Genomic DNA, 72089 nt, shown 5'->3' on the forward strand with positions numbered 1-72089 from the left:
GGCTAAAGACAAATAGGGAGGAGGAAGAATCATGTGGGGTATGTAATTTTTGTGAAATCATTATTGGAGCTGAAAAAGGGACTTCGACAATGCGACGACACTTAGAGAAGAAGCACCCCCAAATAATGCAATTGTCCGGTACATCTTTAACATGGCAATACAATGCATATATTGCACAAGAGGAAATAGTAAGATTCATAGTTACTATGGACTCTCCCATATATTTATCTAAAAATCCTTATTTTATGCATACACTTATATTAGTAGAAGTACAAGTAGAAGAGATATATTAAAACTTTATAACAAAATAAATAATAAACTTAAAAACGAATTTCAAAAGTTTTAGGAATATATCTATTGCACTTACGTCAGACATATGGGCTTGTAGATCAAAAACATATTTTTTAACTATCACAATACATTTCTTAGATCATAGTTGGGGTTTACAACAAAAATTGATGGGTTTTAAACCATTATATGAAAAGCATAGTGCTGATATTATTTATTTTACAATTCTTGAAATTTTGCAAGAATATGTATTAACTGATAGAGTTGTAGCACTAACGCTTGATAATGCAGCTGCTAATACTGCGACAATATCTTTATTTGAAAAGAGATTGGATCTGCATGGTGAAGACAAAATTTTTCACCAGAGATGTGCTTGCCACATCATCAATTTAATTGTTAAAGTAAGTTTAGATGTTATACATTCAAAGATGGAGAGGTGCGTGCGGCTATTGGATTTATCGTCAGCGATAGTAATAAAAGATGGCAGGAGTACGTCAAATATTGTAGGTAAGAGGATCCACTGGTTCGACCTTTGAAGTTTTGTACGGACATGCTTATCCGTTGGAACTCCACCTACTCGATGTTGGAAAAAGTTTTGCCAACCGCAAGACAAATTACAGATTTTGTCAACCGAAAGAACCATCCAGAGGAAGTTGTCAGCTATGATAATTGGGCGGTTTGTGAACTTTTTTATTCGTTTTTTAAATTTTTTTATGATTTCACTAATACATTAAGTGATATTTATTATCCGACTACTAATTTAGCATTAGATATTTTACTTCAAATTTCTAAAACTTTTACTAAATATAGATATAATGACATTTTAATGGGAATTGTTTTAAAGATTGAAGAAAAATACAAGAAATATTGGTTAAATATTTCATTCTTATATGGATTAGGCCTTGTTGTAGATCCTAGGTTTGAATTACATGTAGTTAACTGTATAATTACTGAGATATGCCAGCATTTAGAACATAATTATACGTCTTATTTGACTGACTTTAAGCAAAAATTGGAAAGTCTTTTTTTCTTTATATCAGAACAAATACAATGGAAGTGGAAATTGAATGTCCAGGAGAGACGATCAGGACCCTAATGAAGACCTCCATCAAGGATCGAGCATGTGGACGTATATGGAATATGACGGAAGTAGCAACTCTAGCTCGTACATACATGGACCAAATGAGTTGAATCGCTACCTACAAATATATCTGTTCTACATGACAATGAAGGAGAAATGTGAGATGAATTTGCTTCAATGGTGGAACCAACATCAAAGTCGATTCCCTATTGTAGCCCAAATGGCACGTGACATTTTATCTATGCCGGTTTCTACAATTGCATCTGAGTTAGCATTTTCAATTAGTAGTCGGATTATTGAAGACAGAAGATGCTCTTTAACCGATAAAATTATTGAAGTGATAACGTGTTTATGGGATTAGACTCATACAGAGAGAAGACTACAATAACACCTTGAAAATCCCGAACTACTCGAACTCTTTAAGAACACAGATTTTAATGATTTAAATATTGTTGATGATGAAGATGAATAATTTAATAAAAAAATTATTTATTTATTTATTTGTGAAGCATGAATATGTGATTGTGTGAATATTACATTTATGTTAAAATTAACTATTATTTTATTTATTATTTTATTATTTTTTAAAATTAATTAAACTTTTACAAGCTTACTAATCTATTCCTGAAAATTACTAATCCCTCCTATAAAATTTTATTTCGCCTGTAAAATATAAAAAAAAAAGATAGAGGAAAATAAAATTTTATAGGCCCATAAGACCAGTCTTTGGCCTACAGGATTGGTCCCAGGGATCAGTTTGGGTCTTGAAATTGCTTATGGGCCTGAAATTGATCTCAAGCCCATAAGCGACTAGTCCCAAATGAGACCAGACCCAAACGCCCAGGCCGGTCCTTGACCAGCTCTAGTTTTGATGATGCCCTTCTGATTAGACGCTGGAGTTGGGAAATCTTCCACACCTTTCAAGAAAATAATAAATGCCCTTCATCTTTTAGCAATTAAAAGGCAGTATGTATGCTCGGAAATTTCCTTAAACTATGGTAAAAATGAAACCCATATTTATAGTCTCATTTATGTGAACTTTGCAAAGCTCGTGTGAAAACAAGTGTGCGCCTTTGTATGGTTCTTGGGTCGAAAACAACAAGCCTTGCAGCCGCTTGCTGCCATCTACAAAACATTATGCTCTCCCTGCAATTCAATAACTTTATATACAATAATGCTAGCATATAAAGTTGTTTTCAAGTTTATTTCTCGACTGAGGTGGTTTCTTTCATATCAAGACACATTAATTAGAAGAGTTCTTTTTTTTTCTTTTTTTTTTTTTAAAGGTGTCTTGACCAATTTGTGTGTATCTTAATTAATCCTCCGAAATCCTGAAGTGAACGATTGGATAAATCTCAAGTGTAACCACCATTATTAGTACCTGTGAGGACTCGAACTCAGAAACTCATATTGGACCCTTATACTCTTTTACTATCAGATCACCGAGTGGTGGTTTAATTACAACACAGTTAATTACAAGAGAGTTATTCAGCTGTTATCATTAATATGGTATTTACACATAAACAAACATATAAATTGAAATCCAAAATCGAAATCTCAACTTTATATGTGTAGCATTATTGTATTAATTATAATATTAATTTTGTTTTTAACTTTGAGATAATGTTAATTATTGCCTCTATCAAAAGCACACCACGCTCTGTTTTTCTAACTAAACAGACTCTTTCTTTTTCATAAGGTACAAAACAAGCATATACCTAATACTTTTTTCTGTTACAAAGTATATATATATATATATATGTTTCTGCCTATCTAACAACAAGCCAACCGCGAAACTGCAGAAAAAGCCACCCCAAACACCGAAAAGCTCACTAAAATATGTACTTATTAAGCTACCACCAACCTAAATATCCCAAAATCTACCTCCCCAAAAGCCCTATAAATGTCATACAACTTACAACTACTCTTCTACACCTAATTAACTTTGAAATAGTAACTCCCTACCCAAAAACAAAGAACCTGGGTCGGTCCAACATGAAAAGGCCTTCTAAAGTGTTGAAACTCAACATCCAGGAGGTGACAAGATAAATCAAAACATGCAAGCCATCTCATGTCTATTGTCTAAACCTGCTAATTTCACAAGTTCCATGGAGATTGTAACCCATCCCAGTCCTTAAAATCCTCTCCACCCAACAAATCACTCATCGGAAACCCAATATGGTTCACCTCCAATGCATCGTTTGCCTCCAGCAACTGCGGCCAATACAGATTTTCTTCACCGTCAATCCAACCAGAAAACGAACTCCCCTCCACAAAACCATCCTCCGAACTCCCACTCGAACCTCCAGACTCCCCAACAAACAAACTTCTGCCCACAGACTCACAACCCTTTACAACATGATCCGAACCAGAAACTGAAGTAGTAGGACAATTATATGGCAAGTTAACCTTCGCTTCGGGGCCATAGAGCTTCCATGCAGCTTCATCATAAGCTACAGCAGCTTCAAGAGAAGTGTTGAACGTGCCCAGCCAGAGCCGGGCGCCGCGGTTCGGCTCCCGGATCTCGGCCACCCATTTGCCCCAAGTGCGTTGCCTGACGCCTTTGTATGTGCACATAGCATTTTCTGGACCTCCTTTGCCTTTCATGCAGCCTTTTCTTGATCTTCCTATGTTGGTTTTCTTGGCTGCTTCTGCTGCTGCCGATTTCTGTGAACTTGCTGCTTCAGATCTCTCCATGTTTTGAGGAGTAAAGTGGTTTAATCTTATGGAGAATGTTATTTTGTATTGAAAGGAACGCATGCAGACGTTTCTTTTATATGCATGCCAAATAAGCCATGATGGAGAACTTGGCGATGGACACGTGCTATTTTATGTAACAAACAGATAAGGCTACATAAACTTGATATAAAGGGTAAATGACAAGTGTCATACAGAAAAATAATACTTGTCATACATAAAAATAACAATGTTATTTATCCTTTCTTTTAACAATTATACTTTCATGGATGTTTAAAATTCAATTTGATAGCTCTAATCGATTCATATAATACAATTTACGTTTCTTTTCTTTTTCTTTTTTTTAAATCTATTTATGCATGGAATTGATTTACAAACTAAAAAAAAAAATAGGATCGACTAATAGATTCTGTACAGTATAAAAATCCATTAATAACCGATCTAATCCAAATGAAAAGAATAATAGTTAAAAGATACTTTTTGTTGATTTAAAAATTTTTTAACCTTAATCATTACAGTATCTTCTTATATTTTATTTTCTCTAACTTTATCTTTAATTAATGGGATTAGATCGATAGAAAATTTTCTAGAGTGTGTTTTTTAAAACTAGTTAAGTTTGAAGCTGATTATAAATAATCAGATTTATAAATGGATTTTACAAACTTTAAACCAATTAATTTATAGGTTGATTTTGTGAAGTAAAAAGACAACTTATATAATTTATTTAAATACAAAATAAACCTAAATAAATGTTTGATTTGATTAAACATAATATTTTTTAAATAAAAAAATAAGACGGTTGGTTGGTAGTTGATACCCGATTGTCGGAATCCAACAATAGTCGACAAGGCACGTCGGCGGTGGCTGTTGGATTCGGGAAGTTGGGCACCAATCGATACTTTTTTCTTTTGAATTTTTTTTTAAATATTTGATCAAATAAATTTTAATTAATGTAATTATTTTTAACCTTATTTATACATATTAAAATATATCTTATGACTATAAAATATTTTAAGGAGTAAAATATGTCTTTTTAAGTGATTATACACTTAATAATAAAAAAGCAAAATAAAATTTTAGAAATCAAAAGCAACTTTAAGATTCTGATTTACCAAACATACTTAAAATTATTTTTAAAACTGATTCTTATCAAAGTTTAGAAAAAGCCGATTAAACTTAAAGTGACAATAATACCAAATTAACCCTATATCGATCAAATATGAATAGGATTGATTACTATTAATTAAATATATTGAATCCAAACCCACCAACTCCCCTATTTATTATACACGTGACTAAGATGATGATGAGCATTGAGCTCGGCCCTTCATGCTAGAATAGGGGCCGATACAGACATACAGCTGTGTGAAAGGAGCTTGGATATCAGTGCAAACTGAAAATAGAGATGATGATGAATAGTTTGGGAGGGTTTGGTAATAAAGCCATATATATAAATAAGAAAAGAGGATGCTGAGCTCAGTTGGCGTGTTTTATTAGATAGTTCCAAAGGACTGCTCAAACTTCAAAAAATAGCTTCACTCCTTGCCGCTTACGTGCGTTTGTGATGCGATGGCTCCTTTTCCGTAGCTTCCTCATCCTGCAGCTGCATGGCAGATCTTTTAGTTTGGCAACTGTTTTTTGACACGTTCAATTGTTGTGCTCTTTACTCGATGGGAGGACAAGACACGTTTCAATGTCTTGTTGTATTATATATTTAAAAGCAAATATTTTATATCAAATAAGAATAACATTGTATAAGCTTTTATATAAGTTGATCGAGTATAAAAGGAACAGATAGACATATAAAAGTTTAATATAAAAGATATTCAATAAATTTAGATGAAAGATTTATTAAGAAAAGATTGTAACCATTATTAGATGACTTGATGGTAAAAAAACAAGTACGAAAATCTAACATGACCTTTTAAGTATGAGGATTTAATAGGATCTCCCAAGTTCGAATTCCCTTGATAGTAAAAAAGCTAAAGGAAGATCTAACATGGTCTCCGAGTTCGAGTCCTCACGACCCCTAATAAGGGTGATTACTGAAGTTCTTACTCGACCAGTAATTTCAATGTCTGGCGGAATTAATTGTGGTGTGCATAAGCTGGGAGACTCCCCGATCATTAAAAAAAATATATTTTAACTAATTAAGTACTTCTAAAATAGCTTAACATGTGTATATAATTATTGACTGAAAACAACAACAAAAATGGCTAGATTGTTTATTTTGTTTGTTGACATTTGGTCTCTTGAATATTTAGTCATCACTTACACCAAAAGAACAAAGAAGAACCCAATTCTTATAAAATATATGCACGTTTTCTTAGCATTAGAGTTTTGAAGCCCTCCAGATATACATCTGAAGCTTGGATTGGCCAAAAATTGCCGCAAACCATTAACGATTTACACTACACCATTAGCATCAAAATATAGATTGCCTAAAATGTTGATATGAAAACTCGTACCAATCAGAGTGATCCGGTTGACTTTGACGGAATCGGAATCAATGTGTACGTGATTTAAGGTAAATCAACTATGTGAAGTGAATATGCGGTAAAGTAAAGAATACAAACAATTTTTAAGTGGTTTGGCAAGTTAAAACTTAAGCCTACGTCTATTGTTTCTCTTATTTCTTTTTAGAGAGCTTACAAGAGAAATATAAATATGCCTAGAAAAAATTGCTAACCCCTCTCTCATAGTTTGAGGGGTTTTAGTAAAAGGAAAGAGAGATAAGTCCGGGATTGCGATCAGATTGGTATGCAATCCTATGATCTTCGTGATTAAGCATTGAGATTGCGTTATCAATGGTATTGATCTTATCCCTTCCTAAATATCCGAGATTGAAACTTATCTTTGATCTGTCAAACAGCTATTAGGATCGGACGCTGTGACGAACTTCAACTGGATTGAGCTTACTCTAGATCGTACTGATTCTGGGTTGAGCTTACTCTGGATCTTATTGATTCTGGGTCGAGCTTGCTCTGGATCGTACTGATTCTGGGTAGAGTTTGCTTTGGGTCAAACTACATCTCTACGAGCTTCTTAGATCTGCGAGCTTTCTGGCAAAATCACACACAACATTTATCTCTTAGTGTTCGGAGGTCATGTCGAGCTTTGAAGATTGAAGTTGCTTGATTTGCTGCTCAGATTGAATTCCTTCGTTGATTCAACTCGTACATAGGTCGTTGAGATTATCCCAACTTCATCGTTTGACCTAATTAGCTTCACCTGATGTGACTGAGACTTAGCCTCTCGTTGTAATGCTATCGAATTCGAATTTTGAAATGAAGGACGAAAGGGTAATTTTTGAGCTGGCATGTTGCATTAAATGCGGTTAATTTTTTACAATCACTTTTCATCGTGCATGGATTATTACAGTTGGCCACGAGCGGAACCAAAGCGACATGCGTTGCTACTCGCAGAGTAGAAGCGATGCGTGCCAACGATTATCATTGCTTGATCCGACGGTTGATCGCCCCTCACAGATCATCGTCACGTGTAACAATTGGGCAATCAAGATTGCTCGGTGAATGGAGGACTGAGATTCATCGTGAATCAATGACTTAGATCGACTCTCCCTATTTTGGCTTCTTGCTTGCCACTATAAAACGGGTTGTTTGCCCTTATTTTTCCATTCCTGCCAAAAATCTTGAGAAGCCTTCATTTTCGCTTTCTCCTCTTCTTTTCTGTTAGCATTTGCGTCTTGATTTCATGGAGACTTTTCAGAGAGCCTTGCAGTCACTTGCATATCAGTAAGCATCCTTTACACTCATTGTCTTTGGTTTCTTCAATTTTTTGCTATCGAGGTGGCCATTATCAAAGCCAGGTTAGTTCTTTTGGGTCTAAAACCCGCTAACCTTGGGTTTTAAGAGCATCTTGATGAGCAACCATCGGAATCCTTTGCCGAAATTCTCCATCAGTTGTTGGGAATCTTGATAGCTTGCTCGAGTCTTTGGGTTTAGTTTCTGCTAGCTTTCTCAACGCCTGAACTGGAGGCAAGTGTGGAAAGGTCGCCCATTATATGACATTTGACACTTGTTTTTTCATGTTTCAAGTATCCACAAGCGAGCTAGTCAAGCATGTATTCCCGCAATGTTAGCATTGACAGGATGTTTTCTGAGGGCTCCCCAACAGCTTATGTTGGTAGTGGAGAGAGAGCTCAGGATGAGCTCGTTGCCGAGGCTTTAGAGCGGACTACAAGCAGTGGGGCTAGAAACTCGCTAAACCTAAGTGAGGAAACCCCTAACGCGAGCCCCCCGCGACAATCTAGGTTTAGAAAAGATCCGACCTCATGTCAATCTAGGCAATTATTCTAGAAAAAGATTCATCATTTATAATTCTCATTCAATAAGACTCAAGATTCAAACTTGCTGAACCACTTTACAAATTGCCTCTTGTCATCACCCATTTTTGCTCTTTAATTATTTCATTGCTGATTTTCATTAAATCATGCACACATCCGAATCGGATCACTTTGGTTGGTGCGAATTTTTGTATCAACAAAAAGCATAACCGAAGGTGTTGTCCCATTTACCCAAAAAAAAAAAAAAATTGTGTTGGAATTCAACAATCTCCGACAATTGTTTTTTCTTTAAAATATATTAAATAAATTACTTAACTTTAAAGTTAAAATTGATAACATTAATCCTCATGAGATACAATATAATAACAAAATTTCTGATGAGGTTTTCAAAATAATAGAAATCCCTCTTGTCGTTAATATTATTATGAGTAAATGAATATTACCTAACTACTCTCCTACTTTTTATTTTAACACTTAAAACTTATCGACCTAAGGATTTTTGCTATCATAACATGTCTCAAGGGATTGATATTAATAACTCTTAAAGTTTAAAGTAAAATTAGTTTTTTTTTTTAATAGCTATTTAAATTTAAATCAACACTTCTTTCAAAGTTAATCAAAAAATCAATATAAGTTTATATAATATGATACTGCATCAATCACCATATAATATCTCGTAATAGATATAATATTATATGATACAATACGATGTTATATAATATCATATAATATAGTAGAATACGATATACCGAACCTAGCCCAAATATTAAGATAGCGCTGTGATTTTTAGTTTAATTGAAGATATGGTCATGGCATTGATAATTAATCAATTAATTAAATTTCCTAGTAGTAATTCTATGAAAGTATTAATCAAATAATTAATATATAATGACTTGATATTATCACACCACCAACATATAAACATTTCCCTGTATTAAAAAAAAAAAAAAAAAAATTAAGATTTTAAACTACAAGCTGTCTTTGATTTGAAATTCGTGTGTATCCTCGTTAACTTCACATAAAATTTGCATGCCTAATCATAATACATCCTCCTCGATTAGTAAAACAGGCGGAGATACATGTTGAATATCATTTGGGTCGGATCTAGTTGCGGTCTTTGAACAATTTCATTTAGTTCAGCTTGAACCGTGTCCGGGGTCGACCCATTTCTTCAGAACAAGTCAAGCCCACTTACTGTCTTTCTAGCTAGTGGCCTGATAGGTTAAAATCCTTGAGTGACTGCTACGTGGTTAAACTTTAAGATGTAACATTTTCATCCTTGAGGTTTGGTCTCAGTATCCTTTAGTCTAAAATTACTTAAGCCCAACGTTATGAATGAAATTGTTATATATTAACTGATGTGACACAAATGAAAAGATTATTGTACAAAAACCAACTCAATAAATAATTATAAAATGTGAATGAATGACATGTCAATAAAAGAAATATGTTATATAAGTTTGTATATAAGAATGATTTTTTCGTTTGTATATGTAGTGGCTTTCTAAACTTAAACTTATTCCTCTACAAGTTGGTAATTAATAATAAATAAATGGATTAATTTCAAAATCACTCCTAAGGTTTCAAAAACTATCAACCAAATAATGCTTTTCAGGTATATTTAACTCACCCTCAAAGTTTTGAAAATTAGTCAATAGCAACCCTAAGACGAAGCCATCACATAATGGTATAAAATGATTTACCCCTCAATTGTCCATGTTAGGTTTTAGACTAGAAAAATCAAATCAAGGAATAGGAAATTATATTTAACAAACCAACCCATAAGTGGCTAAGTAGTCGAATAGACAGTCTTGTGTGTATTATTCAAGAGATCATGAGTTCAATTCTCCTCGATTGCTAATAGAGATAGCCAATAAAGGATGATCCAACCATTAACTTTAGGGTTACAAGAGATTAGTTAGGTATGCGCAAGTTGACCCGAATACCCTCGGTAAAAAAAATATTAGATTTAATAAAAATATCAAATATAAAAAAAAAAAAAAATCAAATTAATGACCAAAAGGGCAATTGGATTTGCAAAATTTCAAAACACAAAACCCATCCTTCTCTATATATTGGAAGTTTTGCCACCCTTGACGTTTTTTGAAAATTTCAATTCTCCTGAGTTTTAAAAATCGCTATGGCGTTTCAGACTTAGCTATTTTCTCACGAGGCAAATGAATTTTACCCTTTGTTTTTTATGAAGCTAAATAAATTTGTTTGTATGGTAATATGTGTGTATCTATTATGAATATATTTAAAACTTTCCCTTATAATTTTATATAGATGAATTTATATTATATCTTCAAAACTTAAAGTAAGTATCGAAAAAATAAAAGTTCTCGAAACGAAAACCTAAAGTTCACATATTTATAATTCTCTATCCAAGAATATTGTTTTATACCCATTCTTTTTTATAAGAAAACAAATATTTCAAGAGATATTAAAAATTACACTTGTTAACAGAATCCGTTAGTTTGATGCTAAAAACGTATAATAGCTCACATTGAACATGTTAAGATCAATTCTTGGAAGAAAATTAGAAAAAGGATGAGATGTTGATTATTGGAAGAGATGGGATTGAGATTTCATTGTTGGAAGATAAGGGGTTGACATGTATAAGGACTTTCACAAATTCATTATGAAATTCTTATTCAACCCTTAAAGTAATGTGAATTTTTTTTAACCTTCTGTCTTTAATTTGTTTTAAACCGCGTCGCATTAAGATGGTTTTTGAGGAATTTTCAAACCTTAAGGCGTTGTTTGGTTGGGAATAGTCTCCTATTATGAGGTAATGTTATTTTATATTACTTGATTATCGCGTTTAGTTGTTAAGTAATATAAAATTCTAATAATCTCTAAAACCACTAATAATTACTGTGGGTAATATAAGAGGTAATCTAATATCTCAATTTTCTTAGGTGCGTTTGGTTTAGTATTTTGGATAGGATTTTAGGGATGTATTGGGTTATTGGATATGGAGTATTAGAGGAAAATTTTAAAAATTTGTAAAAAAGCCCTTAGGTTTACTAATAACTAAAGACCTAACATATAAAATGACAAAAACACCCCCACCACCTGCAGTGTCAGATTCCGGCCACCACCGCCGGAATCTGGCCGGAAAATTTCGTTACGGCACAGACTTGTCGGATCTGTGCCGTAACACGTCGTTATGGCCTTTTCCGGCCAGATCCATGGTGGATCTGGCCGGAAAAGGCCAAACGAGGGCCATCTTTGGCCGTCGTTTTCGGTCAACGACGGCCATTTCTTTGGCCGTCGCTGACGGCCAGATCTGGCCTTTTCCGGCCAGATCCGTGGTGGATCTGGCCGGAAAAGGCCACAGTGGTGTACTTCTGGCCATTTCTGGTCGGAAGTTAGGCCGTTGTACAGATTCCGGCTATCACCGACGGTGGTTGCCGGAATCTGACAAGTTGGGTTGATGGGGGTGTTTTTGTTAATTTTTAAACTTTTTTCAGGGGGTATTTTGTGAAATTAATAACCTTATGGGGTTAAAATGTAATTAAAAAAATAGGGTAATATTTTTAGAATATTGTACCAAACGCTATTTGGAGAATAGGATCCAGAATAGGGAGAAAAATATTAAACCAAACATGCACTTAGATATTTTAAGATTACTTTGTAATCTTAATTTTGTTATAATTTTACCCTTACCTATTAAATTTTTTGGACAAAAATACTATTGTTTTGAAAAAAATTACAAAAAAATAAAAAATAAAAAATTAAAGGACTATTTATCTTTATATACAAAATTTTTAGGACATAAATACTCTTTGACTTTTAAAAAATTACCCAAAGGTGGTGGCAAGATCTGGTCACCACCGTTAACTGTCGGCTTGCCGACCACCATTGTTGACGGCAGGTTGCCAGTGCCGGAATGGAGTACGATCGACCGGTTCTGGTAGGCCATTTCTAGCCAATCACCGTAGATCTAGCTAGAAACAACTAGATCTACTTTGGTCGTTTCTGGCCAGATCCACGGCTTTTGGCTAGATTTACGGCTTTTGGCTATTAACAACAACCAGTTGTGGTCGTCAACATCCAGAACTTTGGCCGTTAACGACAGCTCGTTCTGGCCAGATCCATCATGGATTTGGCTAGAAACGACCATATCGGCACACGACCAACCAGATTTGGCTGGTCGTGTATTGTTATGGCCACTGTCGCCACTATTGGCGATGGTGGCAAGCGACTGGCAGTGGCTTGCGGTAGGTGATGGTGTTTTTATTAAGTTTCAAACCTTTTTCTTTACTTGGGTGTTTTTGCTAAATCTGAAATATAGTGGGTTAAAAAAATTCAAAAAATAATGATAAAAATAATATTATATTAATATTTAAAAAGGAGGACAATTTATTAATTTATATACCACGAATTTATTCCTCTTAACCAAATATATTAATATAATATACCCACTAATTTATCATAACAAACCAAACATATTTATCTAAACATTCAAGTAATCTTCAAGGTAATTTATTTTTTTATTAATATAACATTCCAGTAATATAATATTCCCTGAACCAAATGCATCCTAAAAGAAGAGAGTTTTTGAAGAATATAGCCAAACCTAACGTCCGTTGGCAATTTTTGAGATTTAAACACAAAAAAAAAAAAAAAAAAAAAACCCAGAATATGAAAATAAAAATCAATAATGCTAGACGTATAAACAAGTCTTACAAAGAGTTTTATACAAACTAATGTGACAGAAAATAAATAGAAGAGGGAATATGATAAATTTGTATTCATTTTTTCATTCATTGTCTATTATATCAGTTTTAATAGATTTCTTTGTAAGACTTGTTTGTATATATAGATGGTGTTTGTTTAAGCTTATAAGTTAGTCAAACTATCTTATAAACTCTAAAATTACTTATCTGTTTGTTTATAACTTTTTTGAGCTTATAAGCAAAGTAAAAAAAAAAAAAAAAAAGGTTGGGGGGAGTCCTTATTTAATTTTAAAATTCCATAGTATACCCTTGTTTAATGTAGTACCATTTTTAGTCATTTTATAATAAAATGTACTTATAAGCTATATTTTATTAAACACGTCAGCTACTTATTAGTCACTTATAAGTACTTTAACTAAACACGTAATTGCTTAAAATTTCAAATGCTTAGAAGCTAAAATTAGCTTATAAGCACTTGTTGTTTATAAGCTAATTTTCATAAGTTCGGATAAGCATAAGCACAATATTACTCAATAATAGGATACTGGACCATACTACTGGCACAAAGTAACATTTAGGTTGGACAATAAATAGAAAAAGGAAAATAATTTTAAAAGTACAAATAAAAGTACATAATTCTAAACCCAAGAGATTGGTTTGATGGTTAAGAAAGTTTGTTTTTTTCTTGAGTTTTTGAATTCAAATCTTATAATCATCTATTATAATAATATTGTGGCTTACCAAGTTTATAATAATATTGTAGCTTACCAAATTGATAATAATATCGTGGCTTACTTTATTGGGTTTGTAAGGAATTGAATGGACAAACTAACCGGGACACCCGGATATGTATATTTTTTTTCACAAGTGCTAATTGCTAAATTTTGACTTGTGCACTCTCTGGTAGCACTGGCACTGGCTGCTGCTACTACTAAAACCCTAATAACTAATCCAACAGCTGTTTATTTGCAATTTTGGGTTAAGACAAGTAGAAAACACTTCAAGCATAAAGGAATTCTCCACCAACTTGAATTGATTCACCACCAAATCTCCTTGCCAAGACTTGGATAAAGAAATCACAACAAGAACACAAAGTTCTCTCAATGGTTAAACCAAATTTTTGATATTTCATAAACTAACTATTACAAGGAGAAAAGTTGCCTTTATAGGTAATTACAAGGTTAAAAGAGTAATCAACAAATACAATACAAGAAAATGAAAATAATAAATATTACACAAATAATTACAAGCCTTTTATTCAAAAACAAGGCCATACCTATTTAATGCAAAAGGGACATGATTCCCCAATTCTAGGATCCATGTCTTTAACCACCCCATTAGTTGAAAAAACTCACTTTATTAGCTCAAAACTTGATCAATGATCCTAATCAAGTCTATTAATAAGGGTGTAAGAGTTTGGGCCTTGAAGATCTTGCAAATAGATCCAATAAGGGTTCATGTGGGCTTTCCCTTTTGGAATGAGACTTGGGCCGAATGGGTTCACTTCAACACTTGGGCTTCTCTCTTTGTGGGCTTGAGCTTCCTTTGTTGGGCTTGGACTTGGAATGGTTTGGGCTGAAATGCTTGGGCTCTCTCCCCCCTTGGAACTTGCTTGGGCCGAATTTCCTCCATTGCTTTCCACATTCCACAATCCAACTGTTTTAGGACTTGTAATGAAACTCTTTGATTCAACCGAATTAGCAAGTATTTTAGGACTTGTAATTCCTTGTCCACTCATGTTTACAAGTGTTTTAGGACTTGTAAACATATCAGTCGGGGGGGTTGGGCCATGCCTGTGCCGGTTGAGTCATAGCTCGCTTGTGTTTGGTTGCACCTCATCCTGGCTGAATGTGGTTGTTGAATTGCAGTTGCTGCCTTTGGAGGAAAGGGTGAAAATGGATCGAACACTTCCATTTCTTTGGTGGATGGAACGTAAAACTCATTTGGGGATGATCATTCGAATGCATCATTTCGGGAATCCATTATGAATTTATGATAAAATAATAAATAATTAAAATGAAAAAAAAATTAAATAATAACATGAATAAGAGATGATATTGAAAAATAGAAAAAATTGAATAATATAAATAAATAATATGAATATATTATAAATATAAATATAAATTAAATGATAATTTGATTGGAGATTTGGATAGGGAGTAGAGAGATTGAGTGGTGTGGAAAAAATAAGCCAAAAGGGTTTGGGCTAGGGCCTAGGATCGGTCCAAGGCTCGGGCCTTGGAAGAGGGTCCAGTGGAGGGACCAAGCCCTCCTTCTTAGGCCTGGTTCGATTTTGGGACTAGGCCTTCTAAGACCGGTCCTCTCAAGGATCGGTCTTAAGACTAGGTTTTTGGGCCGGGTTTTTGGACCCAATCCCAAATGCCTAGCTCTAGTTAAGACTCTTTACTACCATATCATATGGTGAGTTCAATGTTGATTATCATAGGATAGGACCCTAATGGTTTCTCGGGCCGTCAAGAGGCCAAACACTTTTGCTAGTATATAATGAGGCCACAATATATTGTACTCTTTATTGGATCAAACATTTAGTTTTAATCATATTATATGTACCCTTCAAATGATGTCTTTATGTTATAATTCACAAATCCTCAACTATGTTATAATTCAAGTTGGTAAAGCTTCGTACTACTACTACAACAATAATACATATTGATGAGGAAGCTAGAAACAAAACGACAGTTGAAATGTCAATTTTTTCAAATGGATATTTTTCGATTTCCAGAGGTTCATGGACTCTTTTTGAGGCATTTTTTTTTTTTTAATCTTTCTCTATTAAGGAGAGGAAGACAATATGGATGACCGTTGACCAAATATATGGACAGATTTCTCGTTATCGAACTTTTTACACTTGTACCCCCCTTATTTAAATCTTTTTACTCATAACAAAGAGGTGTTTGTCTAAGCTTATAAACTGGTCAAACTTACTTATAAGCTCTAAAATTAAGCTGACCTGTTTGTTTATAATTTTTTTGAGCTTATAAGTTGAGTTTATAAGCTAAAAAAAATAAGTTGGGGGGAGGTACTTTTTTTTTTGGCTTATAAGCACTTTGCTTATAAGCTAGTTTGACCAAGTATATTACCATATTATCCTTATTTAATTTTAAAATTCCATAGTGTGCCCTTATTTAATGTAATACCTTTTTTAGTAATTTTATAATAAAATATACTTATAAGCCATATTTTATTAAACACGTCAATTACTTATCAGTCACTTATAAGTACTTTAACTAAACACGTAATTACTTAAAATTTCAAATGCTTATAAATTAATTTTAGCTTATAAGCAATTGTTGCTTATAAGCTAATTTTCATAAGCTCAGATAAACACCCTCAAAATTCTTGATTTCTGGAGATGTGTGGACTCTTTTTGTGTCATTTTTTTCGTGGTGTTTCCCCTATTGAGGAGAGGAAGACAATATGTCTGATTGTTGACCAAATTTGCGGATTACACTTTTACCCCATTCTTTCGATTTTCCTACCCGTAACTGAATTCTCGATTTTCGAAGATTCGTGGACTCCTTTTGTGGCGTTTTTTGTGGTGTTTCCTCTGTTAAGTAGATGAAGACAACATGGCTGACCGTTGACCAAATATGTGGGTAGATTTCCCGTTATCAAACTATTTACACTTTTACCACCATTTCTTGCCTACAATAGAGTATGCGTTTGGTTTAATATTTTTATCCCTATTCTGGATCCTATTTTTCAAATTGCGTTTGGTACAATATTCTCAAAATATTACCCTATTTTTTTAATTACATTTTAACCCCATAAGGTTATTAATTTCACTAAATACCCCCTGAAAAAAAAGTTTAAAAATTAACAAAAACACCCCCATCAACCCAACTTGTCAGATTCCGGCAACCACCGTCGGTGATAGCCGGAATCTGTACAACGGCCAAACTTCCGACCAGAAATGGCCGGAAGTTCACCGCTGTGGCCTTTTCCGGCCAGATCCACCACGGATCTGGCCGGAAAAGGCCAGATCTGGCCGTCAGCGACGGCCAAAGAAATGGCCGTCGTTGACGGTCAACGACGGCCAAATATTGGCCATCGTTGACCGAAAACGACGGCCACATCTTTGGCCGTCGCTGACGGCCAAAGATGGCCGTCGTTTGGCCTTTTCCGGCCGTCGACGGCCAAAACAAACCGTAGATCTGGCCTTTTCCGGCCAGATCCACCATGGATCTAGCCGGAAAAGGCCATAATGACGTGTTACGGCACAGATCCGACAAGTCTGTGCCGTAACGAAATTTTCCGGCCAGATTCCGGCGGTGGTGGCCGGAATCTGACACTGCAGATGGTGGGGGTGTTTTTGTCATTTTACATGTTAGGGTCTTTATTTAAATTAGTAAACCTAAGGGCTTTTTTATAAATTTTTAAAATTTACCTCGTAATACTCCCATATCCAATAACCTAATACTATCCCTAAAATCCTATCCAAAATACTAAACCAAACGCACCCAGAATTATCAAATTTTAGAAATTCGTGTTCTTTTTGTGTTGTTTTTTTAATTGTGTTTCCCCTGTTGAGGAGAGGAAGACAATATGGCTAACCATTGACCAAATTTGTGGATAGATTTCTCGTTAACAAACTTTTTACACTTTTACCCCCATTCTTTAGATTTTCTTACCTATCATAAAATTCTTGATTTCCAGAGATTCGTGGACTCTTTTTGTGGCATTTTTTTCATGATCTTTCCCCTATTGAGGAGAGGAAGACAATATATCTAAAAATTGATCAAATCTATGGATAGATTTCCCATTATCAAAACCTTTTACTCTTTTACCCCTATTCTTTAGATTTTCTTACCCGTAATGGAAATATTGGTTTATGGAGATTTGTGGACTCATTTTGTAGAGCTTTTTTCATGGTGTTTCCCTTGGTGAGGAGAGGAAGACAATATGCCTGACCATTGACCAAATTTGCAGATTGATTTCCCATTATCGAACTTTTAGATTTTTACCCCTATTCTTTAGGTTTTCTTACCTGTAACAAAATTATTGATTTCTGGCGATTCGTGGACTCGTTTTGTGGCATTTTTTTTCATGGTGTTTCCCTTGTTGAGGAGAGGAAAACAATATGCCTGACCATTGACCAAATCTGCGATTGATTTCCCATTATTGAACTTTTACATTTTTACCCCTATTCTTTAAATTTTCTTACCCATAACAAAATTCTTGACTTTTAGAGACTTGTGGACTCTTTTTGTGGTGTTATTTTCGTGGTGTTCCCCTTGTTGAGGAGAGGAAGATATTATGGCTGACCGTTGACCAAATATGTGGATAAATTTCTCGTTATCAAACTTTTTATACTTTTACCCCCATTCTTTTGATTTTTCTATGCGTAACGGAATTTTGATTTCCATAGACTAGTGAACTCTTTTTCTAGTGTTATTTCTTGTGGTGTTTCCCTTATTAAGGAGAGAAGACAATACATCTAACCGTTGAACAAATTTGTGGATAAATTCTCGTTATCGAACTTTTTACACTTTTACCGCCATTCTATAAATTTTCTTACCTATAAAAACATTCTTGATTTTCATAGATTCATGGACTTTTTTTGTGGAACTTTTTTCATGGTTTTTCCCTTATTGAAGAGAGGGAGACAATATGGCTAACCGTTGAACAAATTTGTGGATATATTTCACATTATTGAACTTTTTACACTTTTACCCTCATTCTTTAGATTTTCTTACCCATAACAAAATTTTTGATTTCAGGAGATTCGTGGACTCTTTTTGTGTTGATTTTTTTTGATGTTTCCCTTGCTGAGGAGAGGAAGACAATATGCCTGATCGTTGACCAAATCTGAGGATAGATTTCCAGTTATTAGGCTTTTTGCACTTTTACCCCTATTTTTTTTAATTTCTTACCCGTAACGGAATTCTTGATTTATGGAGATTTGTGGACTTTTTTGTGGCTTTTTTTTTCGTGGTTTTTCCCTTTTTAAGTAGAGGAAGACAATATGGCTTACTGTTGACCAAATATGTGGGTAGATTTTCAGTTATCGAACTTTTCACACTATTACCCCCATTTATATCAGAATCTAAAGTGTGGAGGTCAATTACCCTCTAGCAATGCCAAAAATACAAGTCAGGCATCAAGCGGGTCCTTGAGAGTAGAGCACGACATTTGAATGTCTCCACCCATCTCACCATGTCCATTTCCTCCCCAAAGGTTGCAACCCATGGCATTTTGCCGCTTACGAGCTATATCAACACAATACCGAGATTGTGAACATCAATTTTCTCTGTTACTAGAAAAGAAAAGTAAGGAAGTCCTTTTCTTGACTTGGCCTGCGTGCATTATACCTACCCTCTTTTTAAATAACTTGATTTCAATCTCAACAAAGAAATGAAAGCATAACTCTTTGCTTGTTGTCCTCTTACTGCCTTGTGGAGGTCTCTCAAGTGTCTACGGCGGAGCCGATCAGTCTCATGATGAAGAGAAATCTTTTCTGATCTTTCACTAAGAAAGCTATCGTCACGACCACTAAATTTGCCCGCTAAACTACTCGGGGCTCCCCATGGTTTAGTAAAAGGGAGAGGAATTTTCTTTTCATATGTGGGTTCATTTCATTCATTATGAACTAGAAAGTGTAAGGCTGATTAGTGAGGTCTTAAAAACTTCATACAATGAATGATCAGCCATTCCATTTCTACTTTCAGCAAGTAGGCGATGCGAATCTATGCTTTCTATCTTTCTCTTTCAATTGGATACCAATTGCTTGGATGCGTTTGAAAGCCTCGAGATGACTTGCAGAAAAGATTCGTGAATAAGCATACTCTTAAAGCACATGTGAAATACTAGTTACGACTTGTATGACACGATTAACCCAAACTACTAGTAGTAGTATAAAGCAAATGAATTGAAATTCATTTTAGGCTTAGTGTCACGACCCGCTTGCTTGGTGACTCAAGTGGGATGCACGTTGCTTAGTGGCTAAGTATACTTCGGAGTTAAGTAAACTTAGTGGCAAAGACACTTAATGGATAATGCTTATCCATCCACCTAAGGTTGCCACCTAAGGGTGCCACCTAGTGTTTACTTAGGAATTAAGTAACTTAAGGACTAAGTGTTCAATGTATCTAGACATTTATTTGAGGAGGTTTAGCCTATAAATAGGCCACCCCTCCCTTGTACATTTCATAACTTGAATCCTTTCAATATAGAGTTTATATTTTCTCTCAACTTCTCTCTCTAAACTTTATACTTTGAGCTTGTTAGTTGTGTGAGCGTTAGGCTGCTTAACTCNGAATGGTGCCAACTATTGGGCTACTGGGCCGTTATCCCTTCGCGGGATTTATGTTAGTGTCAGCCCATAACCATGGCCCAGTTATCTCGCCTTAACCAGGATGTATAAACTTGTCTGGGCTCATCTTCTAGCCCATAAGTGATGTCCATTTTAGCCTATTTTAGACCTTTGGGCTGTCATCTTTAGAATTGTTGAGCCTTTTGAGGTGATAAGTCTTTGGTAGTATTACCTTGGCGATGCGGTAGGGGCCTTCCCAGTTTGGTCCCAATACTCTCGTGCTTGATTCCCTTGTACCGAGAACGACTTCTTTTAGAACCAGGTCGCCGACCTGAAAGTCTCTTCTCCTAACTTTAGAGTCGAAGAATCTTTTCACACGCTGTTGGTAGGCTGTTATCCTTAACCGAGCTTTGCCGTGGTGTTATTCAACTAAGTCCAGACTTGCACGTAAAAGTGCTTCATTGTCTATTTCATTGAACAGGTCTCTCCGAAGTGAACTAGTCCCTACTTCCACTAGGATCATAGCCTCGCAGCCATATACTAGCGAGAAAGGTGTTTCCGAAGTAGAGGTTCTCGAAGTTGTCCTGAATGCCCATAGGACTTTTGGGAGATTGTCGATCCAATTACCTTTGGCAGCGCCAAGCTTAGCTTTCAAAGTATGCTTGATGGTCTTGTTGACAGCTTCAACCTGGCCATTTGCTTGCGGTCTTGTGAATAAGGCGAACTTTTTATGGATCCCAAGCTCATCGCAAAACTGCTTGAATTCCTTACTATCGAACTGCTTCCCATTATCAGAGATCAGTGCACGAGGAATTCTGTAGTGGGACACTATATTTTTGAAGACAAAGTCCTTGAGCTTCTTGGTAGTGATTGCGACCAAGGGTTCAGCTTCGACCTACTTGGTGAAATAATCCACTACGACCACAACATACTCGACTCTATTAGAGTAGATGCCCTAGAGCCAATCAATTATTGTAGAATTGACTCTTTGTAATAATGTTCATTAATCAATAATAAAAGGCATTTTATTCTNAAATTTAAAATCATATTAATGAATAATAATAGATTTCAAAGAAAAATTTACCTCAACGACATTGAATTCAGAAGAACAAGTCTCTGATTTTTTTTAACAACACTCTTCCATCTTTGGTACTCTAAGGTAAACCGGTTCCTTAAATACAATAAAAATAATAATTCAATGTTATATAATATGATTCATTAATTCAATAATAATAATAATAATAATAATAATAATATTTATTAACCAATGTATCCAACATTAAGAATTGCAATCCACAATGCACCATTAACCACATCTCAATACTGATGTAGAAAGTTATTTTTATTCTCTATGAGGCAGTGTTAATTGGCGTGACTAAAATCAGAGGTAGAGTTTCTTTTTTTTTCAATAATGCTATACATGAAAAGTTGGGATCCCAAATTTATATTCCAACTCATATAGCATTTGATTTGGCAACATCTTCTTAATTATAGGATGATGGGGTAAGTGAATTAATTTGCCAACTCAACTACCACATGAGTTGGAATACAAATTTAGGATTTGTAGCATTACTCATTTTTTATATCAAACAGAATTTTTAAATATAACTAACTACTTTTAAATCTATTTTTAGCTCAAACAAATAAACATATTTTGAAAATAATACTTATCAAATATTTTATGTAAGATACTTCCTAATCTATGTATTTTTTTTGTAAGTGACTCCAAAGATTATGGGAAGTAGACAATTACCTTAACAAAGATTACTCCATAGAGAGTGGTGGTTCTACATGAGCGGTGCCAACTATTGGGCTATTGGGCCAGTATCCCTTCGCGGGATTTATGTTAGTGTCAGCCCACAACCATGGCCCAGTTATCTCGCCTTAACCAGGATGTATAAACTTGACTGGGCTCATCTTCTAGCCCACAAGTGATGTCTTTTCTAGCCTATATTAGACCTTTGGGCTGTCATCTTTGGGCCCTTTTGACCTTGTATTTTATTCCGAACAGAGAATGTTGTAAACCTAAAAATCAAATTTATAAAATAAAAATAGAATAATACTACGTTCACAAACTTTTCTTAAATGCTTTTAGTAGGTTTTTTTTTGGTTTGATGTAGCATGACTTGATTTTAATCGCATGTTTCTTCACTTGTAGTTTTATCTCTTGTGTGTTAACTGCATAGTTATTAGTAAACACTTTGAATTATATATTCTGTCTAAATTTGCTGTTTGTATGGACATATAGTTGTAATGCCAGAATTTGAATTAATAAATTCAATTGCTTATATTTTGTTTTGCCGTATCATGCTATAAAACTTCTCAGTCCAGTCAAGTTTTACACTGGAAACTGTAAAACTTGATTGTCTCCAAAATGTAGTTTTTTCTGAATTATTTTTTCTGCAATTTTTCAAAATTCTCTTCATATGCTATTATTGTTGGTACATACTGTGTCTCTACAATTAAGTTGCATTAAGTAAATTTTCTTAAATCCATCAAGTATGTCTTATCCTCTCACTCTCTAACCATTTTGCCTTCATCACAAATTGTATGTTACATTTTTATTGGTACTTATGCTCATTAGTTTCACCATCTTTATACAGCTCCTGAGAAGTTGTTGAAAGATTATGTTAGTAGATATGCCACAGGAGAAGATGTATACATGGTCTATTTAAAATACTTCTTTTTGTTTGTTGATGCTGGATTTTGACACCAACTACTCACACGTGTAAAATGCTAAAAAGACTTAGAAGTCATACGTGATATGAGGGGATTGAATTAAATAAAAGGTGAAGAGCAATATTCAAAGTGGTTCGGATGCTTAAAAGCGAATCCTACGTCCATTGATATTGTATTAATAAGAGAGAGAGGCCAGGTCGCGTTTAGTGAGCGAAGTTACAGTTTAGAGAGAGAATACAAGAGAGCAAGAGAGAGAGAAAGAGAGAGAGAGAGAGCGAGCGAGCTATTTCAATGTAAAATTAGCTAATCCCCACAAATGAGAGGGAAGTCCTCTATTTATAGTAGGAGAATTCAAGGTAATGATTATAAAAGCTGCAAGTGGGTAGGTGCCATGCAAATCCTTTCTTTGTGTCCCATTGGTCACCTGCCTAAGGGATTTCCTCGACTAAAGCAGGATTTTGACGCGTGGGCAATCTCTAGCCGCTTGCTGGCTTGGCACTCACCTGTGGCACTGACAGGAACCATACCACTTGGGCTAGGCGCGATGTGGCCGCACCTGGACGACATAGAACCCTTCTAAGCTCTGACCATCCTTTACTAACGAGGCTCCACGTCAGCCTTGCTTTTTCAGGCATAGCAGAAGTCCCCCAGTTTTTAAGGTTTAAGGATCGAACCTTGAGAACTTCATAATTGTGCCATGATTTGACATATCCCAAATGACGCCTAGTTGAGCCGACCTGGATACAACGAGGTCGCAGAGCATTTCTTTACGAGCGACCTGAGATGGTCTTCTTCTGTGAAGTCAATGACCTAGATTAGACCCTACTCAGTACCGTATCGATGCGCCTCTTATTTAACCGAGGTCCATGACCTGATTACACTTAGCATATTTCTTCTGGAGGCAAGGAATCACATTGCTTCGCAACCGACATGCGATGAAGATTGTTCTATTCCAACGACCTCTTCAGATGTTATCTATTACGCCTGATAGCTAATCCATTAATGAAGTATCCTTTATTCTAACAGACGTGTCCTGTGCGCAATGAGTGCCAGCCATGCACATTAAATGCAAGCCATGTTGAAACGACATTCTTTATTAGGGCATTAACTACGAATGAGAGTGCATTTAATATGGAGGAGAGAATCGAGCCGTCACTCGATTATTTCAACAGAGAGAAGTGATGATTGAATTTCTCGAAGCATGGCAGTTACTCCTTCTTGCCGATTGATGACATGTGGTCATGATCAATGGCGAGAGACGCGTTCTGCCCAAACGTCGCTTGGCTTTGGGAAGACCAATCACCATTTCCTCCACTATAAAACCCCAGGCTTACCTTAAGCAATGTCACAACACTCATACTTTCAGAAAAAGAAAAAAGCTCTCACGAGACCAGATTTTCAATCCTTCAAGTTGGTGGGCATTTTCCGTTCATAGCAAGAAGTTCACCCTCCATAGCCAAGAGGTAAGGAAGATCCTACTGTTACTTATCTTTTTTCTGCTTCGAATGTAGCTTATTTAGGCAATGATGGTGGGTGTTTATGGCTAGTTTTCTGTGAGGAATAAGTTTTTTTTAGGGTACGAATCATTGGGGGTGGTGCCCAAGGATTTTTTAGGGTTTTTGGAAGATACATTAGGGTTTTTTTCTTCCATGTCGTTGTACAAAATTCTGTACGGAGACTGAGTAATCTCTACATGTCCCCCTTTTTCAAACCGTAGAAGAGATAGACCCTACAGTGACCAGAACAAATGAGGGGACAAGCTTGCAGGCGCAGGACACCCCAGCGGGTTCTTCGTAGGAGATTCTGTCAGTGGCCACCCCGGAGGAGATACAGAGGGTGGTAGAACAGTACGCACTTAGTGTAGACATATTCTGGTACAGGTCGTACACAGCTCGAAATCCCCTAGAGGGAATAGCCATGGTCTCTGAGTCCATTTTCAAATACGGGGCATTAATTCCTTTCCACCCCTTTATCAGGTCGATCTTTGATTACTTCGAGGTCGCACCTCTGCAACTGATGCCGAATGCATATATGATAGCCATGGCTATTGATAATCCGAGGATTATACTAGTTTATTTAAGCTTTTAGGCCGAATTTTAGATACTTCTTAGTTCATTTATGCCTGAATTGCTACGTAATTCCTTACATTTCGTGTTTCATGTTAAAATGGACATTTTGAGCGAATAAAGACAGATTTGGAGTTTTTCGACTCAGAAGTAAGCGGATCTCAGAAGTTGGGAGAGTTCTGAAGCAGAGTCAAGCACGATGAAGCTTGTTCCCAAGGGAGAGCACCGAAGATCGAAGATTCAAGCAAAGAAGCAAGCGGAGGGCAATTTTATAATTTCAGAATTCTTCAAGAAGCTTCGCCGCGATGAAGGTTGTTCTTCGCCCCGACGAAATGGGTCAATCATGCACCAGATTTAGCTTGTTTTGTCGTCGCGGCGAGATTCCTTCTTCATCGCGGCGAAGTCTGCATTTTCCAGTTTTTGTAAAACGCACAGTTTTGTTTTTAGGCTAAGTTTGAGGATTTTGGGCAAGGTATAAAAGAAATACTTAGTCTTTTCGTTAAGGGGGTTCGTCTTCGAGTAGGGTTTGGAGCTATTACATTTTCTTAGATTGATTTTTAGGCGAACTTAGATTTAAAAAGGGTGAAGATTCAAGATTAAACCAGTGGATTCGTCATTTGGGGAGATTTCTTGTCTTTTCTCTTGTTTGCATTATGTTGAATTTTGTTATTTTCATTTCTTTTGTTTGTATTGTTGATTCAGCCATGAACTAACCTATTTTGGGTTAGGGTTTTGATTGTAATTCGGAATTTCATGGGTTAAGTAATATGTTGTTTTTCTTTTCATATGATTTTGCTTTGACTGTGTGATTACTCTGAATTTACTGTTTATATGTGATGAACATGATGAGATTGAGAAATGAATCATGTTAGGCTGCTTGGGTAATCACCATTGTAGTATTGGATGCTAGAGATAGATTCGAGAACCAATGAAGATTTGAGAACCAATGAAATCAATCTAGGATTCTTGTGCTTAATGAGCTTAGATTTATTAACCTTCAATTTGTTGGGTGCGGAAGGTTAACAGGGAAGAGTAGAAAAACATAGCCTGAGAAGGTATGTTTGACACTTTAGAGAGTTTGATTTACAATCAATGCATGTGAATATGAATTTAGTTTAATTCTTTAGAAAGAACCCATAGAGTCCGAATGAAGTCAAAACCCTACCCTTTTGTTTGAATTGATTTTATCCGTGTTTTACATCTTGCGTTCGTAGTTATATTTTAGTTTAGTAAATTTTGTTTTAGTCTTAGTTTAAATTGCTCCCATTAATCCAAAACAATTCGATTGCTCCAACTTGAGAATGGTAGGAAACTTAGTGCTTAGCGAACAATCCTCGTAGGATGATACTCACTCATCACTCTATTACTTGAGCGACTAGTATACTTGCTACATATTGCATGTTGTAGTAACAACGCATCAAGTTTTTGGCGCTTTTTTTGGGGATTGAGTTTTAAGTTAACATTGAGTTTTTCTATAGTTAGCTAGATTGGAGTTTTAATTTTTGTTTTCATCATTGTCTGTTTTACTCTGGTTTTTAATTTTCAGTTGGTTTGTGATCTCACTTTCTTTCATTTTATTTTGTGCAGTTTATGCGAAGAGCGAGACGTTAGCCAATGGTTCCTGTTGATCTTGAGATTGAGAGAACCACCAAACAACTTAACAAAGAGAGAAGAGAAAGAGAGGATTTAGTGGTTGATTCAGAAGAAATAGCTGATTAGTATGTATATCACATGCGCCGAGAACGGCCTCGGCCATCTGACTACGCGGGAGCTCGCTTGCTCGTATTACTTGAAGAAGAGCAAGGATAAGGATTCTTATTACCTCTCGAAGCGATTTTCAATTGAGAGAGGCATCTTTAATTACCCAATAATGTCGGGGCGTATGAGACTAAGTTTTTCTTTTTTCGTTACGACAGCGTCTAGTTTTTCTTTTTTCGTTACGACGGCGTCTGCCAATTTAAGGAATCGAGTACGTCTTCCCTTCTTGTACTTAGTGAATTTTTTCTTTTCTTTTTGGCTTTGCTTTCTAACGAACTTTCTTGTCTCTTTGTAGGAATGCAAGTCGACCAGGTTGACAGATCTCACTGACTTCAACCGAATAGTATCATTCGGTAACTTGCTAGATTATTGCCGTGACGCGAAACTGCTAGTAACAACTGCAAATTTGAGGAAGTACGGCTTCTTCAATTCGGAAGCGACCTTGCAAACCTTAACTTGTAAGTGTCGGCAGTCTTAGAAAATTTTTGTTTTTGCATTTAGCGAACTTTTTTACTAACAGTTCTTGCATGCAGCGAATATGCCACCCAAAGTGCCAAGGTCGTTGAGAGAGAGGGGGCTCATTTTTCCCCAGGTCGACGCCACAGAATCAGTCGAGGTGGGCCCTAGCGACACCCTCGTCGAAGGAGAGCAAGTGAGGGAGCAGCCACCCATCGAACAACCAGCAAAACTTTCTCAGCCTGTGAATTCTCAACTTGTAGCCCGAGGAGTCAGAGTTCGAGCCGGAGGGCTAAGGGGTGCAACCTAGGAGGTCACAACTTATCAGGCTTTTCGCTTGGGAGGGAGCTCGAGGTGCTTGACCTGGGTTACAATGGTCTTGAGCCATCAAGCACAGGGGACAAGAGGAGATCACGGCTTCTGGGAGGAGAGAAGGCAAAGGGACGGCTGGCGAGGTGCCCTCTACTTCAGGAACTAGCACATGGGTGTTGGACTCTATGGGTCAACTTCCAGAGCACCTGCAGCCGGTGGTGTTCACCATTTTGGAGTGCTAACTTGCCAAAGTCTTTGAAGAGCTCATGGCCTCCCACCCTGTGGACCTGATGATCAGGGCAGTTCAAATGCAAAGCCAGGTAAGATGGTTTTTCCTAGTCGAGGACTTTCCAATACTTCCTTTGCTCTTTTCAAGGAGACAGAGTCTAATGCTTGCTTATTTCACTATACAGTCTTTGCTTGCCATGCACCTGGCCCAACAAAAGATCCAACTAGAAGAGGCTAGGGGACTCTTCGAGCTGAAGAAAGAGAACACGCAGCTGAAGCACGACTTAGCAGCTACGGTAAAAGAGCTAAGCCTGTTCACCGTTCAGACGAACCAGTACATGTTGGAGAGGAACTCTGCTTTTCGCACGGTGGACTTCCAGAAGGCCGAGCTGGAGAAGAGGGGAGAAGAGCTTAAATAGCTTTAGAGGATAGTGGCTAGACTCACTAAAGAGTGTTGCGAGAAAGAGCCAAAGCTTCAGGCTAACTCCGAATGGGCCTTGCAGGTAGAGGAAGAGAGAGCTCGGTTATGGGAGACGATCGAGAAGCAAAAGAAGGCACTTGAAGCGGATCTGGAAATGTCCCAAAGGCGGGTTGCTTCTTTAACTAAAGAGATGAAGCGACAAGAATGGGAAATCGAGAGGAAAGCCGTTGACTAGTCGATTCAGTCCATTTATGCCCTTCGGCCAAAGAACCCGACCATGGACCTCACCGAGCTTTTGGATGATTACCAGAGGATCCTAGCCTCCATGGCGAGAGCTGATGATGAGGAGGAAGGTCTAGGGCCTTATCCGAAAGAGGATCATCCGGAGGAGTATGTCAGAGACCAGCTTGGAGAGGTCGGGGTCGCAACCGAAGCGCCTGGGGACAAAAACCAGTGATCGCTTCTACTTTTACTTTTCCCACAACCTTGCTTTGTTGTCCTCACACATTCCTGCCTATGTACTTAGAACTTTATTAATGAAAAGATTACTCTTAAACTGTTTACGGTAGCACTTATAATTTTTCGTACTCCACAAACATTACATATGCGAATAGAAAGACGTTCTCCCGCTATTTGTGACAACACTTATAAATTTTCATACTTCACAAATATTACATATGCAAACAGAAATTAAAAATAATGCGAGGAACAAGATCATACATTTATACAAGATGAATTTGGCTTAAAAGCGATCTTAATTACAAAGCTTACAAGGGAATTTTTACAAGGAGGTTAAAAGAGCGAGTTCAGAATTACTGATAATAGGGGTGAAGATGCTCAACATTCCAAGCTCGTGGTACTCTGGAACCATTGAGCCTTTTGAGGTGATAAGTCCTTGGTAGTATTACCTTGGCGATGCGGTAGGGGCCTTCCCAGTTTGGTCATAATACTCCCGCGTTTGGTTCCCTTGTACCGAGAACGACTTCTTTTAGAACTAGGTCGCTGACTTGAAAGTCTCTTCTCCTAACTTTAGAGTTGAAGAATCTTTTCGCATGCTGTTGGTAGGCTGTTATCCTTAACCGAGCTTTGCTGTGGTATTCTTCAACTAAGTCCATACTTGCATGCAAAAGTGCTTTATTGTCTGTTTCATTGAACAAGTCTCTTCGAAGTGAACTAGGCCTACTTCCACTGGGATCATAGCCTCGCAACCATATGCTAGCGAGAAAAGTGTTTCAGAAGTAGAGGTTCTCGGAGTTGTCCTGTATGCCCATAGGACTTTTGGGAGGTTGTCGACCCAATTACCTTTGGCAGCGCCAAGCTTAGCTATCAAAGTATGCTTGATGGTCTTGTTGACAGCTTCAACCTGGCCATTTGCTTGCGGTCTTGCGACTAAGGCGAACTTTTTACGGATCCCAAGCTCATTGCAAAACTGCTTGAATTCCTCGCTATCGAACTACTTTCCATTATCAGAGATGAGTGCATGAGGAATTCTATAGTGGGACACTATATTTTTGAAGACAAAGTCCTTGAGCTTCTTGGTAGTGATCGGCGACCAAGGGTTCAGCTTTGACCCACTTGGTGAAATAATCCACTACGACCACAACATACTTGACTCTATTAGAGTAGATGCCCTAGAGCCAATCAATTATTGTAGAATTAACTCTTTGTAATAATGTTCATTAATCAATAATAAAAGGCATTTTATTCTATATCGCGTAAATCATTATTATTGCAATATGTATTGATATATGTCCTTAGAATGGTAGAACCGTGACGTGGGTATCAAGTTTTTCAAATCTTGATAGTGAGAACCCTATTATCACATATGGTTGCTATTCTAGAAATGTTTGTTGCCCCAGTATTATTCTGAAGTAAGGGCACAGATAATACGGTAAGACTATCATAGTGTTGAACGACCCTGTCGAAAGGCAGTGACTGATCTCACTTGTCAAGGTTGTTTGGTGACAACCTGGTGTAACACATGGGTGCTTGCTGTAGGCGGATATACTGCAGCAAGTTCACTATACTAACCCACCAGAGGATTCCATATGGATGGTAACCCCAGTGTCTATGGAACAAATCCTCTAACGAATGGTGGTGCATGTGATTCTTAGACTTGAGATCACTAGAGTGCCTTGCGCACCGATTGGTGCAGTTTGACACTAGCCTTACGCAGTTTTATTCAGAGCTGTCAATACGATGGTGATTGGTTGCATCAAGGAGTGTATCAAGACTATGGTGGATTGTACGATAACCATATCGTTGACAGGTAGCTGCTTCACTGAATCCGAATCTATCGGGTGGCCATGATGCCTTGCTAGAGATCAATCTTGGTCTGTGTATAGTGAGACGATTAATTGGTGTTAATCACGATACTACACACTACCGGTATGATAAGGAGCCCACGGGTCACACACATAGAAGATAATTTAAGAACCGGTTTACAAGAAGGGCGTTTTCGTCTTTTTAGGTGAAAGTGTATTTTGGTAATTTTACAGTACAATTAAATTTGCTGAGATCGTAGCCTTTGTTTAATTTGATATTAAAATTAAATAAGTAAGATTACGTTTAACTATGAGTTCGCATATATTTAAACAAATTATCATTACTGTTAAATGTTAATATATTATATATTAATTGAATTGAATTGAGATAATGATAATTAAAATAAAATATCTTAAAGAGGCTTTTTGGAGACAAAGAGTTCTTTGGGTTGGTGTCCAAACTCATTCCATGATGGAATAGGGTATAGTGTTGCACTATATAAGTGCAACACTTTGTGAAATAAAAAAAGAAAAGATTTATTATTCCACTCAAAACAAAACTCCAGCCCTTTTCATTCTCTCCCACGCCAGATTCCTTTTGTTTGGGAATTTTTTTGATTAATTTCTTTTTTAAGAACTAAAAAGGATCTAGTAAATTCCTTTTTAGTTCATTGGGTTGTCTTTATGTGGACTACATTGGTTCGATCCTACTCTTGAAACAGTAGTGAAATACGTTCAGAGACAAGATTGAAGGAACCTCCAAATGTGCATATGATTTCTTAAACTGTAAACTGAAATTCTACCAGTTCTAAAATTATGTATAAACTGTAAATTTGTGCCCTGATCTTGGTTGTAAGTAACGATCTGTGATGTAAATAAATTTCGTTTTTCCGTTGCCATGTATGATGTTTCCTTACAAGTTATTGGAGCTGCTGAATTGCAGCTTTAACTTAAGAATAACCTTTGTGGCCACTTTAGAAAGGCTGCTGTAAGACGGCCCTTCAAAATTATGAAAGAAGTTTCTTTGTTAATCAAGCTTCCAAATGTGCCTAAATTTTGTTCCATGCTAAATCAAAATTGGTTTCTTCACTTCGACTTGTAATGGTTGCTGCAACTCCGTCAAATCTCTGCTATAACATTCTCTTCTTCTTTGTGGTTTCTTATAATTATTTAGAGCACACCAGGCTAATTTTTTTTTTTTTTAACTGGATCACTTATTGCATCTTCTGTCATCTGCAGTTGCAAGGCAACAAAAATTTTTGCGGGCAAAATTTGGTGGAGTTGAAGATGAAATGCATGATGATGATGATGAGGATAAGGAAGATAAGAAGACTTTATGGGGTGGGATGAAGAGCCAGTATTATTATGGCTACAATCGCTATTTTGAGGTAAGGATTTAATACTTATGTTTACGGTTATAACTATCCTTTCACCCCTGTTGTCCTGAATTTATGTATCCAATTAGTACCTGTTTTTCTATTTATTTTTATAGCGTTATAACTTCTTAGTTTTATGTTCTTCTATGCTTTGAAGTTCTTTGACTTCACTTTAATTTTTCTAATAAATTTATAGTTGCAATCAAGCGATGATGACTCTCCTGTAGAAGAGGAGGCAGTCAGGCAGAGGTGGTAAGAATGCTGAGAGAGAGAACAAAATCTTTAGAAATGGAAGACTATGGACTTCAAGACGCTATTGACAGTGAAGATGAGAGTGATAGGGAATTAACCTTGGAGGTGGGTTTTCCACAATATTTTGTTCCTTTGAGTTAGCAGTTGTCTCCTTCTTAAGTGAAAGGAATTCAATACTAAAAATAGTTTAGCTCAAAGTTGGAGTACAAATGTGATAGGAATCCACTCCCAAATTGATAAGAATTAGATTGGATAGTGGATCTTTGATAGGAATTAAGCTTGGCAGTGGTTCTTTTGTGGGCTTGGATAAAACTCTCTTTGGAAAACTAGCTTGTCAAAGGAGGGTGTCCAAGCCTTTATAAACCACATGCAAACACCTTTTCCCTCTCAATGTGGGATCCTAACATAATGTTAAATTATCATAAGAAACATGTTACCATAACATATTGTTATATAGGAAATCTCGGTTAAAGCAAAAAGCAAAACAGTCTCTGCAGCAAACAAAGAAGCTGTGGATGATGTGGGTACAACTTATGAGGAGGTCAAGAAAGATTTGAATGCTTTGTCAAGGGAGGAGCAAATGGATGTAGTATACAGGTAACCTTACTTTGAAAACAAATTGCAAAATGGTCTATATGTTGTTTGGTAATCGTGATAAAGTTAGTAAGAAAGTCACTATAAATAACTCTGTTCAACTAAGCCTTCCATAGTAAATGGGGTTTGCTACATCATTCTCATTTTGTTTCATAAAAACATATAGATAATCTATGTGAGCTCTAAATTGTGCTTTGTTTTGTTAATACGATTTATGAGTTTCTTATTAAAAAAAAAATTGTTATTTGTCTATTATTTGAATCTATGAGATAATAATATAAATTACTGGGATAAAGTTTTTCAGAACAGGATTTCATCTTACAAAATACTACCAACTGAATGCAGGCTTCTGACACTTGTATCCTTCAACCCAAATGTGCTAAAAGCAAGTCGTCTTTCAGCAAAGTATCCTGTAAAACATTAAATATAATGCAATTATGTGTTTGTAAAGTTTATTATCATTATTCCAATGAGATGCATCAATGTTCTATGTTTATTTGACACGATTTGATAGTTAGAAGGGCATGTTCTTCACCTATGGTTGAGTAGGACTAGGCTTTTTGTTCTGATATGCAGAAATTAAGGGACAAGTATATTGTCTACTCTAGTGCTTTTAGGTGTTTGATTTTTAGCATATTCCATTATATACTAACAATGCTTTAAATTACAAATTGTTTTCTCTGTCTATCTTTGACTGTTGCCTTTTTGTGTCTTTTGCTTTTAAATTGTTGGCTAATATATTGCCCCTTCAGTTCTGCTCCTGAATTAGTTGGTTTGCTGTCAAAGTTGAACGATGCACTTGCACAACTTGATAATAAAGTTAATTTGCTTTTAAGCAAGGTATTATTCTTTGACTGTTTTATTATCAGTGAAATGTTATGTCATTCTTGATGTTCTGTAGCCTTAGAATGTCAAATACCAGGTCTTGGGATGTTGATCTCTGCATTTTGAATCTACTTGGTAGGAAAATTTTCTATCATGTTGAGTTTTTAGTATCTTGTTTGTCTGTGCAAATATTGCATTATTGTTTTACATTATATCGCTCTGTGTAGTTTCAAGTTTTTTGACTTGAAGAAATCATTATAATCGTACAATTTATACATAGTCAAGTTTCTCAATTGATGCCTTTGTATTCAAGATCGTAATTACTTTGATGCTTTGTAAAGGTTAACGAGTGGGAGATCAAGTTGGAAGGTGGGGTGCATTATCTGGAGGTGAAGCAACTTCTTCTACTGGCCTATTGCCAAGTCATAACATTTTATCTTCTTCTCAAGTCTGGAGGGCAGCCAGCTCGTGATCATCCCGTCATAGCTCGCCTTGTAGAGATCAAGGGTTTGCTAGATAAGGTCTTCTGCTCTCCTTATATAGCCTAAATTATTCTCTATAATCATGGGTTTAAATTTTTTCTTCTCCCATAGCATGGCAGTTATTTTTCTAGACTTGACAATCTCTGATTCATGTTCCACTTCACAGATGAAAGAACTTGATGCAAATCTTTCATCTGAATTTGATGAGATTTTGAAGAAAGACCATACCGGCTCTGAAACAGTGAAAAACTTGGTTAAAGAAAATGCTGTAATGGTATCTGATTCTGTCAGGAAAGATCATCAACTGAGATGAAACAACCACCAGTGGCAGTTGCAAATTGAATTTTGTCTGTCATATTTTACACTTTTCCTTCTAGAAGTCAATCTTGTAAGCTCTTTATTTTCCTTGTAATACCATAGACTTCTGATGCAAATGAGTTAGAAAAGGAGGAGTCTCTGAGGGATCATGAGGATAAAGGAGGGAAAAGCAAGCGTCAGGTGAAATATTGTGTTCCAGACCAGGCTGTTTTATTTTTTTTCCTTACCCTTTCTTTTTAACTATGGCATTATGTATTCTGTTGTTGCCCTTTGCCGTGTGCTAATTTTGAGACTTACAAATATGTCAGAATGATCAAGTTGGTGTACAGAGCATGGAAATGTTAAAAGTAAGGGTTGCCCTAGAGGAAAAATTGAAGCAGAAGGGAGTCTTTGGTATACTATTGCTCTGAAGCCTGATAAAGCCAGGAAACGTTCGAAACCAGTGAATGGGTACTACTTTGAGCTGATGTTCCTTAATTTTTTATTTTGTTTCTTCTAAATTGTGGAAAGTAATGCTTTGTACTTGGAATGGAACAGACAACTTGAAACATATGATGATTTTAATGATGATGATATGGATGTTGGTGGACAGAGTAATGGGCATGCAAGCTCATTGCGCCCGAATAAACATTCCCAACTTGTTATTGGTCAACCAAATAAACCAAAGGTATAACACTTGACTATATCATCTCTTCTTTCTATGCCTTCAGGTAAAATTTTATTAAGAACTTAAAATTCACACCTCCACAAAATTTTACTCCTCTTTGGCAGGTTGTTTCTGGTGATGATGATTTACCTAAGAGAGATGATATCGGAGCAAGGCGGAGAAAGCATGAGCTCAAAGTGTGATAATCCGTGGATTATACAGTTTCATTAGACTTTTTAATCGGATTTCAGGTACTTTCTGGTGCATTTTGACCTGAATTGTTGCTAAATTCTTTACATTTCGTGTTTCAGGTTAGAATGGACATTTTGAGCAAATAAGGACAAAATTGGAAATTTTTGACTCAGAAGTTAGTGGATCTCAGAAGTTAGGAGAGTTCTGAAGCAGGATAAAGCACAATGAGGCTTGTTCCAAAGGGAGAGCATCGAGAATCGAAAAATCAAACGAAGATGCAAGCAGAGTGGCAGTTCTGTGATTTCAAAACTTTTCAAAAAGCTTTGCCGCGGCGAAGATTTGTACTTCGCCGCGGCAAAGTGAGCCAATCACGCACCAGATCTGTTTGGTTCTTCGCTAAATTCCAGTTTTGTGAAATGCACAGTTTTACTTCGTGCGTGTTTTTCTTAGGATTTTAGGGGTGATATAAAAGAAACACTTAGCCTTTTTGTCCAAGGTCGTCCAGGGAAGTAGGTTTAGCAGCTTTTACATTTTCTTTGATTAAGCTTGGAGAGATTTAGCGATTAGAAGGGTGAAGATTCGATTTTGAACCAAGGGATTCATCATTTGGGGAGATTTCTTGTCCTTTCTCTTACTTTTCATTATGTTGAACTTGAATATTATCGTTTTTCTTATTTGTAGTGTTAATTTAGCTATGAACTAACCCATGTCGGGTTAGGGTTTTGATTGTAATTCGGATTTTAATGGGTTAAGTGATTGATTGTTTTATGTTCATATGACTATGCTTTAATTGTGTGTTTGCTCTGAGTTTTAATGCTTTATGTGATGAACATGATGAGATTGAGAAATGAATCATGTTAGGCTTCTTGGGTAATCACCATTATAGTATTGGATGCTAGAGATAGATTCAAGAATTAATGAAATCATTGTAGGATTCTTATGCTTAATGAGTTTGGAATTGTTAACTTTCAAATTATTGGGTGCGGTTAGTTAATAAGGAAGAATAGGAAAACATAGTCTGAGAATGTATGTTTAACACTTTAGTGAGTTCGATTTACAACTAATGCATATGAATGTGAATGTAGCTTAATTTTTAGGTTTAACCTATAAAGTCCGAATGAAGTCAAAACCCTACCCTTTTTAATTGAATTGATTTTATCCGTAATTTTTTTTTTCATCTCGCATTTCATAGTTAAATTTTAGTCAGTAATTTCAGATTTTGTTTTCTTTAATTAAAATTGCTCCCATTAATCCAAAAGAAGTCGGTTGCTCCAACTTGAGAACAGTAGGATAATTAGTGCTTAGCTAGCAGTCCTCGTGGGAACGATACTCACTCATCACTTTATTACTTGAGCGATTAGTATACTTGCTACATATTGCATGTTGTAGGAAACACGCATCAAAGTGTTAGCAGGAGCTGGAATTAAGTCTAAGGATGATGGTGGGGATGAACTTGGCACAATTGGGGCTGAGGAAGATGGTGGCAACTTAGAGGATGATGAGGGTGATTGAGAGGATCAAGATACAAAACACTCGGAAGATGAATTCTACCAACAAGTGAAACAACAAGGAGCTCAAAAACTTGCTACTAAAGTTGAGATTCATGCAAGGTCTGTTCTTGCACTATGCTTCAATTGTTAATGCATATCTTGAACATTAAAAAATATCAACTACACCCCTATTGTTAATATATCAATTAATGTTAATACTGACAATTTGTGGTATTTGCATCTGAAAGCATTTTTTTTTTTTTTTTTTTTTTGCAGGACTCAAGTGACCCCATCTTTGCCTGAAACCGTGGACGGAAAACGGCAGATCACATATCAAGTGAGGACACAGTCATTTTATCTGCATGTTTGTGTTTTTCCTTCATTGCTTTCTAACTTTAAACTTTGTTTTGCTACCAATTTCCATCAACAGATGGTGAAGAACAGAGACTTGACTCGTCCACGCAAGAAGCTATTAAAGGATCCAAGAAAGAAAAGAGGGTATTTTTCAAATATTTCATACTATTATGTAGTATCCTCTTAATCCCCTGAAATGTTAAATCACTTTCTTCTGTAATGTGCAGACTAAGCATCAGAAGGCAGTAATGCGTCGTAGAGGGCAAGTTTAGGACATCAAGAAGCCTACCGGTCCTCATGGCGGTGAAGCCTTTGGAATCAATACCGGTATCAGTTGAAACACAAGATTCAAAAATTAAATACTTTTCCTTTGATCCAACTTTATTATTGGCAATGGCAATCATTAAAGTGTTGTTAGTTGTAAGTCCAATTTTGATATATAATTATATAAATATTGTTTAGTTGATATGATTGAGATTTCATCTTGTTATGTCTAAAAAATTAGGGCTGACGTAAGTTTACATCAGCAAACGCCAATCAAAGTTCAGGAAGGCTTTACACTGTCCAGAATTTGCCATGTCGACTCAAGATAGACAGAATACAGCTGTTACAAACTTAGCAGGCTCAAGTTTTGTTTGTGAATGAATAAGGTCCGCACAGCTATCCAAGCCCCATATAATATAAGGATATTTCCTAAGTTATCAGCCAATGAGACGTAAGGAATGATTTGCACAACACCTACCCACTTGTAGACTTGTAATCATTACCTTGAACTTAGCGGCTATAAATAGAGGACTCCCTTCACAAAAGCAGGATCTCTGATTCTCATAAAAACAAATAGCAAAGACAACTTATGGGAAAGAGACTGACTTAGTATTCTCTCTGAATACCAAGCTCTTGTAACTCTGTTCGTTGTTCGTGACCTCTTGTAACTTGGCTGTAAAACCCCTCCCTAGCTGGGTATTTCCTAAGTATCCCTTGGCCATTGAGAACCTAGAAAACGCATGCCTAGGAAATAAGTTTATTTTAAAATCCTATTTAAAGAATAAACTTGTAGTTTAAATATATATATTTTTAATTTAATTTAATTTCTAAACTATAATAAGTTCATTGTACAAGTAAAAAAAATATAGTTTCCTTTCTTGGAGTACATTATGAAATCCATAGTAGTACTTACGAGAACATACACACTTTTACAAAATTTACTAGCAATTTGATTTCCTTTATTAACACAAACATATATATTCCATAATAACATGGACATATTTATTGCATTATGAGATATAAACATAATTATTACACTAAATACTAGCAAAACCATTCAATAGTCATAATTAAAACATCCCTTCATGCTCATAGCATCCCTCGGAATCCTTTATCAGCTTCATGCCTTAATCCTTATCTGCAAAACATTTTAAAACATTTCGTGGGGTGAGCGCTAATCGCTCGGTAAGGAATGTGGCTATTTATAAACTATTAAGGTTCATTATACAAATATATTACTTAGGACCTTACTTACCTACAAAACATGACCTTCATTCTTTGACATAATAAGTTCATAAAACATATCATACACTTTGGACTCTTCTCATAAACATAAGACACAACATAACCATACATAATATAACATAGAACATATATGACTTATGAAATATTCATATACATGGCATACTTATTTCTTTTGTCTTTATACTTGATGGTTTCATTAGTCTTTGTTATCCGATCGGATTCATTTAAACCATTACCTTGTTCTTGGTTGTCACCTCAAAGGACTCATGGTTTCCATAAGAATTTCATTCTTCTGATCTTGGTTTATACCTCAAGAGACTCATGGAATTCATTCTTTAACATTTCATAAATTTTTCATAAGACAACTAAATAAGCTATATACATTGCCATTATGAATGCAAAGATATGGACTAACATCTCCCATGCTTAATTATACTATATTCTCCTACTAAACTTCTTAACTTAATTCATTCAATTTCTCATACAATATAAGGAATTTCAGTAGTAAGATTATTCAGGGGTTTATTAGAATTAGAAACAAATGGGAATTTCCATTAAGAAGGTGGATGCCATATAGTTCGTCACTTTTCAAGAAAATTTTCCCTTGTCTTCCAATTCGAATTGTTTTTTGGCTAAAACATAAAAGTTTTAGGTATGTTTCTCAAATTTTTAACGCTTCAAGAATCAACTCAATTGGACTTCTATAACTTCAGTTATGACTGATTCATTAAAGCATGTACAGTATAAGTCTCAAAAAGCCAAATCTGAATTCTATTCATTTTAACCATGTCACCTTCATTTGCACATTCATATCATTTGCCATGTCATTCTAGGTATAAAATGCCATAAAAACCTCCCTTTTTACAGAACCAAAAAGTGCCAAAACATCGTCCAACTACAAATCTCTTAATTGGCATAATCATCCTCCACATGCACACATACACCAATCAACACACCCATTTAAACAATCCATAACCAAAACATAGCATCACACTCATATTAACATAAATAAATGTAAGTTTCATAAACCCTAGGTGTTATCAATTGTAGTCATAAGGGAGATTTTTTCCTTACCTTAGTATTCAAAGCACAAGGACACTCCTCCTTAGCTCCAAAGGTTTCCCCTTTCTACCTTACACACATAACCACTTATGAATTTCTCTTTTAACTAAAAGATCAGAACAACTAGGGTTTTGAAACTCACCTTAAACCCTGAAATTGAAGTTCTTTAAGTGTGGATGGTGATCTCCTTTGAAAATCAACTTGAAATCCTATGAAAATTTGAGAATAAAATGCTTGGATTAGTGGCTTTTATGGTGGATTTGAGAGATGAAGAAGAAGATGATAAATTTGGGGTGTACAAGGCCGACTACTCTCTCTTAAAACCATGTAAATATTTATTCCATTGTTACTTAGATATAAGGGTCATTTGGCATAAATTTTTCATATAAGGGCGTTTTGGTCATTTGCACCACAATATAATGATTAGCACTCATTTAATGTCATTTGACTTCTTTAAAACACTTAACAATTAAGCAATCCCATTAGGTAAATGACTAATTTACCCTTGGTGCACTTTTATGGATACTTAAATAATATGGATTTGTATGAAAAGACCATTATATCCTTGGTTACCGTTTACGCCATTTAACCATATCAATCAACTTTATGACCATTCTACCCTCATTTCTCTTCAATGACATCACCACTTACACTTTATAATAGCCACATCTCGAAATACATGTAAATTGACCATTTTACCCTTTCATTCAAAAAAAAGAAAATTACTTGAAAAGGTAAATTTCATACCTTAGGGCATCGGAATAATAACGCGGGGTTTACATTGGCTGATAACCAAGAACACTCATATAAAGAAACAGTGAATGTAGAAATTGCTTTAAGCATCCGAATCACTATAAAATTCTCACTACTGTCTCATTTACTATTAAGTTTTTCCATGCTATTGTGACCCAAATCAACTCTCATAATTAAACACATGTAATTTCTAAGACTAACTTAGCACTTTGCACGTGCGAGGTCATTGGTAGGGGTGAAAATCGAGTCGAGTAGCTCACGAGCTACTCGAACTCTACTCGATATAGGCTTGAACTCGACTCGATATGTTCGTGATTGTTTCCAAGCTCGAGGGTTAAATTGATAGTTTTTAAAGTATTAGGGGTCCTATGTAATTTATATGTAATTTATAAGTTTAAAAAGTTGCAAATCCACCCCTGTTGAGATAATGTAAAACACGATTGTATACAAAAATCCCTAAATCATTTTATCTCTTTCTCTCCTTCTTCATAATCGTTGTCGTCGTCGCTGTTTTCTTCCCTCTCCTTTGCTCTCGCCATTTTCTTCCCTCTCCTTTGCTGTTGTCGGTCGCCATCTTGCTTCATCTCCTCTTTGCCTCTTAGACGCTTAGGTACTATGAAACTGAAATCCCTAAGTGAAACTAGAGTCCACTTTTAGTCAAATTTTGTTGGTCTTGGAATGTTATTAGTGGGGTTTCTGGGTTTTGGAATTTTAATCAGTGTGGTTTATGGGTTATGTATAAACTGATGCATCAATGGGGTACTGGGGTTTATATGTAAATGATTATTTTAGCTGAATGCATTGAGAAGTGTTTGTTGTGATTAGTTGCTAGAATTTCTGATTCAAGCATAATGCATTGAGAAGTGTTGGGAACACTGAAAAGGTGTTATATTTACAATTCGGTTGAGGTAAATTGAAAAATATTGGTGGCGATTTGTCATTTGTGTATTGGAAATGGTGTTTGCATGAGTGAAGATAGTTAGGTTGCAAATACACAGCAAATTGTAGTGGGGATATCTGTCATCAAGTACTACTGTTTTTTTTCAATTTTTTTAGATGAACTTGAAATCGAGTTCGAGTTCAAACTCAATTAAGACTTTATTATACGAACTCGAATTCAAACTCAATTTCCAATTTCAAGTACTAAATTCGAGTTCGAACTTGATTTCTTAGGCTCGATCAAGCTCGAACTTGAACTCAATAACGTAGTGATAAAGTCAAGTTCGATTTGACAGATACTCGACTCCACTCGACTCGATTACACCCCTAGTCCTTGGTTTCAAAATCAAGCATTAACACATCTTTACTTGTTTACAGTTGGTTTAATTTTTGAATATACTAAATGCATTTTCATTGTTTTGGAAGTAACGACAGACAATTACACGAAGCTGACAATATTCGCTTTAAGATCCCTCTGTCTAGCACTTTGGCTTAAAGAATGTTATGGATAAATTTAGATTGTCTTGAAAGGCCATAATAATTCTTCCATATTCTTGGCAATCTGGCAAATTATGTGCTAGCAATCTAGATCAGAATAACCACAATTGGGTGGTTGAGCGGTCAACTAAGACTCTTGAATGTATTACTTAAGAGGTTCTGAGTTTGACTTCCCTCGGTTACTAATATGAGTAGCCACTAAGGAGATTTACCTGATTGGTAATTTTACGGTCTTGTAAGATTAGTTGAAGTGCGTACAAACTGGTTTGAATACCCTCGGTCATATCTCTCCCCCCCCCCCCCCCCCCCCCAAAAAAAAAAAAAAAAATGTAGGTCAGAATAGTATTAAATCTTAATGTGCTTGAAATGTGTTGCATGTACCGTTAATGCTTGTAGTTGTGGAGGAAATTTAGCTGACCGACCATCCCAAGTTTGGATTTAAAAAAATGGCCTTGAAACTGTTTACCATTTTTTTTTTATTTATTTATTTAGAGAAGCTGACGTGGCACAGTTAGGATCCATTAAACATGTAAAATGGGTTAAAATGAAAAGATTAAAACATATAAGGACAAAGTCATAATTAATGAAAGTTTTTAAAATTTGAAATTTATAAAAGAGCCCCAAATATTCAAATCACTTAATCGAAACCAATTAAGGCAAAAATCGATATCTTCAATCCCTAAACGCATCTTAGCGATAACAGCCACATTCCGGCGATAATAGTCCACATTCCGGCGAATTTTCACACCCAAATTCAATCCTAAAGTTTCTTCCTTTCTTAAAACTATGGTTGACATTAACAATGAGGAAAACCTAATGCCTATTCGAATTGTAGAGTCCGACCACGCAAGCAGTTCAATGGCTGCTCCTGTGGATTCTCCGATCAGTGAAGATGTTCCAGCAGCGGAGACGACGACGGCATAACAAGAGAGAGAACATGAGCAAAACGGTTCTGAATAGGAAGAGGAGGTCGGGTAGAATTCAGGCTAGGAAGAGGAGTCCGGCGAGAGTTCATCAGAGGAGGAGGAGGAGGCCGCGGAGGAGGAGGCCGCCAAAGAGGAGGAGGCCGCTGAAGAAAAGGTATTTGTACTTGCCGAGACCTAAGATCGCTTAAGCGATCCTTTGCATCGCTTAAGCGATTGATGGCTTTTACTCTTGGTCGCTTAAGCTATTTTGGATTGCTTAAGAGTAAAGGCGATGAATCGCTTAAGCAATATAAAAGATCGCTTAAGCGATCTTAGATCTGGCAGATGTTGATTCTGCCTCGTACAAGATCTCTTAAGCGATTTGTAATCGCTTAAGAGATCTATTCCGAGGTAGAACCAAATCTGCCGAGGTCTATAATCTCTTAAGCGATCATTTGTGCGATCATTGAGATCGCTTAAGCGATTTCAGATTGCTTAAGAGATCTTGTATGAGGTCGAATCATCTGCCCATCGCTTAAGCGATTCTTCCGGAACGTATTTTGTTTATATTTGATTTGGTTTAATTTTTTTGTTGATATTTTGTTTATATCAATTATGCAGATTTTCCGGAGCGTAAACTATAGAGAGTATGGATTGGAGGTTGTAAGCGATACAGTACCATACTTCCTTGTGAGGGTGACAGTGAGGTCAAGTTGGGATGTTTTAACGAGAATAACGGGGATTTTAGGGACAGTGAGGAATAGTGAAAGGAGATTCAAAGAGACTTGTTTCAGTCATTTTTGGGGTATGGACACAAAATGGAAAATGACATTCTGGGGGTCGAGAGTGCATTATATGTTGCTGCACTCAATAAAAAGCAACAAAAAGCACGAAATGTGCTTTATGGTGGAGGGAAAGCCAATACATTTCGGGATGATGGAATATGCATTGGTGACTGGCTTAAGATGTGGGGAATTGCCAGGTGAGGTTGAGGAAAAAAGAATAACGGACAGTACGGGAGCCAAAAGGTTGGCTAACAAGGTTTTGGCGGGGAACAAGTCTATTAAGGCACAAGAATTAGAGGACAGGTTAAAAGATGGTGAGTTTAACGATTCAAAGACGTTCAAACTGTGCTTGGTATTATTCTTACATTCGATCCTAATGGCTAGTGACTGAACAAAAGCCATTGATATTGATTGGGTGAAGTTTCTAAGCAACTTGAACTTCTTTAATGCTTATCCGTGGGGACGGGTATCATTTAAGCGAACCATGGAGTCCCTGCAAGCAAAAGACCTTGCGTTAAAGCACTCCCAATGGGCCAAGAAGAAAAGACCGGTGACGTACAATTTGTTTGGCTTCCCATGGGCAATGCAGGTAAATATTAATAGCTTTTTGTTATATTTTTTTTAATATATGTGTTTGAATTATGATAGGACTGTTTTTTTACAATGTAGGCTTAGCTGTATGAGGCCATCCCTGTCCTGGCTAAAGCAGGGGGGAGGATTAGGGCTTCGGTTGTGCAACAGACATTTCCTAGGATGTTGCGGTGGCACGACCAGAAGTGTACCCATTCGGATTAGGAGCAAATAGAGATTGAAATTCAATCAGCTCAGGTAAGATTAAAGGATTAAGCTTGAACATGCACTTGCTTTAAAATGTCGATTAAATCTGATTGATTTTGTTTCTTATTGCAGGGGGTTGTCCGTCCCTTCCTCACCGCTACTGGGGGTGAAGTGCAACAGGACTATGTCACATCTTTTCGAGCACTGGAGGATCAAAGGGATGAAGGGATAGACCGCCTGACGCGGGACCTACAAGGGGTCACACATGTGAGGGCAGTTGCAGGGCCACTGCTTGAGAATGTGGTTGACGCCGAGGAGGATGAAGGCGCAATCGATGGGAGGGAGGAGGAGGGGAGGGAGGAAGAGGTTCGTATGCCTCAGCAAACCAGTACAACAAGTACCGCTTTGCCGAGGCGTCGGGGTCGCGAGAGTGAGGTGGTTGACCTCATAAAGAGTTTGTTTGATAAGATGGAAGAGCAGTTGAAAAGGGTGGAGGAGAAAGTGGATAAGGTGGCAGAGAAAGTTGTTAGGGTGGAGGAGGAAGTTGGTAGGGTGCAGGAGGAAGTTGGTGGAGTATTGAAGGCGGTTAAAGTGCAACCTGGGCTGAAAAGAGAGAGCCGAAAGAGCAGGTTTGTGAAATCGCCTTACACCGTACTAACACGTGGAATTAAGAGGAAAACAAAGAAACAAATTGAGGAAGAAGCCAAAATTGAGGGGGTTAAAGAGGTTTCTGGAGGAAGTGGGGCAGTTATAATGGAGGAGGTTGAGGCGGGAGGCGAAGGAAGCGGGGATGTACAAATGGAGGAAGGGGGAGGAAGCGGGCAAGCAAAAATGGAGTCCACTGTCGATTTGTATAGGCCAATAGAGGAGGAAAAGAAAAAACCCTTCTATGCCTATTACAATGAATCCGGAAGTGATGCCCTTGTAAAGTGTAAGACCGGGGATTATTCTCGGGATTGGTTTGAAAAGATTTTGACGATGGGCAGCTGGCTTCACGACTCAGTGAGTTATTTTTGCTTAATTTTCCTTATTTTTGCTTATATTTTCCACGAGGTATTGTATACTTATCATGTTGTTTTTATTTGATGCAGCACATCGATGAGGTATTGGCACTGATGAGGCTGCGACAAACCAGCAATGGTGATCTACTGTATCCCGATTATGCCATCACCGATGTGGCCTTTGGCTAAACACTGGTATCGACATATCGCAATTTATTGAAAAGGCCATTGGTACATCTGTAGCAAAAGGAGCCAAGCGAAAACGATTGGGCACAGAAGACTTGGACTGCGTCCCTAATGATTTTAAGTTTGATGGCAGGATGATGCAGTATGTAATGGGAGATAGGCCCAAATATGGCCACAGTTGGGCCAAGGTTAAAAGTGTCTATTGCATCATCTTGGTCAAGGAAATGCACTGGATAGAAGTCGTCGCGCTCTTAGAGGAGAGGTTGTTGAAGATCCTTGACTACAACCCAACAATTTGTCGAGACAAGCAGTTGGAGGCCGAGTTGGAGGCACTGTCCGTGTTGTTCCCGTGGTTGTTACGTGACAGCAGGATGTTTGAACACCTCGGTGATGAAGCATTGACGGGAAAGTGGCCACTTAAGCGCGTTCCCGTCCCAACAAATGAGTCAAGGTAAATTTTCTATAAAACTAACTTACATAATAGAATTGTTCTATAAGCTGATTCTAATGCTAATGTCATCTTCCTATTGTAGTGCTGATTATGGGGCATATGCCCTGAAATTTATTCAGTTCGACATGACCAACAGCCCGATGGACGGATTAAATGACGAAACAATGACCATCTTTCGGGAGCGCTGGGCTGTTGAGTGCTTTCATGGGGAAATGGATCCTTTTTGAGTGACCACAACCCAATGAAAAGGTTTGGAACTTGTACTTTTGATTTTGTAGTTTATGTGATGTTGATGTTGATACTTGTGTTGTGGTGCTGATGCTGCATGTGTCATGCTTATACACAGCTCTATCGAAATAGATGGGCTCAGTGAACTTTTCAATCCTGCACTCCATAACTTGGGTTCGTGAAGAGAGAAAATTTTACTCCCCGGACATCCCAACTTTCTATTTAACAAATTGGCCCTGAAAAACTTTTTGTTTTTTTGTGTTTTATTTAGAAAAGCTGACGTGGCTGCAGGTGTGCTGGATAATTTTGCAGGTTGCTGGCAAACAATGAGAAGGAACTCCTCAAACTGGCTTAGGCTGTCAGAGTAGGCTGCCGACAAGGCATCTGCAATCAAGGCTGGTGCCTCGGAGGAGGCATCTACAATCAAGGCCGCTGGCAAGCCATGGTACCATTAAATGATCTCAGACAGTGATTATACCGAATTTGAAAACTTCTAATAGTAGCGGCATCTGCAATCAAGGCTGCTAGCAAGGCAAGGTACCAAAGAATGATCTTAGACAATGATTATACCGAATTCCAAACCTTGTTAAAGTGGCTTAGGATTTATTCATTTTTGGCACTATTATGAATGATTTTAAGTATAAACTTTCAATTACATTGATGTCTCTTATATTTTGATCTGTGATGGATTAGATTGATATAAATGACTTCATTTTGCTGCTTATTCTTTTCGTATTTGGGAGGAAAATGACTTATAAATGACAGATTATTACATAATACAGGAGAAATGTAGGATTTTTTTTTTTTCATGATCGCTTAAGCGATATATGAGCGACCAAGATTTTTTCTCAAATGATCGCTTAAGCGATCTATAATTGCTTAAGCGACCAAGAGTAAAAGCGACCAAGAGTAAAAGCGACAACTCGCTTAAGCGATCATAGACCATAAGCATATTTTATTCTACCTCGGATGAGATCGCTTAAGCGATCATAAATCGCTTAAGTGACCAACAGTAAAAGCGAGGAATCGCTTAAGCGATACAAGAGGATCGCTTAAGCGATCATAGATCTGGGAAGATTTTATTCTACCTCAGAAGAGATCGCTTAAGCGATCCTAAATCGCTTAAGCGACCAACAGTAAAAGCGAGGAATCGCTTAAGCGATACAAGAGGATCGCTTAAGCGATCATAGATCTGGGAAGATTTTATTCTGCCTCTAATGAGATCGCTTAAGCGATCGTGAATCGCTTAAGCGACCAAGAGTAAAAGCGAGGAATCGCTTAAACGATACAATAGGATCGCTTAAGCGATCATAGATCTGGGCAGATTTTATTCTGCCTTGGATGAGATCGCTTAAGCGATCATAAATCGCTTAAGCGACCAAGAGTAAAAGCGAGGAATCGCTTAAGTGATACAATAGGATCGTTTAAGCGATCATAGATTTGGATAGATTTTATTCTGCCTCAGATGAGATCGCTTAAGCGACCAAGAGTAAAAGGGAGGAATCGCTTAAGCGATACAAGAGGATCGCTTAAGCGATTATAGATCTGTGCAGATTTTATTCTGCCTTAGATGAGATCGCTTAAGCTATCATAAATCGCCTAAGCAACCAAGAGTAAAAGTGAGGAATCGTTTAAGCGATACAAGAGGATCGCTTAAGCGATCATAGATCTGGGCAGATTTTATTCTGCCTCGGATGAGATCGCTTAAGCGATCATAAATTGCTTAAGCGACCAAGAGTAAAAGAGAGGAATCTGTGAAGATTTTATTCTGCTTCGGATGAGATCACTTAAGCTATCTATGATCACTTAAGCGACCAAGAGTAAAAGCGAGGAATCGCTTAAGCGATATAAGAGGATCGCTTAAGCGATCATAGATCTGTGCAGATTTTATTGCCTCGGAAGAGATCGCTTGAGCGATCATAAATCGCTTAAGTGACTAAGAGTAAAAGCGACGAATCGCTTAAGCGATACAAGAGGATCGCTTAAGCGACCATAGATCTGGGTAGATTTTATTCTGCCTCGGAAGAGATCGCTTACGAGATCCTAAATCGCTTAAGCGAGCAAGAGTAAAAGCAAGGAATTGTTCAAGCGATACTAGAGGATCGCTTAAGCGATCATCTATCTGGGCAGATTTTATTCTTCCTTGGAAGAGATGGCCGTGATCTGCTAAACTAACTAAACACGTAAAATGAAAAGATTAAAACATATTTGGGTCGAATAGATAAAAAAAATTTTTTTAACATTTGAAATTTCTCAAAACAAGCCCCACTAACTGTTCACCTCGCTTAATCGAAATTCATTAGGGCAAAAATTGATTTCTTTAACCAAAGGGAGACAGGCAATTTCCGATCCAACCCCGCAAATTTTCACACCATATTCAATCGTAAACTCAATTTCTTGAACCCTAAACGGAATATAGTCACGATTTTTGGTGATAAGTAACGATTTTCTATCGATTACTTGAACCCTAAAATCGATTTCTTGAACCGTAAATGGAATCTGCGTGATTTTCGGCGATACAGCCCATATTTCCAATCCAAACTACAAATTTTCGCACCAAATTCAATCCAAAACCATGGCTGACACTCACAATGATGAGGACAACCCAACGCCACTTCGAATCCTAGATTCCGATGGCGCAAGCAGTTCAATGGCTGCTCCGGTGGATCATCCGATCAGTGAACGTGGTCAACAGGGAGAGGAGACGCCAGTGGCACAAGAACAGAGGGAAGAATCATCAAACGGTTCTGAAGATGAGGAATCGGGCGATCATTCAGGCCAGGAGGAGGATTTCGATGAGAATTCACTACAGGAGGAGTCTTCCGAGGATTTAGGTGACGAGGAGGAGGCCGACGAGAACGAGTAGGCCGCCGAAGAAAGGGTACGTTCTTAACTGTCGCTTAAGCGATCATTTGTATCGGTTAAGCGATTAACCTCTTTTACGCCATCTGCCCAGATCTAAGAGTGGCTAAGTGATCCTTTATATCGCTTAAGCGATTGATTAAGTTCACTCTTGGTCGCTTAAACGATCATTTCGAGTCAGAATCATAGATATAAAATCCTTTAAGCGATCTTGCACGAGGCAGAGTCAAGATCTCTTAATCGATCTGACATCGCTTAACCGACCACGGTCGTAATTTTTTGTTGCTGATATGTTGTTTATTAGTTGTTTAGGTTTATTTTTGTTGCTGGCATTTTGTTTATATCGATTGTGCAGATTGTGCGGGCCATAAACATCACAGACTACAAGTTGGACCTTATAAGTGATAAGGTGCCCTACTTCCCTGCAAGTGTGACGGTCAGGTCCAGTTGGGAAGTTTTTGACAGAATACAGGACATTTTAGACGGAATTAGGAATGGTAATAGAGATTTCAGTCAAACTTGTTTCGGTCAGTTTTTAGGACTCGGAAATCATTGGAAAAAGGCATTTTAGGGGTAGGGAGTGCATTACATGTTGCTGCACTTAGTAAGATGCAAAAAAAAAAAAAAAATGTGGTTTGTGGTGGGTGGAAAGCCACTACATTTTGGCATGATGGAATATGCCCTCGTGACGGGCTTACGATGTGGAAAAGTGCCAAAAAAGAAGGCAGAAGCAGTAAAGAATAGTCGGGGAGCCATACAGTTTCATAATAAAGTTTTGCAGGGGGCTAAGTCTATTACAGCACAGGGTTTAGAGAAAAGTCTAGAAACAGTTGAATATACTGATAAAGAGAAGATAAAAGTGTGCTTGGTTTTGTTTTTACATTTGATCTTATTAGCTGGTGACTCAACAAAAGCTATTGACAAAGATTGGTTGTTGTTTGCAAGCAACTTGAAGTTCTTTAATTCTTATCCATGGGGACTGAAATCATATGAGCGAACCATCAGTAGCCTGACAAAACTAGACATGGCATTAAAGCAGTCCCAATTGGATTGGAAGGATAAACCATGCACGTACAATTTGTTTGGCTTCCCATGGGCAATGCAGGTAAATATTAATAGCTTTTTATTATATTTTTTGTAACATATGTGTTTGAATTATGATATGGACTGTTTTTTTTTTNTGGTTGTTGTTTGCAAGCAACTTGAAGTTCTTTAATTCTTATCCATGGGGACTGAAATCATATGAGCGAACCTACAGCAGCCTGACAAAACTAGACATGGCGTTAAAGCAGTCCCAATGGGATGGGAAGGATAAACCAAGCACGTACAATTTGTTTGGCTTCCCATGGGCAACGCAGGTAAATATTAATAGCTTTTTATTATATTTTTTGTAACATATGTGTTTGAATTATGATATGGACTGTTTTTTTTTCCCAATGTAGGCTTGGATGTATGAGGCCATCCCTATCTTCGCTAAGGCGGGGGTGGGGGGAGCAACATTTTGGATGTGCAACATCAATTTCCTAGGATGTTGCGGTGGCATGTCTAGAGGTACACCCATTCGGATTACGAGCAAATAGACGTTGAGATTCAAGCGGATAGGGTAAGATTAAAGGATTAAGCTTTTGCATATGCAGTTGCTTTAAAATTTCGCTTTAATCTAATTGATTTTGTTTCTTATTGCAGGGACTCGTCCGTCCCTTTCGCACCGCTACTGGGACTGAAGCAGAAGAGGACTATATCAAATCTTTCAATGCACTGGAGGATGCAAGCGATGAAGGGATAGACCACCTGATGCGGGACCTAGAAGGGGTCACGCATGTGATAGAAGTTGCAGAGCCACTGCTTCACAACATGGTTGATGCCAAGGAGGATTAAGCTCCAATCGGCCGGAGGTCTGAGGAGGAGGAGGAGGAGGAGGAGGAAGAGAGGGAGGAAGAGGTTCATATGCCTCAGCAAACCGGTACAACAAGTACCGCTTTGCCGAGACAAGAATGAGGTGTTGACCTCATAAACGGCTTGTTTGAGAGTTTTACAACTGCCGTTGATGCAAGGTTTGAGAGTTTTACAACAGCCGTTTATACAAGGTTTGACAAGATGGAAGAGTGCATGAAAAGAATTAAAGGCGGTTGAAGTGCAGACTGGCTTGAAAAGAGAGAGCCGGAAGAGCAAGATTGTGAAATCGCCTTACTTGGTAGTGACACGGGGAAAGAAGAAGAAAATTAAGAAACAAATGGAGCAAGAACCAGAAATAGAGGACGTTGGTGGAGGAAGTGGGGCGGTGATAATGGAGGAGGGCGAGGTGGCAAGCGAAGGAAGCAGGGATGTAAAAATGGAGGAAGCGAGAGGAAGTGGGCAAGGGGAATTGCAGTCAAATGTCGATTTGTATAGGCCAATAAAGGAAAAGAAAAAACTCTTCTATGCCTATTACAATGGATCAGGAAGTAATGGCCATGTAAAGTGTAAGACAGGGGATTATCCCCGGGATTGGTTTAGGAAGTTGTTGACGATGGGCACGTGGCTTGAGGACTCGGTGAGTTATTTTTGCTTAATTTTCCTTATTTTTGCCTATGTTTTCCATACTTATCTTGTTGTTTTTATTTGATGCAGCACATCGATGAGATATTGGCACTGATGAGGCAACAACAGACTACTGATGGTGATCTATTGTATACTATGCCATCACTGATGTGACGTTTGACCAAAGGCTTATTTCGGCATATCGCACTTTACTTAAAAATGTCGTTGCTAGTGCTGCAGTAAAAGGACCAAAGTGAAAAAGATTGGGCCCAGTACAGATGCATTGCATCCCTGATGATTTTCATTTTGATGACAGAATTATGCAGTATATACGGGGGGATCAGCCCAAATATGGCCACAGTTGGGCCTTTGTTAAAAGAGTGTGCTGCATCATCCTCGTCAAAGAAATGCACTAGATAGCAGTCATTGCGCATCTAGAGGAGGGGTTGCTAAAGATCCTTGACTGCAACCCCACTATTTGTCGAGACAAGCAGTTGCAGGTGGAGTTGGAGCCACTGTCCAGGTTGTTCCCGCGGCTGTTGCGTGACAGCGGGATGTTTGGGCACTTGGGTGATGAAGTACTAAACGGAAAGTGGCCAATTAAGCGCTCTACCGGCCCAATAAATGAGTCAAGGTAACTTATATATGAAACTAACTTATATAATACAATTATTCTATAAGTTTATTCTAATGCTAATGTCTCTTCCTATTGTAGTGCTGAATGTGGGGTATATGCCCTGAAATTTATTGAGTTCGACATGACCAACACCCCGATGGATGTGTTGAATAAAGAAACAATGAGACACTGTCGGGAGGGCTGGGCTATCTATTGCTTCCATGGGCAGATGGATCCGTTTTCAGTGAGCAAAACCCAATAAAAAGGTATGAAAGTTAGACTTTGAATTTTGTAGTTTATGTTCATACTTGGGTTATGGTGCTGATGCTGCAGGTGTCATGCTTATATGGAGCTTTACCAAAAGACACGATTTGTGCTGAACTTCTCACCTACACACACTGTAACTTATTTACGTGTTTGGTTTTTTTTACAAAAGTTGACGTGTCTGTAGGTTCCTGGCAAACAATGAGAGGAAACTTCTCAAACAAAGGCTGGTTGGCAAGAGGAGAGGAGGCATCTCCAATAAAGGCTGTTGGGAAGGCATGGTACAAAACAATGATCTCAGAGAGGTTGCTGGCAGTGTATAGGAAATTTTCGTAAAGAATTGGATCTGACATTTGGGAGATAATTTTTTTAGTCCATATAAGATATCTTATTAGCAGGTTGAATTTACTATGTATGGTGTGATCATTTGCTTCACCCAAGCCGGATAATGGTTTTTTAGCATTTTGTTTCATTTTGTGTATCACTACAATGTGTGATATACTGGTGTGATTATTTGATTCACCCAAGTTGGGGATAATGGTTAGCTTGTCCATATATTTCGATATTTGCCGCATCGCATGCGTATTTTTTATTTTCTGTTTCGATTACATTGATGTCTCCTATATTTTGATTTGTGATGAATTTGATTGATACAAATTCTTTTCAGATTTGCGAGAGAAATGAGTGATGTACAAATGTTTCCCAAATGACTAAGACTTTTCCAGATATGTTTGCTTAAGCGATCTAAAATCGCTTAAGCGACACAGACTCGATTAGGAAGCATCGCTTAAGCAATACGTCAGATCGCTTAAGCAATTACCCATCTGGGCAGATGTTCATCATGCCTTGACAAAGATCGCATAAGCGATCCTATATCGCTTAAGCGACAGAGACTCGTTTAGGAAGCATCGCTTAAGCGATACATAAATCGCTTAAGCGATCATAGATCTGGGCAGATACATTCTGCCTTGGCCAAGATCGCTTTAGCGGTTTAAGATCGCTTAAGCGATCAAGAGTGTTATACAGAAATTGCATAACCGATACAAATGGATAGCTTAAGTGACAAGGAGTAAAAGCAATGAATCGTTTAAGCGATACATGAGATCGCTTAAGCAATCATAGGTCAGCCAATTCATTCTGCCTTGGCCACGATCGCTTAAGTGATTTTAGATCGCTTAAGTGATCAAGAGTGTTTTACTTTATATCGCTTAAGCGATACAAGTGGATGGCTTAAGCGATTTTCGATCTGGGCATTTGCTGTGAGCTAGATCTCTTAAGCGATTACCGATCGCTTAAGCGAGCAGGAGTAAAAGCGATGAATCGCTTAAGCGATCATAGATCTTGGCCAATTCATTCTGCCTTGGCCACGATCGCTTAAGCGATCAAGAGTGTTTTACGAAAATCGCTTAAGCAATACAAGTGGATGGCTTAAGCGGTATACATCTATGCTAAACATATAGGGTTTACGATTTGTCTTTGTGGACCGCTATTATATTTATATTAAACATATAATTCTTTTACGTCAATATGAAACATATAAAGTGTAGAATGTATACGTCTATGCTAAACATATAGGGTTTACGATTCGTCTTTGTGGACTATGACCGTTATTATATTTATATTAAACATATAATTCTTTTACGTCAGTATGAAACATATAAAGTGTAGAATGTATACGTCTATGCTAAACATATAGGGTTTACGATTCGTCTTTGTGGACTATGACCGTTATTATATTTATATTAAACNAAGGATGAAAGAGGCGGTGGTGAAGAAGCAAATGAAAGGGTTTCTAAAGCTAAACCCTTAATATCTCATATTTTCTCCACTCTTTCCCAATATACCCTTGCTCCTTCTTTGAAATTCCACCTAAGACCTTTCATTCTTTGCAAACACAGCCCCATTCAAACTATTCTCCATGCAATTTCCTTATATTTCACTCCCTACTTTTCCTGCTAAAAAGGGGTAGAATGGTCATTGAGTCTCAAAAGGAAGAATTCTCAAAAATTCAAGGGGAACAGTCAGTCGAGTCTTCGCCGCGGCGAAGCTATTTCTTCACCCCGGCGAAAACTCACAGTAGCTACACGGGATGTAGCACTTCATCGCCACGGCAAAGCTTTCTTCTTCGCCCCGGCGAAGACTGTAACATCCAGATTTTGCCAAGTCTTACAAATTTTCAGGGAATTCACTCAACCAAACCAAAACACCCTTTCAACTAAGGATATACCAAGCAATATTAACAACATACATACTCAAATGAGGATAAATCAACAAACATTCAAGCCATTCATCAAATCTTAACTACATACCTCAAGTGGGGCGTTACAATTGTGCTGTGGCATTAAACTCTTTGGCATCAAAAAGTAAATTAAAGGCAGTGTATAGGAAATTCTTGTGCTGTGGCTCTTCTTGCGGCAGTGTATAGGAAATTTTTGTAAAGAATTGGATCTGACATTTGGGAGATAATTTTTTTTGTCCATATAAGATATCTCATTAGCAGGTTGAATTTACTATGTATGGTGTGATCATTTGCTTCACCCAAGCCGGATAATGGTTTTTTAGCGTTTTGTTTCATTTTGTGTATCACTACAATGATTAATGAACATTATTACAAAGAGTCAATTCTATAATAATTGATTGGCTCTAGGGCATCTACTCTAACACATTTATGTAGGTTCAGAGGGGGCAATTGTAGGTAGTGGTGAATTAGCTCATGTTTTTATGGATGGATCAGAGTTGCGCATAGGGTATTTATTTGACAACAAAGATGAAGTGGTGAGGAAGCTAAAACTTGTTGCCGTGAGAGGTAATTTTGAGTTCATCACCAAAAACTCAAATTCATTAGCTGTGACGATTGCATGTCGTGATCGAAAGTGCAACTAGCGGGTTTATTGTAGAAGGTTGGCGGAGTCGGAAAAATTTATTCTTAGCACATATACCCGTAAGCACACATGTGGGTTAGGACATATTTCAGGTGAGCATCGACAAGCCTCTACTGATGTTATTGGACAATTTGTCAAAAGTCAGTTCGTTGAAGGGAAAGGTCCTCCTAAAGACATTCAGAGACTTGTGCCACAGAGTTGGGATGTGCTATTAGTTACTGGAAATGCTAGAAAGGGAGACAACATGCACAAGATTTTGTGAGGGGCATGCCAGAGCACGAGTACGCAGTATTAGAAGCGTACTGTTATATGCTTGAGTTGACAAACCAAGGTAGCAAAACAGCTTTGAAGTAGGACAAGAATATGATGTTTAAATCTTTTATTGTTGCTTACGGTTTTGCTATAAGGGGTTTTGTAAACATGAGAAAGGTGTTGGCTGTTGATCATTGCTTTTGATGGGAAAGTATGGAGGTACATTGTTGGTGGCCATTACTCAAGACAACGAGAATCACACATATCCTGTTGCATGGTGTGTGGTTGACTCTGAGAATGACAAGTGCCTGACAGTGATGAGTTGTGCATAATATATGATAGGCACAACTTTATAAAGAAGAGGATTGCCACTATTTATCCTCAAGCACATCACGGATTCTGTATGAGGCACCTTGGTGAGAACATAAAACAAAAGTTTAAGTGTGCTGGCCTCCTTCAAACATATTACATGGCAGCAAAAGCTTATCGGGTTGATGAGTTTAAGGAGCACTACCAGCAAATCCAAATCAAGGATGATAGAGTTGCTAAGTATCTTGAGCATGATGTTGGTTTCAAGTGACAGAGTAGAGCTTACTTTCCTGGAAGAAGGTTTGATGTCATGACCACGAACATAGCCAAGTCCATAAATTCGATGTTGTTAATAGAAAGAGAGTTTCCAATAGTTGCACTTTTTGATGCAATCCAGAGGACATTGCCACAGTGGTTCCATGAGCGTCGTACGGAGTCAAATAATTTTACTACAACCTTTGTTCCGTCAGCTAAAAAAATTATTGTGAGAACGTATGGAACTATCACTGTTTGCCTATCCTTTTAATGCTCAAGAGTTCATTGTGCGCGGCTATGGTCCGGACGCCCTAGTTAACCTTGTTAGTAAAACTTGCACCTGTAAAGTGCTTGACATTCAATGTTTACCTTGTCCTCATGCACTAGCAGCACTGAAACACCAACAGAAGCCAGATTTTGGTTCAAGAATTTACATGGAACTTTGGTCCCCTCTCTATATGGCAAATCACTACATGCTAGCTTGTTCAGAAACGACATATCCAGTACCTCCAGAAGAGCAGTGGGTAGTGCTGCCAGAGTTGGCTCACATTATCATCCATCCGCCATTCAAGAAGACAGTAAAGGGGAGAAAAAGAGTTAAGCATATTCCATCAGCCTCTGAGGTTCCCCGGAAGATGAATAAGTGCTCAATTTGCAAACAACCTGGCCACAAGAGAAGCAGTTACCAGAAGTAATCACATGTAGATCCAAAAATTAGGTTCGAAGAAGGATGAAATTCAGGGAGTTGCCAAGGCCAACTATTGATGAGTTATTGTTTTCAATTATTGATTTTTTAAATTTTATTGTTACCTTGAATAAATCATTCTTTATATTTAGTTTTCTTGTTACATGGCATAAATATTTGTTGGTGATTTTAGTTTGGAATTAGGTTGTCAAATTGAGGAGAAAGTATGGAATTAATATGTGTTGGTAATTTTAGTTTGTTAAAATTCGGGGGAAAAGTATGTATTGCCCATGATCGCTTAAGCGACAAAGGTTTTTTCATAAAGGATCACTTATGATCGCTTAATCGACCAAGTGAAAAAAGAGAAGAATTGCTTAAGTAATATCACGGATCGTTTAGGCGATCGTGCACCTAGGCAGATATTGATTCTGCCTATCACATGATCGCTTAAGCGATCTACAATTGCTTAATCGACCAAGTGAAAAAAGAGAAGAATCGCTTAAGCGATATCACGGATTGCTTGGGTGATCATGCACCTAGGCAGATATTGATTCTGCCCATCACATGATCATTTAAGCGATCTATGATCGCTTAATCGACCAAGTGAAAAAGAGAAGAATCGCTTAAGCGATCATGCACTTGGGCAGATATTGATTCTGCCCATCACATGATCGCTTAAGCGATCTATGATCGCTTAATCGACCAAGTGAAAAAGAGAAGAATCGCTTAAGTGACATTACGGATTGCTTAGGCGATCATGCACCTGGGCAAATATTGATTCTGCCTCGGACTTGATCGCTTAAGCGACCCTGTGTATTTAGACTTTTGAATGACTACTGAACAGATTGTTTGTTCAAATGGTTTTGCACAGTTATAACTCCGTACATAAAATTAAATTATCTACACTTATTATATTATTGTTGTTAGTTCTTTTATTATTTAATATTTATTGATTACTGAACAGATTGTCGTACGGAGCTGTAACTATGCAAAACTATCTGTACAAACAATCTGTTGATTAGTCATTCAAACTTTGTTTACTCCATGGTTACAGAGTTCTGGCACCCTCTTGGTCTACAGATTGGAGAGCATATGGTTATAGAGTTCAATTTTATATTATTATTATATTTTTTATATATTATTTTCTTGCCAAGAACTAACAAAAAATAATAGAATAATAATAGATCTTTTAGTGCTAAGCAGGACATTATACATAAGCCATGATTTGCTTAACTGATATCCTAATTTCCTTTGTACTGTACAATAATATACTATTTTTTTGCCAAAATGATTGTTTGTTTAATTATTTAGGAAACATGTGTATGTCATGTTTCCTAAATAATTATTTTAGTCCCCTTAAGTTAATTAATTTCATAAATACCCCCAGAAAAAAGTTTTTAAAAAAAAAAAAAAACACCCCCACCTAGGTACTAGATTCCAGCCACCACCATTGGAATCGGGCCGGAATAAGGTGTTACGAAGCAGACTGATCGGATCTGGCGGGTAGGGTGTCGATATGGCCTTTTACGGTCACATCGACCACGGATCTGGCAGAAAATCTGGCCATTGACGACCGCAAAAGTGCAGATCTGGCCATCGTTGACGGTCAACGACGACCATTTATTTGGCGGTCCATGACAGCAACATTTGGTCTTTTCCGGCCAGATCCACTGTGGATATGGCCGGAAAAGGCCACATCGGGAATTACCAGCCAGTTCCGATCATTTGTAGGCCGTTATGACAGATTCCGGTGACGACCGATATTGGTTGCCGGAATCTGGCAAGTATGGGTGGGCGGGGGTGTTTCTGTTAATTTTTAAACTCTTTTTTTGGGGGTATTTAATGAAATTAATAAACTTAAGGAATCTAAAAATTAAAAAAACATACTAATATTTCCTAAATAATTAAACAAACAAATATTTTGAGAATAGGATTAGGAACATAGATAGGAATATTCAACCAAACGCACCCTTTATGTTATGAAGAAATAAGAAGAAGAAATTCACTTGATCGCTTAAGCGATTTAATGTCTCACTTATTGTTATTCTATTATTTTTGTTAGTTTTTGGCAAGAAAGTAGTATATAAAAAATATAAAATTGAACTATGTAACCATATGCTCTACGCTTTGTAGACCAACAGAGTGCCAGAATTTTTCAGAAACTTTTTCACTATGAACAACGGCTCGCTTCTCTTATCACAATAAGTTTTTCAGCACAACTATTGTAACCTTCTAAAAAGACTAAGGCTAAATAGACAAGATCGCTTAACTGATTAAGGGTAATTTACTTCAATATTTATCTCCCAAGTTTATGTACATATGTTTAATATAGACGTAAACATTCTATACCATATATGTTTGATATAAACAGAAAAAAACTATATGTTTAATATAAATATAATAACGGTCATGGTCCACTGAACGAATCGTAAACCCTATACGTTTAGCATAGACGTAAACATTCAACACCTTATATGTTTGATATAGATGTAAAAGAACTATATGTTAAATATAAATATAATAATGGTCATGGTCCACTGAACGAATCGTAAACCCTATATGTTTAGCATAGACGTAAACATTCTACACCATATATGTTTGATATAGATGTAAAAGAACTATATGTTTAATATAAATATAATAACGGTCATGGTCCACTGAACGAATCGTAAACCCTATATGTTTAGCATAGACATAAACATTCTACACCTTATATGTTTGATATAGACATGAAAGAACTATATATTTAATATAAATATAATAACAGTTATAGTCCACTGAACGAATCATAAACCCTATATGTTTAGCATAGACGTAAACATTCTACACCTTATATGTTTGATATAGACGTAAAAGAACTATATGTTTAATATAAATATAATAACAGTCATGGTCCACTGAACAAATCGTAAACCCTATATGTTTAGCATAGACGTAAACATTCTACACCTTATATGTTTGATATAGACGTAAAATAACTATATGTTTAATATAAATATAATAACGGTCATGATCTACTGAGAACGAATCGTACACCTTATATGTTTAAGATAGCATTAATCACTTAACCGATCTACTAAAATACAATAAATAAAATCCGAATACACAAGATCGCTTAAGCGATTCACTATACTGCTTAAGTGATCTTGTGTATTTAGACTTAGTCGCTTAAGAGATCCGGTGGTATTTATGATATCACTTAACCAATCCTAACCTTTTACACTTGGTCGCTTAAGCGATTTAAGATCGCTTAAGCGATCATGAGCAAAGAATACATAAGTGCCCATACGAACGATCGCTTAAGAGATTCCTAGCTTTTACTCTTGGTCACTTAAGCGATTTTAGATCGCTTAACCGATCTTGTCCGCGGCAGAATCAACATCTGCCCAGATCTATGATTGCTTAAGCGATCCTTACATATCACTTATGCGATTCTTAGCTTTTACTCTCAGTCGCTTAAGCAATTTCAGATCGCTTAATCGATCTTGCTCCAGGCAAAATCTTTTACCCAGATCTATGATCGCTTAAGCAATCCCATTGTATCGCTCAAGTGATTCTTCGTAAAAGACTCTTCATCGCTTAAGTGATTTCAGATCGCTTAAGTGATCTTGTCCGAGACGGAATCAACATCTTCCCAGATCTATGATCGCTTAAGCGATCTTATATATCGGTTAAGCGAAAAGAACTCTTAGTGGCTTAAGCGATTTTAGATCACTTAAGCGATCATTTCTGGAAAACTCTTGGTCGTTTAAGAGATATATGTGGTCACTCATATACGTAATTGTTTGGTACCATGCCTATCTTTAAGTTAATTAATTTCGAAATGACTGTGACTGGGATACCTTTCTACCTCACTCATTTCCCTCCCAAATCTGAAAATAATTTGTTGCAAAATTAAGTAATTTATATCAATCTAATTCATCACAAATCAAAATATAAGAGAAATCAATGTAATTGAAAGTTTAAAGACATCAATGTAATTGAAATTACAAACTTAAAATCATCCATAATAGTGCCGAAACACAATAATTCCTAAGAAATTTAACTATAGTTCTAATTGTAATAAAATTTCCTCCACCCAAACAATTGCAAAGAAGAACCCAATTCCAAGTACCATTTTTCGTCTCATTTCCCTTCTATACATTCTCATTTCCCTCATGTGACCTGGCAACCAACCTTTGAGAAGTTTTTGAATCCTATATAATCACTGTCTGAGATCATTGTTTGGTACCATGCCTTGCCAACAGCCTTGATTGCAGATGCCTCCTCTTGGCAACCAGCATCTGAGAAGTTTTCGAATTCTATATAATCACTGTCTGAGAACATTGTTTGGTACCATGCCTTGCCAGCAGCCTTGATTGCAGATGCCTCCTCCTGCTAACCAGCCTTTGAGAAGTTTTTGAATTCTGTTTGCTAGGAACCCGTTTGAGATCATTGTTTGGTACCATGCCTTGCCAGCAACCTTGATTGCAGATGTCTCCTCCTGCCAACCACCCTTTTAGAAGTTTCCTCTCATTGTCTCCAGGAACCTGCAAAATTATCAGGCACACACCTGCAGCAATGTCAACTTTTGTAAATTAAAAAAAAAATCCAAAAAGTTATGGAGTGCAAGATTGAGAAGTTCACTAAGTTCGTATCTTTTGGTAAAGCTCTGTACAAGCATGACACCTGCAGCATCAATATCACAACCCAAGTATGAACATCAACATCAACATCACATGAACTACAAAATTCAAAGTCTAACTTCCATACCTTTTATTGGGTTCTGGTCACTCAAAACGGATCCATATGCCTATGGAAGCACTCAACAGCCTAATGCTCCTGACAATTGCTCATTGTTTCGTCATTCAAGCTGTCTATTGGGGTGTTGGTCATGTCAAACTGAATAAATTTTAGGGTATATGCCCCACAATCAACATTACAATAGGAAGAAGACATTAGCATTAGAATCAACTTATAGAACAATTATATTATGTAAGTTAGTTTTATACAAAATTTACCTTGAATCGTTTCTTAGGACGGGACAGCGCTGCAGTGACCATTTTCTGATCAGTACTTGAGCATTGAAGTGCTCAAACATCCCGCTGTCATGTAACAGCCGCGGGAACAACATGGACAGTGGCTCCAACTCGACCTCCAACTGCTTGTCTCGACAAATAGTTGGTTGCAGTCAAGGATCTTCAGTAAACCCTCCTTTAGATGCACAACGGCTACTATCCAGTGCATATCTCTGATGTTGATGATGCAGTAGACTCTTTTAACCTTTGCCCAACTGTGGCCATATTTGGGCCTTTCCCCCCGTACATACTGCATAATCCTGTCATCAAACTTAAAATCATCAAGGATGCAGTCCAAGTCTTCTGGGCCCAATCTTTTTCGCTTGGCTTCTTTTGCTGTACCTCTATCAACGGCCTTTTGAATTAAATTGCTATATGTCGAAACAAGCGTTTGGCCAAATGCCACATTGGTGATGGCACAGTCGAGATACAATAGATCACCATTACTAGTCTGTCGTACCCTTATCAGTGCCAATACCTCATTGATGTGTTGCATCAAATAAAAACAACATGATAAGTATAGAAAACAAAAGCAAAAATAAGGAAAATTAAGCGAAAATAACTCACCAAGTCCTCAAGCCACCTACCCATCATCAACAACTATTTAAACCATTCCTGACGATAATCCCCTGTCTTACACTCTACATGGGCATCACTTCCTGATTCATTGTAATAGGCATAGAAGAGTTTTTTCTTTTCCTCCTCTATTGGCCTATACAAATCGACCTTTGAGTCCATTTTTGCTTGCCCACTTCCTCCCCATTCATTTGTACATCCCCGCCAACCTCCTTAACCTCCTCCATTTTTGCTTCTTCTTTCCATGTGTTACTACCGTGTAAGGTGATTTGACAAACTTGCTCTTTCGGCTCTCTTTTTAGCCTAGGTTGCACTTCAACTGCCTTTAATACTCTACCAACTTCCTCTTCCACTGTACTAACTTTCTCTACCACCTTATCCACTTTCTCCTCCACCCTTTTCATTTGCTCTTCTATCTTGTCAAACCTGTCATAAATGGCTGTTGTAAAACTCTCAAACAGGCCGTTTATGAGGTCAACCACCTCATTCTCCTGACGCCGACGTCTAGGTAAAGCGGTACTTGATGTACCAGTTTACTGAGGCATACGAACCTCTTCCTCCCTCTCCTCCTCCTCCTCCTCCTCCTCCTCCTCCCTCCCGCTGACTGGAGCTTCATCATCCTCGACGTCAACCATATTCTCAAGCAATGGCCCTGTAACTGCCATCACATGCGTGACCCTTGCTAGGTCTCGCATCAGGCGGTCTATCTGTTCATCCCTTTCATCCTCCAGTGGTTTGAAAGATGTGACAATCTCCTGTCCTTCTTCACCCCTAGCAGTGGTGAGAAAGGGACGGACGAATCCCTACAATAAGAAAAAAAATCAATCAGATTGAAGCGACATTTTAAAGCAACTGCATATTCAAAAGCTTAATCCTTTAATCTTACCCCAGCCGTTTCAATTTCAATGTCTATTTGTCGTAATCCCAATGGGTACACTTCTCGACATGCCACCGCAACATCTTAGGAAATTGCTGTCGCACATCCGAACTCTTCCCTCTCCCCCCTACTGATAATCCGTAGATTATAAAGTTTTCATAAGTCTTTTTATTCGGATTTCAGGTACTTTTTGGTGCATTTTGACCTGAATTGTTGTTGAATTCTTTACATTTTTTGTTTCAGGTTAAAATGGACATTTTGAGCAAATAAGGACAAAATAGGAAGTTTTCGACTCAGAAGTTAGGAGAGTTCTGAAGCAGGATAAAGCACAATGAGGCTTGTTCCAAAGGGAGAGCACCGAGAATCGAAGAAGAAAGCGAAGAAGTAAGCAGAGTGGCAGTTCTGTAAATTCAGAACCTTTCAAGTAGCTTCGCCCCGGTGAAGATTTGTCTTTCGCCGCAGCGAAGTACGACAGACACGAACAAGTCTGAGGCTTTCTTCGTCGTGGCAACGTTTCTTCTTCGCCGCGGCGATAGTCATAATTTCCAGTTTTCTAAAACGCACAGTTTTACTTTGTGCGTGTTTTTCTCAGAAATATAGGGCAAGGTATAAAAGAAAAACTTAACCTTTTTGCCCAGGGTCGTGCAGGAAGTAGGGTTAGCAACTTTTGCATTGTTTTGGATTAAGTTTAGAGATTTTTAGCAATTGAAAGGGTGAAGATTTGATTTTGAACCAAAGGATTCATCAATTGGGGAGATTTCTTGTCCTCTCTCTTACTTTTCATTATGTTGAACTTGATTATTTTCGTTTTTCTTAATTGTAGTGTTAATTTAGCTATGAACTAACCCATTTTGGGTTAGGGTTTTGATTGTAATTTGGATTTCTAATGGGTTAATTGTTGATCATGTTATATTCATATGACTATGTTTTGATTGTGTGTTTACTCTGAATTTTAATGCTTTATGTGATGAACATGATGAGATTGAGAAATGAATCATGTTAGGCTTCTTGGGTAATCACCGTTATAGTATTGGATGCTAGAGATAGATTCAAGAATTAATGAAATCATTGTAGGATTCTTATGCTTAATGAGTTTGGAATTGTTGGGTGCGGAAGGTTAAAAAGGAAGAATACGAAAACATAGCTTGAGAAGGTATGTTTAACACCTTAGTGAGTTCGGTTTACAATCAATGCATATGAATGTGAATGTAGTGTAATTTTTAGGTTTAACCCATAAAATCCGAATGAAGTCAAAACCCTACCCATTTTACTTGAATTGATTTTCTGTGTTTTCATCTTGCATTTTTTGTTAAATTCTAGTTTAAAAGTTATTGTTCAGTTTAGTTATAATTAGCTCCTATCAATCCAAAGATATCGATTGCTCCAACGTGAGAACAGTAGAATACTTAGTGGTTAGCTAACAATCCTCGTGGGAACGATCTTTATTCATCATTATATTACTTGTGCGATTAGTATACTTGCTACATATTGCATGTTGTAGGAAACACGCATCACCTGCCTTAGCGAAGACAAGGACGGCCTCATACATCCAAGCCGACATTATAAAAAAAACAGTCCATATCATAGTTCAAACACATATATTACAAAAAATATCTATTAATATTTACCTGCATTGCCTATGGGAAGCCAAACAAATTGTACATGCTCGGTTTATCCTTCCTGACCTATTAGGACTGCTTTAACGCCATGTCTTTCCCTTGCAGGAAGTCCATGGTTCGCTTAAATGATACCCATCCCCACGGATAAGAATTAAAGAAGTCCAAGTTACTTGCAAACCTCACCCAATCCATATCAACGACTTTTATTGAGCCACCAGTCATTAGGATCGAAGGTAAGAACAATACCAAGCATAGTTTGAACTTCTCTGAATCGGTAAACCAAACTCTTCCTATCATCTACTCTAAATCGCATCCTATAATAGACGTTTTCCCCTAAAAAACCTTGTCAGCCAACCTTACGGCTGCCCCACTCTCCTTTATTGCCTTTGCCTCATCCTCGTCTGGCATTTTCCCACATCCTAAGCCGGTCACCAAGGCATATTCCATCATCCCAAAATGTAGTGGCTTTCCATCTACCACGAACAACATTTCTTGCTTTTTTTTTTGCATTTTACTGAGTTCAGCAACATATAATGCACTCCCTGCGCCCAGAACGCCTTTTTCCAATTTGTTCCGATTTTCAAAAACTGACCGAAACAAGTCTCTTTGAATCGTCATTCACCATTCCTCAATCCATCTAAAATCCCCTTTATTCTCTCAAAAACATCCCAACTCGACCTGACTGTCACCCTTACAGGGAAGTACGGTACATTATCGCTTACAATGTCCAACCCGTAGTCTTTATAGTTTACGGTCCGCACAATCTACACAATCGATATAAACAAAATATCAGCAACAAAAATAAACCAAAACAACTAATAAACAATATATAAGCAACAAAAAATTGCCTCTATGGTCACTTAAGCAATTTTGGATCACTTAAGAGATCTTGATTCTGCCTCGTGCAAGATCTTTTAAGCGATCTGAAATCGCTTAAGCGACCAAGAATAAACTGAATGAATCGCTTAAGCGGTCTTAGATCTGGGCAGATGATTCTACCTCGGACAAGATCGCTTAAGTGATTTGGAATCACTTAAGCGACCAACAGTAAAGATGAATCACTTAAGCAATAAAAAAGATCGCTTAAGCGATTTTAGATCTGGGCAGGTAATCTGCCTCGGACAAGATCGCTTAAGCGATCTGGAATCGCTTAAGCGACCAAGAGTAAAGATGAATCGCTTAAGCGATCTTAGATTTGGGCAGATGATTTTGCCTCGGACAAGATTGCTTAAGCGACCATGAGTAAAAGAGATGAATCGCTTAAGCGATACAAATGATCGTTTAAGCGATCTTAGATCTGGGCAAATGTTGATTCTGCCTCAGACAAGATCGCTTAAGCGATCTGGAATTGCTTAAGCGATCTGGAATTGCTTAAGCGACCATGAGTAAAAGAGATGAATCACTTAAGCGATACAAATGATCGCTTAAGCGATAGTATAGAGCAATACTCCCAAAACAAATATGTACCCTTTCTTCACCTGCCTCATTGTCGCCTGTATTCTCACCAGCCTCCTCCTCCTCACCAGACTCCTCCTCCTCCCCTGAATTCTTGCTGGCCTCCTCCTCTTCAAAACCATTTTATGATTCTTCTCTCTGTTGTTGTGCCACTGTCGTCTCCTTTGCCTATGGACCACCTTCACTTATCGGATGATCCACCGGAGCAGCCATTGAATTGCTTGCGCCACTAGACTCTAGGATTCCAAGTGGCATTGGGTTTTCCTCCTCATTGTCAATGTCAGCCATGGTTTAGGATTGAATTTGGTGTGAAAATTTACAGTTTCGATTGTGAGTGTGGACTGTATCGCCAGAAATCGCAGAGATTTCATTTAGGGTTTAAGAAATCGATTTTAGGATTGAATTTGGTATAAAAATTTGCAGTTTCGATCGAAAATCTGGACTGTATCATCGAAAATCGTAGAGATTCCATTTAGGGTTCAAGAAATTGATTTTGGGATTGAATTTGGTGTGAAATTTTGCACTTTCGATAAGAAATCTAGACTGTATCAATGGAAATCGTAGGGATTCCATTTAGCGTTCAAGAAATCGATTTTAGGGTTCAAGAAATCGATTGAAAATCTGGACTGTATCATCGAAAATCACAGAGATTCCGTTTAGGGTTCAACAAATCGATTTTAGGATTGAATATGGTGTGAAAACTTGCAGTTTCGATCGAAAATCGCACAGTCTCCGTTTAGGGTTCAAGAAATTGATTTTTGCCCTAATCAGTTTCGATTAAGCGTTTTGAATGGGTGGCGCTCTTTTTTTAATTTTAATTTTTTAAAAATTTCATTAACTGTATTTTGCCCTCACATGTTTTAATCTTTTCATTTTAACCCATTTTAGATGTTTAATGAATCCTAACTGTGCCACATCAGCTTCTCATTTTCAAGGCCATTTTGTTAAATGGAAACTTGGGATGGCCGGCGAGTTAAACTTTCTCTTACCATGGAGGATAGCTATATAGCGAAATCACTTCATAATAATGCTTCTTCTTAGCTAGTGCACTAAACAAAGTAGTGAATGGTGAAATTGGAGAAATGGGTTTCGAATTAATCATGTAATAAAAAAAGTACAATGCTTCATTCAGAGTAAAGCCTGATCGAAAATTTTCTTCGAGGAATTTAGCAAGTGAGGATCGTTCAAGGGGTTTTTTGAAAGAATACAAAACTTCATTTTTGGAGCTTGAAGATGTGAGTTTGTGTAAGTGAGCTAACAAAAATAAAACATTAACTTTCAAAGACAGGTTTTGAGAGATTGAAGAAGAACGAAATAGGATATGAATCTCAAAGCCATGTACGAATTGAAGAGTGTTTTTGTGGAGAAAATTTAGCTGCCCGGCCATCCCAAGCTTTCATTTAAGAAAATTGCTTTGAAACTATTTTTCATTTTTTTTTTTAATTTAGAGAAGATGACGTGGCATAGTTAGGATTAACTAAACATGTAAAGTGGGTTAAAATGAAAAGATTAAAACATATGTGGGCCAAATCACAAATAATAAAAGTTTTTAAAATTTGAAATTTCTCAAAACAAGCCCCACTAACTATTCACCTCGCTTGATCGAAATTCATTAGGGCAAAAAGTGATTTCTTGAACCAAAGGGAGACAGTGCGATTTTCGATCGAACTCGCAAATTTCCACACCATATTCAATCGTAAACTCAATTTCTTGAACCCTAAACGGAATATAGTCACGATTTCCGATGATAAGTCACGATTTTTGATCGATTTCTTGAACCCTAAATGGAATCTGCGTGATTTCCGGCGATACGACCCATATTTCCGATCCAAACTACAAATTTTCACACCAAATTCAATCCAAAACCATGGCTGACACTCACAATGACAAGGAAAACCCAATGCCACTTCGAATCCTAGATTCCGATGGCGCAAGCAGTTCAATGGCTGCTTCGGTGGATCATCCGATTAGTGAAGGTGGTCGACAGGCAAAGGAGACGCCAGCGGCACAAGAATAGAGGGAAGAATCAGCAAACGGTTCTAAAGACAAGGAGTCAGGCGAGAATTCAGGCCAGTAGGAGGATTCCAGCGAGAATTCAGGGCAGGAGGAGGAGTCTAGCGAGAATTCAGGCTAGGAGGAGTCTTCCGAGGATTCAGGCGATGAGGAGGAGGCCGACGAGAACGAGCAGGCCACCAAAGAAAGGTTACGGTCTAAACTGTCGCTTAAGCGATCATTTGTATTGCTTAAGCGATTAACCTCTTTTACTCCATCTGCCCAGATCTAAGATCGCTTAAGCGATTGATTAAGTTGACTCTTGGTCGCTTAAGTGATTTTTTTTTTCTAGGCAGAATCATAGATATAAGATCGCTTAAGTGATCGTTTTTGTTGCTTAAGAGATTCTTTCAGTTTACTCTTGGTCGCTTAAGCGATCTTGCACGAGGCAGAGTCAAGATCTCTTAAGCGATCTGAAATCGCTTAAGCGACCACAGTGGTAATTTTTTGTTGCTGATATTTTGTTTATTAGTTGTTTTGGTTTATTTTTGTTGCTGACATTTTGTTTTTATCGATTGTGCAGATTGTGCGGACTGTAAACTATACAGACTACGAGTTGGACCTTATAAGCGATAAGGTGCCCTACTTCCCTGCAAGGGTGACGGTCAGGTCAAGTTGGGAAGTTTTTGATAGAATACAGGACATTTTAGATGGAATTACACATGGTAAAAGAGATTTCAGTCGCACTTGTTTCGGTCGGTTTTTAGGACTTGGAAATCATTGGAAAAAGGCATTTTGGGGGGCAAGGAGTGCATTACATGTTGCTGCAATCAGTAAGATGCAAAAAAAAAAAAAAAAAAAAAATGTGGTTTGTGGTGGGCGAAAAGCCACTACGTTTTGGCATGAGGAATATGCCTTGGCGACGGTAGGATATGGGGAAGTGCCAGTAAGAAGAAGAGGCAGTAAAGAAGGGAGAGGCAGTAAAGAATAGTCGGGAGCAAACAGTTTTATAATAAGGTTTTGTAGGGGGATAAGTCTATTGCGCACAGGTATTAGAGAATAGGCAGAAACAGTTGAATTTACTGATATAGAGAAGATAAAAGCGTGCTTGGTTTTGTTTTTATTCGATCTTATTGGCTGGTGGGACTCAACAAAAGCTGTTGAGAAGATTGGTTGTGTTTGCAAGCAACTTGAAGTTCTTTATTCTTATCATGGGGACTGAAATCATATGAGCGAACCATCGACAGCCTGAAAAAAGTGGACATGGCGTTAAAGCAGTCCCGAGGGAGGGGAAGGATAAACCAAGCATGTACAATTGTTTGGCTTCCCATGGGCAATGCAGGTAAATATTAATAGCTTTGTTATATTTTTTGTAACATATGTGTTTGATATGATATGGACTGATTTTTTTTTTTTTTTTTTAATAATGTAGGCTTGGATGTACAAGGCCATCCATGTCTCTCGCTGGGGGGGGGGGGGGGGGGGGGGGGGGGGGGGGATGAGGAGGGGGAGCAACAGTTGGATGTGCAACAAAATTTCCTAGGATGTTGCGGTGGCATGTCCAGAGGTACACCATTCGAGTTACTAGCAAATAGTGTTGAGATTCAAGTGGCTGTTGGGGTAAGATTAAGGGACTAAGCTTTTGAATATGCAGTGCTTTAAAATATTGCTTCAATCTGATTGATTTTTTTTTTCGTATTGTGGCAGTCATCCGTCCCTTTCTCATGCTACTGGGGCTGAACGGAGAGGACTATGTCAAATCTTTTAAAGCACTAAAGGAGCAAGTGATGAAGGATAGATCGGTTGATGTGGGACCTAAAAGGGGTCATGCATGTGAGGTAGTGTGGGGCCACTGCTTTACATGTGGTGATGTCGAGGAGGATGAAGCTCCAATCAGCCGAAGGTTCGAGAGGAGGAGGAGAGAGAAGAAGGAGGAAGAGGTTTATATGCCTAGCAAACGGTACAACAAGTACCACTTTCCCAAGACATCAGCGTCGGGAGATGAGGTTGTTGACCTCATAAACGGCTGTTTTGAGAGTTTAAACAACGTTTATGCAAGGTTTGACAGATGGAAGAGTGCATGAAAAGGGTGGAGGAGAAAGTGGATAAGCTGGGAGAGAAAGTTGGTACAGTGGAGAAGGAAGTTGGTAAAATGGAGGACGAAGTTGGTACATGGAGGAGGTAGTTAGTGGAGAATTAAGGGTTGAAGGCAAACTAGCTTGAAAAGAGAGAGCGGAAGAGCAAGTTTTTGAAATCGCTTACATAGTAGTGACACAAGTAAAGAAGAAGAAAATGAAGACACAATGGAGGAAGAACCAGAAATAGAGGAGGTTAAGGAGGTTGGTGGAGGAAGTGGGGCGGTGATATGGAGGGCAAGGTGGGAGGCGAAAGAAGGGGGATGTAAAAATGGAGGAAGAGGAGGAAGTGGGCAAGGGAAATTACACTCAAATGTCGATTTGTATAGGCCAATAGAGGAAAGAAAAAAACTCTTCTAGCCTATTACAATGGATCAAGAAGTAATGGCCATATAAAGTGTAAGACAGAGGACTATCCCTGAGAATGGTTTAGGAAGTTGTGGACGATGGGAACGTGGCTTGAGGACTCGGTGAGTTATTTTCGCTTAATTTTCCTTATTTTTGCCTAGTTTTCCATACTTATCTTGTTGTTTATTTAATGCAGCACATCGATGAGATATTGGCACTGATGAGGCTACGACAGACTACTGATGGTGATTTGTTGTATCCGACTGTGCATCAACCTGTGGCGTTTGGCCAAAGGCTTGTTTTGGCATATCGCACTTTAATTAAAAATGTTGTTGCTAATGGTGCAACAAAAGGACGAAGCGAAAAAGATTGGCCCCAGTACAGTTGGACTGCATCCCTGATGATTTTCATTTGATGACAGAATTATGCAGTATATATGGGGGGATCAGCCCAAATATGGCCACAGTTAGGCATTTGTTAAAAGAGTGTTACTGCATCATCCCGTCAAAGAGTGCATTGGATAACAATCATTGTGCATCTCGAGGAGGGGTTGTTGAAGATCCTTGACTGCACACCCACTATTGTCGGACAAGCAGTTAGAGTTGAGTTGGAGCACTGTCACGTTGTTCACAGCTGTTGCGTGATAGCGGGGTGTTTGGTCACTTGGGTGATCAATTCTAACCGAAAAAGTGGCCAATTAGGCGCTCTAAGGCCAATAAATGAGTCCAGGTAACTTTGTATAAAACTAACTTTATAATACCATTGTTCTATAAGTTTATTTTAATGCTAATGTCTTCTTCCTATTGTAGTGCTGAAGTGGGGGCATATACCCTGAAATTTATTGAGTTCGACATGACCAACACCTCGAGGATGGGTTGAATGACGAAACAATGAGAAACTGTCGGGAGGGCTGGGTTGTCGACTGCTTTCATGGGTAGATAGATCGATTTTGAGTGAGCAGAACCCAAAAAAAAGGTATGAAAGTTGGAATTGAATTTTGTAGTTTATGTGATGTATGTTGATGCGGGTTGTGGTGTGAGCTGCAGGTGTCATGCTTATATGGAGCTTTACCGAAAGACATGGACTGAGCGAACTTCTCACCTACCCACACTATAACTTATTTACGTGTTTTTTTTTTATTTACAAAAGTTGAAGTGTCTGCAGGTTCCTGGCAAACAATGAGAGGAAACTTCTCAAACAAAGGCTGGTTGGCAAAAGGAGAGGAGGCATCTGCAATAAAGTTGCTGG

The 72089-nt window shown here is 37.6% G+C and overlaps 1 protein-coding gene and 1 pseudogene across 1 annotated transcript; one reads left to right on the forward strand and one right to left on the reverse strand.

Annotated features, from left to right (window-relative positions):
• Positions 1–3466: 3466 nt before the first annotated feature.
• Positions 3467–4066, reverse strand: LOC116146124 (dehydration-responsive element-binding protein 2D-like). The gene has a single exon (XM_031431535.1). It carries the CDS (start codon positions 4064–4066, stop codon positions 3467–3469), a length of 600 nt encoding a protein of 199 aa, XP_031287395.1.
• A 24461-nt stretch (positions 4067–28527) lies between these two features.
• LOC116146126 lies at positions 28528–37402 on the forward strand (annotated as a pseudogene).
• Positions 37403–72089: the final 34687 nt, after the last annotated feature.

The sequence above is a fragment of the Pistacia vera genome, unplaced genomic scaffold (assembly GCF_008641045.1).
Source record: "Pistacia vera cultivar Batoury unplaced genomic scaffold, PisVer_v2 Contig472, whole genome shotgun sequence".
Taxonomy (NCBI): domain Eukaryota; kingdom Viridiplantae; phylum Streptophyta; class Magnoliopsida; order Sapindales; family Anacardiaceae; genus Pistacia; species Pistacia vera.

What these genes read in the sequence shown, in the direction of transcription:
- LOC116146124 (XM_031431535.1), bottom strand. Translation starts at nt 4,066, where the DNA reads ATGGAGAGATCTGAAGCAGCAAGTTCACAGAAATCGGCAGCAGCAGAA.